The following is a 72,089-nucleotide window of genomic DNA, read 5'->3' as shown; positions in this document are numbered from 1 at the left end:
AAGTGTCGAAAGCTGGAATGGAATTTATTTCTAACACAAGAACACAAGAACTGGTTTTCAAGTTTCGAAAAATTAACTGTTCTTCTCAGCTTTTGCACTGACACAGATATGGTCAGCAGGTATTTTAAAAAAGAACAACCCGATATGCGGAAACTAAAAGTTTCGATTTAAATTTAAGAAAATCTGTTGATGAATCGAATTATTAGAGTGACACGTTTGTTTGAAACTCGTGTAATTTAGGGGTGATACCACCATTGTATTCCCGCTATCTATCTTTGTTAAATTGGGATTTAACAAAATATTGTATCCTGTCCAGTACTACAGTGAACATTTCACATACCATTTCATTGCATATAAGATAATAACCATCACCAGAAGTTAACCAATCAAATGTCCACCCCTTTTTTTCCCTGTTAACAAGTTTTGGTAACCATGTCACCTCAAGTTTCCCAAATATTTAACAGAAACACCAATAAAAAGAATGGTTCTTTGAAGAAGCCCACATGTGTGTTTATGGCTCACAAATTGTTATATCTGCAATGAAATGCAGGGTTAAACTCATACAACTGTCAGATTCAAAGGATTTTTTTTTTACCCTTTTTCGTGTGTGACGTAATTTGATTTGGTGGTATTACACCTTGAAATGTAATTAAGAAATAATGGTTTTCAACCCTTGCCATGTAAATTGATATTGTACGTCTGTTTTATACTCTACTAGTAAGTTGTAGTATTTATACATATACTATTAAATTGCATTATTGTATGTCAATTGTATATTGAAATAATCTATTGTATCCCTTACCGAAAAATCAGCCTTCTGGCAAACTGTTGCGGCAGATCTGCCGCAAACACTGCGGTAAGGTTGCTGCAAATAGTTTGCGGCAACTTTAACGCGACTTTTTACCATGCAAATGAAGGTTGCAGCAGACTTGCCGCAAAGTTTGATAGCCTTATATAGTTTGTGGTGAACTTCTGGCAAATACTTGTGGTGAACCTCTGGCAAACTTTGATAGCCTTATATAGTTTGTGGCGATCTTCTGGCAATTTTTATGGTGATCTTCCGGCAAACTTATTCAAAATGATGCACATGTGGATCAAAATTTAAATTGTATTAATTGTTAAGACCAATAACTGATATTTACCTGCTCACCTTCTAATCAAACTACATTTTGAAAGAAATGTGAAAGAGAGAAATAAAAGTTGTAATCACAATAAATACAATGTAGGTACATGTATATTTATTAATTTACTCAGTGCATAATTCAGAATGAGCTGATTAATTTCTTAACAGATTAAAATGTATGATAAAATCAAGAACAGATCTGTCTTTATAAGGCCAATTATAAAGAAACTGGGATTAACATAATTAAGGCATTACAACATTTCAAAAGCAAAAAATCATATCTATAAAATATAAATCTGACAAATGTGATATAACAATATAGAATTGCAAATTGTTTTGAAGACCTTTCCTGTAAAACATCTTAATCCACATTGAAAGTTTTTAAGATTACAACTGTAATGATATTTCTCTATGGGCAATAAGAGTGTAACACAATTTTTATTTTAAAATGGGGGTTCTTTGACATAATTTTTGTACCAATAATCATGATTATAGCAAATTAACATGCAAAAACTGTCTAAATTAACTTACAAAGAGATGATCAATGATGAATGGCCTGTTCCAGGAACTAATTGAATCATATATAACTCAGACATCTATCATATATAACATCCATTTACTTTTTACATGAAAACACCAACATAAAAACTTTCCTCCTATTTCAAATTCAAAGAAGCAGGAAGTCTGATTTTAGTGCAGGGATTTTCTGATCGCCTTGATAAACCCTAACAAAAAACCCTAGCTTCTTTATCATTATATGTAACATTTTATCAACAACCTAAATTCAATCACCGTTCATGAAGTTCATGTCCATCCTGTCTACTTAAATCAGCCGTTAAATTGTTCTTCCTATGAATACTGAATTAGCCAGTGTTGATTTCAAAAGTGCAAAGTAACCTTAAAGTCATATGAAACGATTGAGTGGTGAAAAATAATGTTTGTCCAATTCTTGATCCAATGCATGTATACATCATAAACTTAGTCCTCTGTGCATGATTTTAACATTGTTTTCGCAAATATATCATATAATCGTCAATTTATTTTCTCTCTGTTTGTTATGATTAAACAAATATGGCTGCTCATCAAATGCCGTGTTTTGAAGCCGAGTTTTACCGATTGTCACCTTATAGTAAACAAATCACAAAAAGCATGGGTATAGAGCACGTGTTTAGCGTGTATAATCAGATATTTGTTTATTAAATTCTCCCTCGCCCTGCTCGTCCGAATTTAAAGTATTTAATCTCTAAATTCAATAGGCTATAAACAAGACAAACACAGTCTTGTTGCCTCTTTGACACATTCCCCATTTCCATTCTCAATTTTATTTTTACAGATATAGGATAAGTTGCTCGCAGTAACATATTATTTTCTCTTGCGATACAATATTTTATTTTACTTTATTGTACATGTTCCTTCGATTGAAACAATATATAAATACATGACATGTAACAGTGTTCCTCTTTCGCATCGTTTCTTTTCTCTCGGCTAATACCTCCAACGCCTGTACGTACAATAAACATAGCAGCAACTGTACATATACCTATGTGAACAACTTCAATTCGACGTAACTGCGAGCACCTTCGATACTAATACATTTAAATGACAAACTTTATATAGTACCATTAAACCCAGTCAGGATCCTACTTCGTCAAAATTATCTCCCCATTACGCCAGTTCATTTTCACAATCGTAGAAATGGAAGCCATTGTAGGGATGACGCGCTACCAATTTTGCTCTTGGAAACCGATAAATTTATCCACATTACACCAATACGATCCTTCTATGTCAGTTATATTTTAAAAGACAAATGTATCAACTAGCTAATGAGCATCAGTTAATGATCTTGTCTGCATTGATTCAACTTAAAACTATTGTCTGATCGGTTGTCAGGTTGAATTTTCGAAAATTCATAAACATTTAGAAAAATTCTAATTAAATATTTTGTGGAAGGGCAGACTAGATTTTTTGAGTGTATGAAAACTATAAACCCTAGTTATCACACACAAAAAATTAGATTTTTTCGAAGATATGCATTTTCATCATCCAACTTGTAAGATTGTCGTCAAGTACTCTCAGTAAAAAAATAGCTATTCGAACACACCTTCTCTGTTTTTGTGACTCATTAGATAGGTATTTCACTTGACCTATATATTTTATCTTTTAGTACTGTTAATTTTTTCTGTTATAAAGTCAACCTGTAGCTTTAATATGTAAAAAATGATAGAATCTGAAGCGAGACGATGTATGAAATATTCTTACTTTGTACGATATCAAGACAAAATACTCAACTCAAAAATGCCCTAACATAAAGAGGTGCACTCGATTTTCACTTTTCGATACAATTGTTACCTATTTTTTGGAATTTTTCTTCAGTCACATAATGGAAGGGCAGACACGAAAATTACTGAACCAATAGATTGATATGTTTTCCGTCCGTGGTATTTTTTTCAAAAAAGTCGGAGATTATGCATTTTTTTCATCCAACTTGAAAGATACCAATGTCGTCGACTTGATATCTAATTGGTCTGCTTACCTATGTACTAGTTAAATTGAAAACTTATGCAAATGGTGTTTTTTTTTAGATTTTTGAACATAGCGCCCTTCGATACCTAGTGCAAAAGAAGCGCCTGTTTCTTCTCTACAAGACCTATATAGTCATACCCCGTGACACTCATCATTATTTTTCTCTAGAACTCCTGGAATAGGCCGATCCTACCCCAATTTTTTGGACATTTTTTTCGAATTTTGAGCTCTAGTTTCAGATTTTTGAACATAGCGCCCTTCGGTACCTAGTGCAAAAGAAGCGCCTGTTTCTCCTCTACAAGACCTATATAGTCATACCCGTGACACCCCTCATTATTTTTCTCTAGAACTCCTGGAATAGGCCGACCCTACCCCAATTTTTTTGACATTTTTTTTCGAATTTTGAGCTCTAGTTTCAGATTTTTGAACATAGCGCCCTTCGATACCTAGTGCAATAGAAGCGCCTGTTTCTCCTCTACATGACCTATATAGTCATACCCCGTGATACCCCTCATTATTTTTCTCTAGAAGTCCTAGAATAGGCCGACCCCCCTAATTTTTTTACATTTTTTTCGAATTTTGAACTCTAGTTTCAGATTTTTTAACATAGCACCCTTCGATACCTAGCGCAAAAGAAGCGCCTGTTTCTCCTCTACAAGACCTATATAGTCATTTCCCGTGACACCCCTCATTATTTTTCTCTAGAAGCCCTGGAATAGGCCGACCCCCTTAATTTTTTGACATTTTTTTCAAATTTTGAGCTCTAGTTTCAGATTTTTGAACATAGCGCCCTTTGATACCTAGCGCAAAAGGAGCGCCTGTTTCGCCTCTACAAGACCTATATAGTCATTTCCCGTGACACCCCTCATTATTTTTCTCTAGAAGCCCTGGAATAGGCCGACCCCCTTATTTTTTTGACATTTTTTTCAAATTTTGAGCTCTAGATTAAACAATGACATAAAAGGTGCTATATTTTACAGAGTAGGACTACTTTTACACCTTCAAATAATCCGTTGATAGATGCATAGTTATTGTGGTACTGAGTATTAGCCTAAAAAGTTATGCGACTTGTTAAATCAATAGATTGGATAAAAAACATTTCAAAATTGAGTTAAAATTACTATATTTTAACTGATTTTCTGCCTTTTTGAATATTTTTTTATTTAACGGCCGTTGTTGTCTTATTCTGTTTTTTGGTTTCTCGATATATCGCCTTATTGTTCGCTGGCTTATTGTTCGCTAGCTTCTGCCTGGTGAAAATATTCATGGGACGGAGTGATGAACTGGACGGTTGGAAGGACGGACAGACAAGACAGACAGAGGAAAACAGTATACCACACTTTTTGAAGCGGCGGTATAATGATTGGAACAACATAAAGACTTTACAACAATAATAATATGATATAATTATCTTTATAGCACCATAAGCATCTGTCACAATCTGAGCCAAAACAAAATAGAAAAAAAAACATAAATTTCAAATAACAGTCAGTATGAAGACATGTACTACATAATTCAAAAGAACTGTTTTTTAGCAATGCAATCGTCAGTATCCCCCATAATAGTCAAGTTTTCTTGTGTTAACATCGAGATGTGCTAGAAATGTGCTGAAAGAGTTCCTCCCTCAAATTGTTATGAAGTGAGCATTCGATTGAAAAATGACACTCATCCTCAACTCTATCAGCTGTACATTACAATTTTTCAATTCTTAATGTAATGGGTGAGCACTGATTCTTAACTAACATATGCACTACCTTTCTTTAAATCTACGGAATCGTATTAGCGCCACACATTTTTTTAAATTTTTCTTCAAATGTTTGCGTTACAATGCAAAACTTTGCGAAATAATGCAAACCTTTGTTTTATCTTATTTCTTATTTAAGATTCAAAGGAAACAGTAGTTATTAATGAAGGAGGCTGTATATATTAAAATGTATCACTATCGTAGTCATTGCAAAGTTAAATCATTGAATAATTAGATCATATATCATTGACTTCAATAATGAGCAGAATAATATAAGAAAATGTGGTATGAATGCCAATAAGAAAACTCTTTATCTAAGTCACTATTCCTAAAAGTAAACCATCATAGGCCAAAGTACGGTTTTCAACATGAAGCATTAGCTTACACTGCATGAACAACAAACTATAAAGGCCCCCCAGAAACGATATCCTTGTTACTACTAGTATATATATATATCACAAAGAAAATTGAGTAAATTGCGGTTATACGGAAAACCAAAACATCAACCCTGCTAATTTAGCTATAACCCAATATAAATATACTCCCAAAGTAAGCTCTCGTTTGTGTAAAGTAGGTTGGAAAGAAATATATATAGAATGGAGATGTTTTATTAATAAAATTATGTTCTCTATATTTAAATTGCTATCCAAGCATCTTAGAAATACTTCATTATATTGAAATGAAAATTCAATGACTTTCTATCAAAGAATCTTGATCATATTCTGAGATTAAAAAAAAAATGTTTCCTTATTAAAAATTCATTTTAAAGCAGAAAGATGAATTTGTCCATTTGACTTGGAGTTTCACAATTGTATGACATTATTTTGGATCTTTCAATTTAAACATAAGTGAATATCGATAGGGGATTAATAAAGGAATCAAAAGAGTCAAAACATATAGAGATTAATGTGCTTGATTTCGAGATATTAGCCATTGGAATTTTGGCTGGAAAATATTCTCTTGACTTTCATAGCTATTTCATTGACAAGTTTACATTCTCAAAACTATCAAAGAATAATTTGAATTTTATAAGACTTTTACAGATTGCTTAATATCATTATACATGTAAAAGATTTATAAAAAGATAAATGGGAGTCAATGCCATTTTTTTTTGGTATTCAAATGAATAAAACCTGCGGTTTCCGAAAATCTGACAAAAAATCAAAAACCCTGACAAGCGAACTGCAATATACCTTAACTTAACTCTGAAGCTAAACCCAAGTTATAGATAATAGATCTTGTATAAATAAAATTTCTGAAAAAAAAATGATTCTATTTATAATCAGGCTCTCCGACCAAACATAATCTTATTAAGAATCTACATGTAAAAAATAAACCTACCACCGCACCCACCCCCCTTTTCTAACCTCCCAACCATAATATTACATTATATATTACATTTGTTGAACCTTATGAAATAAACAGAATAGACTGTAAGTGAAGCAAAGCAGTCATATTCCAATTTGAAAATAAACACCCTTTATTTATGTATTTTTTTACATAAGTTTCTATTTATGCAATTTCAGAGTTGATGTTGCTATGTATATTATGTGTTTCCGTGGTAACAATTGAAGTCAACAACACTTTACGATTGTTATTTAAAGTTTGCATTAGCTTTAATGTATTTTTCTTATCGGTTATGAAAAATTCAGGACATTTAAGCTCTTAAACTGCAATATTCTGCAAATGAAAACTCTGTTTCCAAGAAAAAAATCGGTTGCTATGGTGATAAAACTAAAAAAAATCCCACACATTTTTCTATTAAATTTGTTAAAGTAGTATCCAAACTTCATAACAACAGTGCTAACTATTCTGTACACATTTGCACTTTTCTGAAAAACACCAGAGAAAATGTGGTAATTCAGCAAAAATCCCATTTTCAGAAAAGTTGAAAATATGCATTTTTTCACAAAATTTTACAAAAAAGTTACAAATTTGGTTGACATGCAATCTTCACCAAAATGAAGCTTAAAAAGTTCTATCAATGTTACATATGAAAATTAATGAAAAATGCACGATTTGATTCATAATCAGGCTCTGAATTGTGGTGATTTAGCTGATTTTTGAAAGATTTTACCATGCTTAAACACCAAAAAATTGTGTGTCCGTTACCATGGCAACCACTCATATTTTCCCACTCAAAATTATTTTTTGAGCATTTTCATTTATTGCTTCTACTAGACCAATTATAGAAAAAATCTGAAACCTTCATGTATCGCACGCTGCCTGGTTCTTACAAAGAGCTGTACTTAAAATAAAACACCTCGTTATTGAGAAGAAAATTGCAATTTTGTTTGTTTCTATTAACTTTTAAAAAATGTGTCACTATAGTAAAAAATACAGTAAACATTTATCGCCTTTTCTAACAAAGAGCTTCGTTTCTTTTGTTCTATTTGTACCTGGTTTCCGACTGAACCCACCCATAACAACCGCCAAAACTTTCCTCGTGCCTTCTGCACCTAACATCAAACTTATAAATAGTACATACTGTTACAAAACCAGTATCCGAACTAGTTATACTAGTTCCCATCTATAAATAATATCTACAAATAGCAAACGGGAAAAACCCTATTTCAAACGAAAGGAAATACATTTTCAATGACAGATCCATGCGTATTGTGGTCACCGGATTTTTACGTGGAGGGTTACGCTCTGGTCACTATTCATATATGCAAATATGTCGGCGAATTGCTTCCTGGAGGCAAGCAATTAAAAATAAGTAAATTTCTTCTAAATATGGACAAATTGAAAGAATTTTCCTCAGGAAAAAGTTACTGTATATGTCCATAAGTTGTATAATGAAAACAATCCATTTAGTTATAAAAAACATATGCATATTTTTTTTTGATTTGAGGTTTCTTATGACTTTAAGATTTAACACAGCACGTTTTTTGAACGACAGTGTAGAAAAAAGTAATTTCATGACATTTAGTGATAAAAAAAGAGGAACCTGTAATTCAGTGGTTGTTTTTTGTTGATGTGTTACATATTTGTTTTTCGTTCATTAATTTGTTTTCTCGTTTGAATAGTTTTAAATTTGTCATTTCCTGGCTGCGGTGTTGGCTTTGCTCATTGTCGAAGGCCGTAAGGTGACCTTTAGTTGTTAATTCTGTGTCATTTGGTCTCTTATGGAGAGTTGTCTCATTGGCAATCACATCTACTTGTTTATATATACAAGCTCTGCCACCTAAAATATAAGGTGGTCAACTACAGTGCGCTAAGGGCAAATAACAAGAGATACCGGTAATACCAGACAAAAATCCTCTTGCATCCGATCACGTACACTTCATTGACAAATATTTGTTTATAGATGTAATGCATATAAGGGTACATGTAGATTGATGATAAATAGTTATCATATATACCAGAATTATAATTTAATACGCCAGACGCGCGTTTCGTCTACATAAGACTCATCAGGGACGCTCAGATCAAAACAGTGAAAAAGCCAAAAAAATACAACGTTGAAGAGCATAAAGGACCCAAAATTTCAAAAGTTGTGCCAAATACGGCTCAGGTTACCTTCTCCTGGGATAAGAAATTCCGAAGTGATATGAATGGAAAATTTTGATGACAAATGTGGCGAAGAATTGTGTAAAAGAGGGACGACAGATACCAATAGGGGCAATGAAACTCCTAAGTCAAAAATAAACTACTAAATCAATGGCTAAAAAAGTACACAAAACACAACACAAAGAAATAAAGTTTGAGAAATAAACCTCACTTAAACTGCTCAAGGAAGCTTTTAAACCAAGAGTTTGAAATTGTGAAGTTGAAATCATCCCTTCGTAAATTTTACGGACGCAATCACGAGTTGATTGACCGTTATGGAATAACCGTTTCACAAATGATATCGGATAGGTTCCATACGTCGTAACTACAATCACTTCCCTTTCATGAATGTGACCTACCCAATTAGACTATTTACCGGATTTGATATCACATAAGCAACACGACGAGTGCCACATGTCGAGGAGAATCTGCTTACCTTTCCGGAGCACCTGAGATCACCCCTAGTTTTTGGTGGGGTTCGTGTTGTTTATTCTTTGGTTTTCTATGTTGTGTCATGTTTACTATTGCTTGTCTGTTTGTCTTATTCATTTTTAGCGATGGCGTTGTCAGTTGTTTTAGATTTATGAGTTTGACTGTCCCTATGGTATCTTTCGTCCCTCTTTTAAACTGGGTGTGATCTTAGGTGATCCGATAGAGTAAGCAGATTTAGTTTAGGAAACACTAAAACAAGACGTCCTATTTATAGTTATTATGTTTACTAATACAAGTAAGAAAGGACACTTATTGTCTTACAAAGCTAAACGGGTATTAGCTGTCATATTCGTATTTAGTGATATGAATAAAATTATCATTTTTTATTTATAACATACTTTAACATATATTCAAATTGCAATAAGTCTGAAATAAACATTTCAATGCAGAAAGTATCAACAGTTCTTGCATATCTTAGTCTAAAGGTCATCAAATTAGCAATCGAGATTAATCTGAAGACTGTCGGAGGTCACATAACCCAATATAAACATGAAAAATGGGCCTTTAAATTTCTGTTTGATCTCATACTGTAAATTAAAAATTAAGTAAATCATCGTTTTGTCCTGCACAATATTGATGTTTTGTGTCTACGAAATGGTTCATCTTTGTTTCACTTTCAATGTTGACAATTCTTTTCCTTTTAATGCCTGAACATGAGTAATATATACGTTATAAATCACAATCTGATGAATTGAATTGAGGGTCACATGAATACGGATTATTGTCTTGCAAGTGAATTATTCATTAGCGATATGTTATCGCTTTTATTTACAAAATTGCTAAAAGCTCATTTATATTTCATTGATTTACTTTTATTAACGATTGCACTAAAACCAAACTCAAATTCAATGTTTTCAATATCTTTTAGTCCTTTTTAGACTTTATGAAACATTCTGTACTACAAAATATATGTGTATCTATATAAAAAAAGATAATATAAATACATTTTTTTTTCTTTCAAAGGCAGAAAAATGGCTACACTTTATTTGACATCCTTCGTGTTGTATTTTGAGCAATACAATTATTATCAAAACTGGAAAACATAACTTAAATTTGACTATTAGTAACAATAAAGAGTAGAAAAAATATATCAAAATGTATTATAATATAACAGCTGCGACTCCCATATGAAGTTTTGTATAGAGATAATTGAAAAACGAAAAAAAATAACATAGTCAATTTGGAACAAGAGCAGCCCATTCCCTTTGTATGAGCTTGTAATATTAAAAAGAGTTATCGTTATCTTGTTACGGATATACATTTTCCGTACTATTCTATAATTGTTTTAATTCACATTGCTGCTTCATATCAAATATCAAATCAATTTCTTCATAATGTTATTGTAGATATTATAATAGATTCATTCTTTAATATTAACCAATTTTATTAACCAAGGCCAAGATTATCAATGCTATCATGGGTCAAATTGTGCTAACAAATATATGTTTCCCTTCTGTTTTCCGGAAAGAGGGACGAAAGATACCAGAGGGAGAGTCAAACTCATAAATAGAAATAGACACTGACGACGCCATGACTTAATCAACTTCTTTATATCAAATTTAAAGCACACAATATGAACAGCTCTATAATTTCAATAATTCAATTTTGAAATGATTTAAACTATGAAATTTAAAATACTTGTATCAAAATACATAAAGAGTTTCAATGAACTGTGTATAATAAGCCTTGTGGTATACTTTAATAACACCGCTAATTTTAACACAAAAGATTTGATAGATTTTGTTTTTTTCAAATGCATGGCAACGTGTAAACAGTGAAAAACGAGCTATGTAGGGATTTAAATCAGTGTAATATCAACTTTTTGAAATTAGTGTAAAACGGTTACACAAACTTATATGCTCAGGATAATTTATATTTTGTATTTAAAATTTAAGACCCTTAAGATCATATACTTTTATATAATGATTACGGTAAAATGAACTCCCGGACGTTTGGAATATGAAAGCGTCAATGATACAACAACCAAACGATTTAAAATTTTAAAAATTTTGCAATATGAAAAGTTTTGATTGAAAAACATTGTGAGAGAATTCAAATCTGTCATTATCTCTATACTCACTTGACACAACAGACAAAGGGAACTGCGTTTTACTGCGTTTTTATAATATATATTTTTTATGTTACTTAATTTGAATAAAAAACGACATATTATAATTTTGTACCTAGTTTAAATAAAGTGTCCGACAACCCTGCCTGTCAACCAACATGGCCACCATGGCTAAAAATAGAACATAGAGGTAAAATGCAGTTTGGTCTTATATCTCTGAAACTTAAGCATTTAGAGTAAATCTGATGTGGTGGTAAATATGTTTTTAAGATTTAGATCTAACTGCCCTGAAATTTTCAGACAAATCAGATATTATTTATATTGTTGCACCTGAACAAGCAATTTTAAGGTTATTTTGGAGTTTTTGGTTGTTTTCTGGAATACGATTTTGGATAGAGATAATCTGTAAGCAGCAATGATGTTCAGTGAAGTTAAATCTACAAATATGTCAACATGACCAAAATTGTCAACTGACCTCTTCAGGAGTTAATGCTCTTTAAGGGCATACGATACAGTTTTGATCCTGTATTTACAAGTTCGTGAAAATTTGCATATAGGCTATTTTTTACCTGATTAAATCAAATATGTTATAAAAAATATACCTTCATGTGCTACTTTTTGAGTAAAATGAGGTCGAAATTTGGTATATTTGCTCAACATTCAGATTTGTGGTCGTAATTTCTTTTTCGAAAGAAAGACATAACTTTTTTGTTATAAAAGATAAATACAAATTGTTTTTTGTTAAAAAATCGGTAATTTCTGTATTTTATAAGTATCCTAAAAAATTAGGCTTTCTTTATTCAGAAATAACTCATATTTATCAAATGTTTATGAATTAAGGAAAATACGTCATTTTTTGCTGCATGTTTATCAAAACTAAAAAAAATCCTCTATTTACAGTTTTATAAAATTTGGGTCACATAATCTCCCTGCAAAATGAAACAAATTGCTGTTTTGAAAAATAGGGGTCCATGAACTCGTTTTCAAATTAAATCAGTTTGAATGATAAAATCAGTCGAAAAATGCATCTTTTCCCGATATGTCACAGTTTGACGTCGCGAAAATAACATTTTACGTTAGCAACGTCATTACCTCCCCTGTAACTGTATCGTATCGTATGCCCTGAAGAGCATACGATACAGTTTTGATCCTGTATTTACAAGTTCATGAAAATTTGCATATAGGCTATTTTTTACCTGATTAAATCAAATATGTAATAAAAAAAAATATACCTTCATGTGTTACTTTTTGAGTAAAATAAGGTCGAAATTTTGTATATTTGTCAAAATTCAGATTTGTGGCCGTAATTTCTTTTTCGAAACAAAGACTTAACTTTTTTGTTATAAAAGATAAACACGGATTGTTATTTGTTAAATAATCGTTAATTTCTGTATTTTATAAGTATCCTAAAAAAATATGCATTTTTTCATTCAGAAATAACTCATATTTATCAAATGTTCATGAATTGAGGAAAAAACGTCATTTTTTGCTGCATGTTTATCAAAATTAAAAAAAAATCCTCTATTTACAGTTTTATAAAACTTGGGTCACATGATCTCCCTGCAAAATGAAACAAATTGCCGTTTTGGAAAATAGGGGTCCATGAACTCGTTTTCAAATCAAATCAGTTTGAATGATAAAAATCAGTCGAAAAATGCATCTTTTCCCGATATGTCACAGTTTGACGTCGCGAAAATAATATTTTACGTTAGCAACGTCATTACCTCTCCTGTCACTGTATCGTATGCCCTTAAATGTTTGAATGAATAACTAAGTACTTTTACCTTACAACTTGGACCTATGATAGCAGACGCAAACCATAAAATGCTAATATTTACTGGTAAATAGCAAACTGTTGAAAGTAATAATACAAAAAAACATTTTAAATTTATGCGATATTGAGATTGTCATGATATTTTCATATGATTGCTGTTTGATAAATATATATCTAAAATTCGACCTCATTATTGGAATTAAGTTCAATTGTACAAATGTACTAAATAAAAATAGCTGTGAATTTATATTTGTATTTTACGTACATTTAGACTCTCATGGATAAGAATAAAGTGTATTAGATTATTTGAATATTCAATTTTCTCTACGTTCCTTTTTTTTTTTGGAAAACAGGACTGAATATTTCAAATCTTTGAAAGAATTAATTCCATAACAAAAAACTAATTGCAGAACATCAGTCAAAAATATGGATAACATAAATAATAGCCTGATCATCACGAACCTTAAACAAATAAGGTGAATTGTTTCTGTTCTGCTAGGTTTGCCTGTTGAGGATATATTGCCCCGACGAGGTAACAATCAGGGGAATGAAAATGAAAATTGGTACATATGTGTGCTGATCTGTGGCATATGTTCAACAAAAGTCTATCAAATATGATTACAATTACAAAATGAAGCATCTTTATGATTTTATTGAAAGGCCTTTTTGCATGAATTCACCTTTGTATGTTGGCCTTTTTTTATGATACATAGCTGGAATATTTTTTTTTTCTGCCTTTAGATTTAAGTTAAGGTGATTTTATGCCTTTTTCTTATGGTCACACGTTTTTAATCTTGTTATCCTATTTGTTTACCAATAACAATGCTACCAGTATATTTATTAAACTTTAAAATAATTTTGCTTTATCTTGTCCCATGATCTGTATGATCATACATTTAGTTATCATTAGCTTGTTTAACTGTTCAAACTTTTTTTAATGCACTAATATGATGGTTAACAAATCGGCTTTTCAGCGCAGTACAGCATTCAGTGAGCAAAAAAAGTAAGGAATCTTATAAGTGACATCATCATAATTATTATTGTTGAAATAAAATTGCTCTTCAATGACACTAACAACCTTTATGTGTAGAACACTTTAGAATTATAAGATGCGACACTATGAGGTGGTCTATCGCTATCAGGAAACTGTTAAACAAATTATGAAAAAGCTTGATTTTTTTTATACATTAAGGCAGTAACTCTTGTTACAATATATAATAATTATATATTTAAGAAATAATTCATGGGGGCTTGAATATATCGTGATTTTACCACGGGTTGGCCCTTTATGACAAATATTTTACCCTGAGCGATAGCGAGGGGTAAAACATCGGCATAAAGGGACAACCCGTGGTAAAATCTAGATATATTCAAGCCCCCATGAATTATTTCGATTCTAATAGGACAAATTCGGCAATTATTTTGGATCGAAGCGCTCTAGGTGATGGCATTATTTGCCGTTCCAATATATAAACGCACTATTAAATTGACGTAAAATAACGGAGCAAACTGAATAAATCATGATGCTTAAACTATTTATGATAACATAATTAGATAATTTTAGATTAATCTAATTATTATTGTACTTATATGTCTCATATGTATACAAAAACGGCTAATATAACTCATTTTAGCATCATTTGTTAACGTTTCCTTGTTGTGATGATTTTCCGTTTCACAAGCGTGTATTTTCCCGTAAATTGCTTATATTCTGACGTCATTGTTCTATGACGTCGAGTCGCTCATTCATTAAAAAACATATGACGTGGGGGTACAATGGGAACAGCCCATGAAATATATTCATATTTTACCACGGGTGTGTACTCAAAGCGTTTGAAGGACGTCATGTTAGAAAATAGAATAAAACATATTAATACACAAGACACAGAGTTTACCTAACGATTGTTAACACCACGTACTTATTTGAAGCAAAATTAAACATTTTTGCATTTCACTACATAATAATCCTATATTGTAATTTTATTCCGGGTATCTATGATGAGTTTATTTGTAATTTTGACTACTATTCACATGCTATGTTTGTCAAAGTTTATTTCAAATGTTGATGCAAGTGACAGTGTTTTTTTTTAGAAAATGTTTAACATTAAGTGTTTACTATCAAGATAGTAAATCCTGAGTTCATGCAAGAAATCTTAAACGAGAGGCTTTCGGTTTCTAATCAATTTGGTAAAGCATTGTTTTTACAATTCGACGAATAAATCGTTCTTTCAGGTATTATAAATGCAATAACATAACATAATATGTAAACACCAACAGTTATTCAATTACCGTTTGCATCAAACATAAGTTTTATTTTATTCATAACACTGTTAATATCTTGGGGGATAATTTCCTTGTGGTGGTGGATAGTTTGGTTGAGGCGGCGGATACGCTGGTGGTTGATTATACATAGGACCGCCTGGTTGCGGATACTGACCATACATCATTGGTGGTTGAGCTGGAATGACAAATATATTAAAACATGGCCATTGTAAAAGAAGTTCATACTACTCACAAGTTATAGCGGTTTCTGAATGCTTGTCGTATTATTGTTTATTATATTTTTTTTTATTGTTTTTACAGTTGTTCAATTTGAAGTGGCTTTGTACTTATAAATTCCGTCATTTTTTATTGGGCTATGGTAAATTTGTAATCTTGTTTTTCATTTCTTTTTTACCTTTTGTGTCTATTTGTTTTGTTCACACGTCGTTGTCAAAACAAAGGAATTGTATGCAACTGACATGCAAGTGAGAGGTTTAGCTTGCTATAAAAGCAGGTTTTAATACACGTTTTGTGACATAAAAAAATGCCTGTACCAAGTCAGGAATATGACAGTTGTTATTACTTCGATCTTGTGTTTGAGCATTTGATTTTGCCAGCTTTTAAAATTAATCACTTTCCGAATTGAATTTTACTCAACGTTCGGGTGTTTTGTGATTTCATCCATACAAAGGAAGTTTTCAATTTGCAATCACAAAATAGTTTTAATAGACAATGTATGTATGTTTTTTTTTTTTTTTTTTTTTTTTTACCGAAAACGTATATTGGACGTCCTGCAAGTATTTTCTCTTTTATAATGTCTATGTAACATTTGTCATTGTAAACCTAAATTTTAATTTTAGCACATGAAATGATTTGTAACTGTTCATGCTACTGTTCTCAATAGCACTGGGCAAACAACACATTGATTTAAAAATTCAATAAAAATGCACAAAACACTAAATGTAAAACCTAACACCAAGTAACAGGCTTTCCAAAATTTGAGATAGAAATGTCTTTGCCGAGGCTGAAACAAATGAATAATACTCGTGTTGAGAAAAAGTTAAAAGATAAAACAAAAATACAAAATCTGTCAATCTTATATCTCATAAACAAAATTATTATACATAATGGTTTTTTGCTTTGATTGTACAGTGGAGTTTTTTTTAGTACGACTGCTAACAACCTGAATTCGTTTTCATACTGATCATACATGCAAATCTGTGCATATTTTCTCCATTTTTTTTAACAAGTATATGCATTTATATTCAAAATCAACCATTCTCTGTATAATATCAAAATCCAAGTAATAGTTTCTGTTTTTTAAGATTACCTTGTTGTTGCTGTTGCTGTGTGATAACTGTAGTTCCGCCAGAGTGAGGCGTGGTACGAATAGTTGTCGTCCTGGTTGAATGCTTTTTACAAATGGTAATTATAACAACTATGACAACTATAAAAATGATAGTTCCTACTATCGCACCAGCTATGGTACCACTAAAAGAGTTAGTATTAAGAATCAATAAATATCATAATATAATAAACAGATCATATATATAAACAAAATATACTTATTTAGATGCACTATAATGTATGACCAGGGTGTCAGTCAAGTACAAAGAAGGTTATCATTTCTCATCAACATTTATTATTTATCGTCTACAATATACATGTGACTTTTGTCTCATGACGTTAATCCGTTGCCATTCAACCATTTTTTTCTTAATTTGCCAGTTAAAATAATGTGTAAATTTTTTTTAGAAATCAGCGAAGGAACACAGCGAAAGTCTCTTTATGAAATATTTTCGACAAATCGTTTGACTATCAAAACATGTACTTGAAGTTGCTTTGGTTTCACCATGTAAAACAAATAAACAAAAACATTTCCAACCAAAACAACACAAGAAGTTAGCATCTTCTAATTATACTGATAAGACAATACAGTTGTCTTTTTTTCTATCAACGCCCGCTCACTTTTGTACTAAACAGCTAAATAGTTAATTCATGAATTAAAACGAAATTTAGTATTTTGTGAAACAATAAAAGAAAAAAGAAAATCAAACACACCCGCTTGTTGTGCCATCACATTCATAATCAGAATAGTAAGAACTGTAGTAACAGTATTCACCACCAATCTTCACAACTGAAAAAAAATATATTTCTATTAAAATGAATTACAAATATACAAAATATAATGTTCGCGCCCTAAAATTTCACAATTGTTTTAATTCGAAACGTATATGATATCTGAATCTCTTCAGTTAGTTGTGACTGGACTGGTTGATTTACTTTTAAAAAAAATTGACGCTAGGCATATGGTAGACAAGTTATATGCAACTCATACCATGTTAATTTTATTATTTACGACATTTAAATTTACGATGGCGATTTTAAAACCAAACGATACAATGTTGCCTGAGTTTGTATTATGAAATACTTCTATCAATATCTAACAAATATTTAGGTTATTTATTTGTCCATGTTATGGGTCTTACATATTACATATTTTAATATCAAATGGTCAACATTGCAAACAAAGGCAATTGAGCGTAAATGCTTTCTTGAATGTCCGTCTTCTGTCTGTGCACATTTGTTATGGTATTTTTATTCTAATACCACAACACCATTTTATATCAAATATAAAAAAGAATATGATGTTTGAATGCCAATGAGACAACTGCCCACAATAGACCAAAATGACACAGACATTAACAACTATTAGGTCACCGTATGGTATTCAACAATGAGCAAAACCGATACCGCATAGTCAGCTATAAAAGGCTTCGATATGACAGTGTAAAAAAATTAAAACGAGAAATGCCGTTTTCATCATTTGTAAAACAATGATGCCACCGTTTCTAGAAATATAAAAAGAAGGCAGAATAGTCAAGATTGCAAGCTTCCGATTTTCAATTATAAACATATTTTACACTAATGTTATGAAATGATAAGTTTCATATCATATAAGTATGTGCATTCGTTTACAGATGGCAGTCACTAATTCCCATCCTTTAAACGGTCGACAAGCAGAACAGACACATTTTATATATTGTTAATTTGTTCCCGTTCACAATACGCCATTATTTGTCACTGGATGTTAAACAAACAGCATAGCTAGTGGATATGTGTCTCATTGTCAATCAAACTACATCTTCTAACTTGATTAACAATAGCAATCAATTCTTAATATCATTTTATCAATATTTTCAACAGTCATGCAAGTAGGAAGTTTAGATAGCTAAACAAAAACAAATTTAACCCGACATTTGGTTGGGAAAATTACTGTTTTACGTCTGAAATATAACTCGTTCCGTTAATTAAGAAAATTTGGTTTTGTCAGTTGTTATGAAGTTCCCTTAATTTGTTAAATATTCTTCACAGCAAGATTAACTATATATAATTCAAATTAATTAAATCAGGAATTTCCTACTCTGCTAAGATTTATGAAGTTAAGATATATCGAACTACTCTCAAAGATGTCTGAAATAATGATTTACATGAATATCAGGTAGATACTGGATAATTTTCAATCGTAGGTCAAAAGTACATTCTAGATAGTTAAAAGATATAAATACGACCAATGAAAAAAAAGTACAGCTCACACGAAAATATGGTATTCCATTATATATGTTACAGTAAATAGCTGAAATAAGAATTACATGTGATTACTAAAGTTTAGGAATTACAGGTAATTCCCGGTGCACTTAGTTAATACAAGTAATTCCTGAAACGACCCAGTTATAACCAGTAATTAATAGTTTTAAAATGAGTGTTTACACCTATTTACTGACTGCTAAAACAATGTTGTATTATGGTCAGATGATCAAAAGTTATGGTAATACTAACTAGAAGATCAGTTAGTACTCTTAAGATATTGAATGGTTGATTTGTATTCAAAATATCTTGAATAAGTATGGACTTTCAAATATTTGGTTAAATCAGAGTAACTTTAGTTTTAATCCAAAATGGTTAAAGTTGGGCATTATACAGGTAATTTTTTACCAATTTCAGCAGACATGGAAATCAGAAATGGAAAATTCTCACAAAGCATTAAGTTTTAACTTTTTTCAAAACAACTTTGAAGTTGAAGAATGTTTAGACTTATTACCTTATAAAGATCAGATAACGTTGTGAAGGTTAAGAACTGGAATGAACTGTTATTTGCATTAGCTTCGAGATATGAAAAATATAAATATACATTCTTTTTATTTGTTAAATCATTAATAAAAATGATAAAGTGAAATTATAATTCACTGTTAGTAGCCAATCTAGTTCTATTTTGTTAAATTAGCTGAGAAACAAGGTTATTGAGTTGTGCACTTGCGAGTGAATATTTGGACCTCATTGAATACTTATTCATGTGACCTTCAATTCAACCCCTAGCTGAAGATGGGTTATCGATGTATTAAGCTATTACAATTGTAAGGGGTTTGCAGAACAAATAGTCTCGCCTACTTTTGCTGTTAATCACAGGCTCAACAAAAATAAGGAAAAAATATTAAAATTTTCCTCTAGATACTATCTTTTGACTAGTATTATAAGAAGCTTCTGTCAAAATTGGGTAAAAATCAAGGATGGTTTATAAAATCTAATGTTTTAAAAACTTTAACTGCAGAGTGTATGTATAAATGGTAATTAGGAAAAAAACTAGTCCATTTATCATGTTTATAAGTAATATAGGGACAAAATGATTTTTTTTTACAATCTTTACTTTCGGATATTATCTTATTATCATAAACATTTAGCTTCTGTCCAAGTTTGATAGAAATCCAAGATTTTTGGAAAAAGTTATTTTAAAGTTTGAAACCATAGTGCATGATTGAGATTTTAGTTTAACAAAATTATGAAAATCAATTTTGGATTGATATCATTGTCTTGCATACATATATTTACGGAGTTTCAAGACCTATAAAACAATCATTTTCCAGTTTCAATTCACAAATATTAATAAAGAGTATGCACTTTTGAAGGACGCCTCCGGGTGCGGGAATTTCTCGCTACATTGAAGACCTGTTGATGACCTTCTGCTGTTGTTTTTTTATTTGGTCGGGTTGTTGTCTCTTTGACACATTCCCCATTTCCATTCTCAACTTTGCTTTTGATGTGCCTTATATTCCTACATCCCCAAGTAAGCCCCCTTAAAATCCCTACGCCTTTACTTTCTTATTTGGTATCTTGAGTTATGTTTTTTAATTTTAAAACAAAAACATCAAGTTAGGAAATTACGGAAGCCGATAAGGGCCATTCAAAAAAAACTTATGTTGTAATTAGCATGTCGTAATTTCGACATAACATGTCTTTACAACGATATCGCTATGTCGTAATTTCGACATATCATGTCGTAATTTCGACATATCATGTCTTAATAACGACATCACTATGTCGTTTTAACGACATAGCTATGTCGTTATAACGACGTCGCTATATATAAAAGAATATGTTTTATGATTGGTTAAAGACTAAATGACACAGAAATTAACAACTATAGGTCATCATAATGCCCCCAATAATTAGAAAAGCCCCGCATAGTCAGCTATAAAAGAGGGAGGAAAGATACAAGAGGGAGAGTCCCCGAAATGCTGTGTGGCAGACAGTGTTATTTTTTAATTATTAGCTCCCTTGGTAAAACTCCAAATTTCATATTTAATGTATTTTATTGTTAAATAATTTACATGAAGCTTAATAAGTAAATATTTGTTAAATGCATAGCTTTTGCAATTTGAATTCATTGGTTAAAGATTTCTATTTATACTGTAAAGTTTGATATTTGCATCGTCGCAAAATCTTTGATTACCTTCTTTGGATACCTTCAGTGAGAAAATTATGTATTTCAAAGATCCCTCCATTGATTGGAAGATATTGATAAGAGCTGTGCAGCTAAACATGAAGGATATAAACTTGATATGTGAAGTTATAAGAGAACTGAAATTGTCATACCAAGGCAAGCCATTATTTCTATCATCCTATACATAAGCGCAAACTATATGGCTTCTTGTAATAAGGGTATCTATATTGAAGAACTGATTGCTCTATTTCTACTTGCAAACGTTGGCCACGATGTTCCTACAACCCCTAGGATTTAAAACAGAATCTTCACAATTTCGTCCGGAAAACAAAATAAAAATGTTAGAAAACACGAACCAATATTAAAACAAATTCAATATATTTTTTGAATTATGTTTTTACAGCACTTGATCGTATCCTACGTAATACCTAGTATATTTGAGGATTAAAATCAGAAAGCTATGTGAAAAAAACGGATGTTCAACGTTACATTTATAACAAAAAAACTGTTTTAACTCTTATGTATAGTGATCCTATTTTTTATTCTCTGATTTCTTGATTCTTGGCAGGAACAACGACATGTTTCGATTCTTTGTGGCGTTAAAGTCGTTATTTTAACCATTTGACTCGGTGGCTGTATATTAAGCTGGAATAAGAAAACTGTCCGACGTTTTTCGTCAACTCAACGACTGAAAGTGAACCTTATAAGTAGATATAGCAGAAAATGAATAAAAAGAGTAAGACATTTATAATAACTAACAAAAGTACAAATATTTGCCTCATGTGAGTTCAACAATTACTTATTCAATAAAATCTTTTCTACATAGTCGTTTTTCAAACGGTAGTCATTTTGTCCAAGTTGGTATTTCATTTTTCAAAGCAGTTAACGCTTATTTTTCATAATTGATCAAAACAAAAGTTAGATACACGAAGAGTAAAATATGCCAAGATTATTTTCTTATTAACTACATATATGGGTCTTAAAGGAATAAAATGCTTCCATACATTACAAACCTGTAGCCAATTTGTCCAAACGTCTGAAAACGTCTAAAATCATAAAGACGATAATTTCCGACGTAACATGTGCTTAAGTTTTAACTAAATGTTCATGATAATGAAAACAAATCGTGTTATTAAATTTGGGATAAGAGGTTGATGATTGCTGCCGAAAAAAAAGAATAGTGCATGTTGCTATAGACTCCGCCCGGGAACATAGGTTCGATACAGGTTAAATTTTGCAATTTTTATTAATCGTATATAGCTTTTAACGAGTTATTTAAAAGATGTAAAATGCGAATCGAAATTTATGTTACGGAGGTACTCCGAAATAGATCATTTAAAGTCGTCACTTCAGTAACTTGAAGGTGCAATCACCAATATTAATGACAACCAACAATGTATAAAATCGAAAAAAAACTTGTAAAAACTAATCGAAGTCAAAAAACCTCTTCGACACCACTTTTAAAGTGTAACGTGTTGTAGGAACATCGTGCCCAACGTTTGAAAGTAGAAATACAGCAATCAATACTTCAATTCACCCTTATTACAAGAAGCCATGTAGTTTGCGCTTATTTACAGGGAGATAGGATGTTTGATTTATCCACAGATTATTCTTCCAACTGGTAGAAGTTTAACCTTGTTAGCCTGCACAGCCCTATTAGTACTAATCCCACAAATTGGACTTAAGAGTTCTAATCTTATTTACATTCTAGAAGGAATCTATAATATATATATATGTTTATCACTGAAGGTATCCACAAAAGGTAACCAAAGATTTTGCGACGATACAAATATTAAACTTTACAATATAAATAGTAATCTTTAACCAATGAATTCAAATAGCAAAAGCTATGCAAATATATACTTATTAAGCGTCATGTAAATTATTTTACAATAAAATACATTAAATATGAAATTTGGGGTGTTACCAAGGGAGCTAATAATTAAATAATAACACTGTCTGCTACACAGCATTTCGGGGACTCTCCCTCTGGCATCTGTCTTCCCTTTTTGACTATGCGGGGGCTTTTCTAATTATTGGGGGCATTATGATGACCTATAGTTGTTAATTTCTGTGTCATTTAGTCTGTTGCCAATCATTAATACATATTCTCTTATAAATAGCTATGTCGTTAAAACGACATAGTGATGTCGTTATTACGACACGATATGTCGAAATTACGACATAGCAATGTCGTTACAACGACATGGTATGTCGAAATTACGACATATCGATGTCTTAATAACGACATGAAATATTTTTTTTGAATGGCCCTTATCGGCTTCCGTAGGAAATAGCTGTAAAAATGACAAAAAAAATCAGTAATTACCAGTAATCACTGAAACAACTAGTAAATACATGTTATTACTAAATTGGCTAGTAATTACAGGTATTTACTGAAATTCCTAACTTTACCTAGTTACTGTAACATATATAAACTATTTTCTATTTATATGTACATTTCTTGTGTTCGCTATCAATAACTAAAACAAGAAAATCAAAAGAAATTCTTGGAGTAACAGATGATCAACACTTACCACTGAATATTAAATTCAGAAAAACAGTGTGCACAATACGTCGTAGAATATCCATGATTATTTTTCCTGATCACTTTTAAAGGAAAGTAAACCCTAATTCAAATTAAACTTTACTACTGGATATGAACAATGTGTAGTTTTGATCAGGTAATTTTAAAAACAATGACTGTAGATGATATCAGATATCACAAAAGGTTTATTGAACTGTAGTGCTCTATATACATAGCAGTATATAAATAATAACTGTAGAAATATAATATGTTTAAGTGCATGTATCATGTGTATACCGTTAAATTTGCAAATTTTGCTTAATATTTCCCTGACATATTTCAAAATATTATTGCAAAATAAATAAAACGAGGGTAATCAAACTGCACATATTTTGACATTTTTTTCGCCTACGTTTTTGTATGCTCCAGACAAAAGTTTCCGTTTTGATTTATTTTGTAGATGTATTCTAACAAACTGTATAGTTACACCGATTAAATTTTGAATCCATGTTGAGTAATAGAAAAACGGGTCTGAATTGACCTACAAACGATACATTATTCTGTAAATGCATCTATGCATAAATTTCCATCCTCAAAACATGTAAAATTCGTATAACAGATAATATGTCTTATTTCTTCAAATGTTTAGAACAATTTGACATTAGTCAATGCTTACTATTCTGTTTTTTAGAAATGAATGTAACATATTTTATTTGCTAATTTTTAAAAGATGACCTTCTGTGAAATCGAAAATAAACTGACTACACCGTGGCTTAAAATGAAAAAGACAAACAGACAAACAATAGTAAACCTGACGCAACATAGAAAACTATCGAATAAACAACACAAACCCCACCAAAAACTAGGGGTGATCTCAAGTTCACCAGAAGGGTAAGCAGATCCTGCTACACATGTGGCACCCATCGTGTTGCTCATGCTATGTAACCAATATGGGAACTGGAAGATTAAGATTGAGAAAAACATCTCGTTGGACTTCAAAAGATACATGTGTCCTATCATTTTTTGTCTGACAATAGAAAGACAATTTACTACTTCCGTTTAGTAAATACCACTTCTGGTCTTAAAAGGTAGCTATATTTTTACTGATTTCAAAAATATTCGGTTACTATATAATTTTGACTATTATAAGAGAGATTATAAGCTACGTCCGGTTAAAAGACTCGTCCTGTCACAAATGACAGGTGTATATTTTCCTATTTGATAAGTTATAGATATTTCATAGTATTTGGATAGTTCCGTGTATCATAAATTTTACCATAGCTATTGTATGAAAGCCCCGGCTTTAACCGGTTGCCGGTGTTTCAACAAAAACATTATTAAAATCTACTATACACGAAAACATATGAAATATCTAGCTTAACCTTTTCCAAATTTCACTGTAAAAAATATTGAGAATATATTTCTTGGTTTGCAATAAATATAATTGGATAAGATACGGTAAAAATATTACTTAGTTAGGGCCTAACATTCAAACCCTGCCCACTTTCTAAAAATCATGGACTTCTTAAAAGACGTGACCAGTAGTTCCAAACCGTCTAAGTTAATATTGCTATACACATATGTACTTATAACAGTATGAAGTATGAAGTACTATAATTCGTCAATACCTTATGTTTTGGAATTGCATTGTTTTTCTTTGCCATGGTCAATTTTGTATACTTGTCAGTTTTTTTAAATAGTATTTGGTCTATGGAGTGTTTCTATGCCATTTTGTTTTTAATTGTTGAAATAGTTTTTTTCAAGTGATGTAGATTATTTTTCTTTGATTTCGGTATTTACGTATAATCTTGACGTGAATGGCGTTTTCCGATTTGTTTATGCTAGGTTTGTTGTTATGTCATCTACATATAGCTGTAGAAGTTACCTTGCACACAATCATAGATAATTGATACTGAATATATGAAATAAGATATTGACATTTTCTACTAAATATTTTATGAAATGTATGACAAATATCCTGACATTTTCATTCGAACTTCTAATGTAAATAAATATTGCAGAACGATACAATGATAAGGTGTTTAATTGACGATCCATTTTAGATCGAGTCCCAAGTCAGAAACCTTTGCCCTTTGTTAGTCTTGTATGATTTTCAATTTTAGTGCATTTATATATTTCGGAGTGAAGTATGATGTCTGTTATCGCTGAACTAGTACACATTTTTGTTTAGGGGCCAGCTGAAGCACGCTTCTAGGTGCGGGATTTTCTCGCTGTGGTGAAGACGCGTTGGTGGTCTTCTGCTGTTTTTTGCTCTTTGGTTGGGTTTTTTCTTTTTGACACATTTCCCATATCCCTTTTCAATTATATACTATATTTCTGATAAGCTTAAGACAATCTATTTCAAACAGCATATTACTTTTTCAATATACAGACAATTTGTTATTAATCGTTTGGTGCCAATACTCGTTAGTTAAAGTGAACCACGAGTTCAAATGATTAACGAAGTACAAAATGGCCTCGAGCCATACTTTTACAAAACCAAAAGAATAAAATAAAACATATATAAAATTAAATACAATTTGATCTCAATTCAGAAAACATAGTACTAGAATAATCAACATTTTCAGTGCTTTTGTCTTTTTTACTTATGATATACTTATTTTGCGATTTGTAATTGTACAAACAGATGGTATCTCATTATCTGAAATATGTTCGACTCTTCGAACTCTATATATGCCCAAATTAGTATTAAAATTTCATTTATTTGATTGTAGACACAAAATATATCAAACTCATTATAGGTATATCAAACATCAGCAAGATAAGCAGCAAATTTTGATTTTTGTTTTAAGTTCATTTAACCGAAGGTTTTTTATTACAGGAAAATAGGTCTATTTACACTTTATATAAAATAAGTAGTTTATGAATTTAAAACAGTTCTTTTGATTGGAATTCTGCTTGTTATTGATAAACTGTTAGTATTTTGGTGGAAAGTTTTCTTGCGGCGGAGGAAAGTTTTCTTGCGGCGGAGGATAGTTTCCTTGAGGCGGTTGATAAGCTGGTGGGTGATTATACATACTACCACCTGGTTGTGGATACTGACCATACATCATCGCTGGTTGGGCTGAAATGACACAAATATTAAAACATATCATGGGTAAACACATTAGTTATAGTAATATCATTATATTGAAAATTAAATTGTACATTGTAGTTTTATCTATACTAAATAGTTCTTCGCATGAATTGTAGTTGGATAAGGAACCTCAACAAAAAATTACAATTTGTTTACAGATTTTCTCATTCAGGGGATTTTTAAAAGCAGGAAAGGGGTTGATTTGATAAATCGCCAAAGTTATCATATAATACTTAATTTAGAAAAAGATATAGAGCTGTACTGTTTCCTGTTTATCCATTTCACTTCCTTGAAAAGCTTGCTGTCTTAACCCTCTTGCTGCCTGAGGGTCACATATATGTCCAAACCGGCAGTGCAGGAGGGACACATATGTCCATGGCTAAATTTTTGCAAGCTTCTGATCAATGCTGTATCTCTTTCAATTAAAAGACCGAAGATTAAACAGTGTTATGTTTTTCTCAGATGGGTCCCAAATGTAATGATATTTATTTCGTGACGTCATATATCGAATGACGTCGTTGTTTGGCATCTTACGTCACAGACGCTGAGCTATCGTATTTTTCGGCATATGAAATGTAACTTGAAAACGGTCGGCAGCAAGAGGGTTAATGATAATATATTTAATGTTGGTTTTCCCATTGGAGTTTCATTCATAAAGCATCATTATTTAAGTGAGTACTATGGTGGTTAAAGAAACCTGAACAAACTTGCCATTACAACTTTTTTTACAAAATTTTCTCATTAAGAGAATGCTTAAACGCTGAAAAGGGGATATTTTTTTAATAGCCTACGTTTATATTAAACTTGTCAGTAAAATTTTGTAAGTATGAGAATAAAAGATGTGGTATAATGGCCAATGTCATAACGCTCAACCAGAGACTAAAGGCCATAGTGTATACTTATTGACTGAGTATGAGTGGAATAGTAAGTTTATTGTCCCGAGGAGCAACTATTGTCCTGAGGCGTAGCTGAGTGCAATAGTTGTATCCTGGGGGCAATAAACTTACTATTCAACGAATATCCAGTCAGGTCCAGTCATTTAGTGTTTTAATATATAGACAAAGACAACAGACAATAAATGGCGGGGATACATCAACTATCGTAATATTAAAAAGAAGAAACCAAACCATAACGTTTACTTCATAGAAATGTTCAAAGTTAAGGCTACGTCTTGCACTGGCATCAACCCTATACTAGATACAATAGGTAAAACACGACGTCGTTACTCCCGCGTTATTTTTTAAATCCTCCAATCGCGTATCTGTATTTAAGATTCCGCGAAATTTTATGACGCTTCCGGTCAACTAGTTTCTCCCAGGTGTAATGTTTGGAAATTTTTGAACGGTCCATTATTAAGTTCAAAGCTTGTAATTTTCCAAACAGTGAAAATATTGTTAACTTATTTTATATAGAAAATGATAACTGAAGTATAATACAATGTAATGTTTGTCTCTGGACATTAAGCGGACGTCATTCAACCAATTTCTCTTTTTATAATGTCTCAATGTGATATTTTACCTTAAAACTGTATTGAACATTTTAGCACATGGCTTTTTTTTAATTGTTCTTGATACAGAATAGACAAAAACATTTTATTATAAAATTCAACTGAAACACAGAACACGAAGATACGAATTAATAAATAAATGTGGAAATATGAACAAACTGCCAATCTTATCTAAATCAAATCGTAAGTTTTCAAATTCGGATTGTTTTACTGTTGTCATTTTGTATTTTACTCATTGTTGTATGGAGATATACATCTGTTAACTTCGATATTATTATATCTCTTGGAGATAGTTGTATCATTGTCAATTATACCACATCTGCTTTTTTTCATATTATATTTCGTAAAAACATTGTTACATCTTTGTTTTGGTTTTTTCCTTTGATCACATACTAGAGTTCTGTAATTACTAGTCTTAACAATATTGAGTGATTTCATTTTTTTTTTGTAAACAAGAATATTTATCGAAACCAGCAGTAAACCCGATTGTTCTTTCATATTAATTGAAATCAAGTTATACTTTCTCTGTCATTGATATTACCTTGTTGTTGTTGCTGTTGTTGTGCGATAACAGCAGTTCCGACAGAGTGAGGGGTATGAATAGTTGTCACCCTTGTTCTGTTATGGTTTTTACACACAGCAATGATAACAACAATGATGACTATAAAAATTATAGTCCCTACTACCGCTCCGGCTATGGAACCACTGAAAAGGTAAATATAAAGTATCAATTAATATGTCTATAGAAGAACAATACGGGAATAAGATATATAAACAACTTATACTGATCCAGATGAAGAATTGTTTATGCAAGGGGTTTTGCTAGCCACAACCAGGTTCAACCCACATGTTTTTTCTTAAAATGTCCTGTGCCAAGTCAGTAATACGGCAGTTGTTATCTAATGGTTTGTTTCTATGTATGTTGCATTGTCATTTGTTTTTGTTGCACTTCAGTGTTCTGTTGTTTCGCTGTTTTCCTCCTATAGTTGATGTATTCCCCGGTTTTGATTTGTAATCCGTATTTGTTTTCTATAAATCTATTTGTTACTTTTTAACAGCTATATACTATGTAGCCTTTTTTATGACCAACTTATAAGTCTATTCCAAAGACCGTTATATTCATTTCTTATGAATTTTTAAATTATGATATAGTCAGGAAATGTACATATAATTTGTTAGAATGTATGATTTCTTAAAATCAGCAAAGCGCAGGAACAAACCAACTGACTCGTAGACAAGAAATGCAAAAGACAGATTAAATCTTTATTTGAATTTTAAAATTGCATGGATTTCAGATTTTGATAAAATCAATAAAAAAAAGATTCACATATTCATTGTGTATTGACCACACAATTCAGAAACCGCCATTCTGTTTGTCGAACAATCGTACAACCTAGACAAATATTAATGCTACCATTTCAGACATTATGAGCAACTTTAGAACTTTATGATTTCAACTTCACCATTTGCAATTCTTGGTTTAAAGCTTCCTTGTGAGCAGAAACCCTCTATCAAGGAAATCATGATAAGAAACACAAGCCCGGGAATATCATATTAATTGAAAATATATATATACTCCGTATGCAGGCGGTGCTAATATGTTGCTACATAAAAATGGAAAATTCACAATTGGGAAGCTGGTATTTCCTCTTTTGTCATAAAGTTTTCAACACACCCTCATTGTAAATTCCTAGATGTTAATTAAGATATGAGGCAGACTTAACGGTATCTGTTGTATCCTTTATTTCTTGTTAGATTAGATAAATGTGTTCAACATTATTATAGTTATTAAATTATAATTATTTAGTGAGAGAACATCATCTACATAGCAGAAGGTAACGTTTTATGATACCTTTTATTTTTCACAAGAATTTTCTGTATGCCTCATAAGAATAAAGGATAAAATCGACAAAAAGAGGGGCACAGCAGGCTGCCATGGGAATGCCGATTGTTTGTTGAAAAACACGTCCTCCAAACTTTAACCTTCTCGACAATTTTGCATTTTGTCACGGATTAATGTTGTTATTGATGAGTCTTGTGTAGACGTAATGCGCGTCTGGCGTAACAAAAGATAAGCCTGGTACCTTTAATAAATATTGACATGGACATTTCAGTAAATTCCTGTAGAATAAAACATCTAACCGATATTTGAAGAGTTTAAATAGTTATTTAAACAATGAAATGTTACTTACTAATTTCCTGTACTATCACATTCATAGTATATATAAGAATATGTGTAGGAATAGACGTAGTAGCAGTATTCACCATAAACTCCCAGAACTGAAAAATATCAAATCTTTATCTATGTCAGATTGGCAGATATTGACATAGCAAAAAAAAATTATTTTAGTTTATATACCATTCAATGTATGTATTTACATATTTAGTCGGGTTGTTGTTTCCATGAAAAAATCCATGAATTTGTTTTCAAATCAATTTTAAATAAGCAAAACTTATATTAAACTTAACAGGAAATGAATGAATAGAATGTTTGGTAAGTAACTCAAAATATTTGAAAATAGAACAAAATTTCAGGTATACACCAGGATGTCATAAAATTTAATTGGTTACCCTGCATTGATCATACTTTTCAATGACATATGATCGATTCGCTGAAAGACCCCTTCGATAATTATTTTTTAAACTTTTTGTGAAAAATATTTCATCATAGATAGATAAAATATTGCTTAAAAATGCTCTAATATGCATGACAATTCTACCGTTTTATACTAAGAAAAAAAAGATAAACGGCGTATAAACCTAAATCTTGAAAGAAGTGAAATGAAATTCTTAACCAGTCTCTAAAAACACCGCAAAGGACCTCCTTTTGTGCACAAAGGAGTACAAAGGAGCACTCAGGACACCAACGAAGTTTGAAAAGATCACAAAGAACCTGAAATTGTGCATAGGATGCGGTAAAAGGGATTTCTGACTTAAAAAACATTGATTTTCATTAAAATACTTCAGTTAAATTGGTATTAAAGTTGAAGATTTACGAAACCGTGTCTGTAATCGGTACGGATATGCACAAGATTACGGCCTTTTTTTCTATAAGATTTAATTTTTACTAAAAAATACATTTATGTATTGAAAAACATTGAGAAAACACAAACATATAAATACAGACTGGACATTAAAACGATTTTTTTTTAAAGAAAACAAAGAGCTATCACTGAAACATTTTAAGCTATACATTCAATCTCAATACAACTTCCTGTAAAGTTTATCTATAAGGTTTATTTTTTTCAAGCATCTCTAAATTATTTTTACTATCAGAGCACTTTATTTCACATTATATATTTTGTTTTCATCAGCATTTCTATGGAAATTAAAAACTTTTCCTTATGTTTAATAATCTAAATGTATAATTCGACAGTTAAAAAAAATCGGTGCATACTTCGTTTTGTGAAGAATAAAATAACGAATTGAAAATTCAAACTAATTTCCTACCTTTTGATAAATCCTATACTGTTCCCTTTGTGCCTTTGAAACGTTTTCGTTAAAGCAATTTAAGAATCGTCATGTAGGAAAAGTTCGGTAATACTTTGTTTTTGTTTGATAAAACAAAGTGTATATTGAAATATATGAAATACGATAAATTCAACTTCCTTTTTTCCTTTAGACTTATTGCCATACCGTTCATTTTGTGCCTTTAGAATCGTTTTCGTCATAGCAATACATATTACCATGCATAAGAAAGCATGCTGACGATGAAAGGCGAAATAAAAAAACAGCAACAGCAAAACATTCACACATGAGCAATAACATAGCCCGGATTTAAAGTTGGTTCCGAACCGATACCGGTGAAAACACCCAATTGACAATATAAAAATCGCAATTTTTATTGAAATTGTTTAATTTTTTTTACAATTTTCTTCAGTAAAATTAATATTTATATGGTTTAAGGGGAAATTCATGTCCTTTGTGCTCTTATCAAACTTCTTTGGGTCCTTAGTGCTCCTTTGTGCACATAACAGGTCCTTTGCGGTGTTTTAGAGACCCTTTTTCAACAGCTTTAAATAAAAATTAAAAAGCTACAAATGATTTAACACGCCCATTGGAAGAAAAAACAATAATGCAAACCAAACATTATGTATGAAATTATGTAACTATTTCATATATATGTTCCTACTTCATTTATGTTATAAATTACTACTAGGCAATTTATATCATAAACCTTCGGAGTAACAGCCGATCGATACTTACCACTAAATATTAAATTTAGAAAAGCAGAATGCAAAACACGGCGTAGAAGATCCATAAATATTTTTGCAAATAACTTTTGAAGTAAACAACACTTATGTTACACTTTACCTCAGGATATGAACAAAATATACCGTTATTTAACAAGTAATTCGAAAATATTCAGCAGTGCAGAATGCAAAACACTGCGTAGAAGATCTTTGAATATTTTCTTTAATCACTTTTAAACTAAAAATGTAATATAAATTACACTTAACTTCAGGATGTGAAATAATTGACTGTGATTTTGTCATTTAATTCAAAAATATTTGAGCAAAGTAGATAATATTAAATATTACATCAGGATGTTATATTAAATTGGATACCCTTCATTAATCGTACTTTTTAAAAACATATGATCAAATTGCTAGAAGACCCCATCCCCTTTTTTTAGTTCTTACTAAATTATTGATAACTATCACTCTAATTTAGTCCTGGTATCTATGATAAGTTAATCTGCAATATTGTCCTACCCTACGCAAGGTGTATATAATATTTATAAAAAAAAAAAATTATGCTTCCTATTTGATATTATCATATGATCAATCACCAAGAAAATATATTATAAAGTTTCAGTGAATGAGTTTTCCTTGAATCTTTAGAAATAGCTTAATATTTCACACAAAAAATCATTTGATAAAAATACATATATAGTTTTTGTTTAAAAGATTGCCAAAAAAATCGAATTAAAACTTTTTGCTTTTGGAAGATAATACAATTCTTATTAACTTTGACTTTAGTCAGACTAAAATTGTAATCTTATATTTTGTACATCCTCGTTATGTTTGAAACATAAAAATTTCAAAACAGGAAAACAAATTCATCTCAACGCAATTAACATTGTACTGCTTGAAACTTAAGTGTAGGAAAACATACTATATTTATTAGTTGTATTTGGCTTTGAGCTGGCATTCATAAACCCGAGTACCCTAATATCGATACTTAGTATCTATAATTGTGTTATGTTAGTTGTTTTGTCTGTGATTATCACCAATATTTTGAGTAAAGCCATTTAGAATTAACTTTTAAGTTTTTTTTAATTTTCCGCAGTAACACCAATGTTGGAAGTTAAGGGGGATCACAAACATGTTTATTCTGGCTGTTTGTTTATATATCTGGTTGTTTTATATTGATTAAGATAAAAACACTATGTTGGCTGCTTTACTCTTATTCTTAACATTTTTGTTATGTCTATTTGTTTTGTTTACACATGGTTGTCACTATAATTGAATTTGATACAACTGTCATACAAGTGAGAGGTTACGCTAGCTTTAAAACCAGGTTTACTCCATCAATTTTCTACATAAGAAGTTGCCTGTACCAAGTCAAGAAAAGACAGTTGTTGTCCATTCGTTTGGTGTGTTTGCGCTTTTACTTTTGCCGTTTGAATCGGGACTTTCCATTTTGAGTTTTCCTCGGAGTTTATTAATTTTGTGAATGTACTTTTCACATTTTTATGGTCCAATTATCACCTTTGATGATTGTTAATCTATTGATCATTTGATTCCGTGTTGATTAGTTGCATTACTTCTGGTTACACTGTTACACGTGTACATCAATTAAATTGTTTACTTTGGAATTTCCTTCAATCGAGATAATTTGTAAACATAAATGAATCGGCTTATTAATGACAGCAATTATTTTCTATCAAAAACTTGACCAATCTTGTCAGTATTGAAAGACGAGGTAATATCAAAAAACTTTTTTTTTTAAATTTTAAACAATATGTTAGATTTGCAAAGCACTTTCGTTTGGACTACCTGTAAAACAAAATTTCTTTAGAAAACTGAAAAGCACTTCAGCAATCTACTAACACAAAAATACAGAACACTAAGTATAACGATAGTCTCCGTCGGTAGCTTTACTTGTATTGTTAATATAATATTATATATATGCTGATAAGGCAATACTTGCTGGCAATGGTATTAATATAAGCTCAACCTTTGTATTTCTTGGTACAATGATTATCTTTTCTCAGCCGGAATCAACAGAGGTTAATTGATAAAGAATTCTAGTACATATTAACAAAATCCAAAAGTTAAGCTTCTTTTGACTTAAATACACGGATATACTTCACATTGTAACTCTTGTTCATTTTCCGAATTACCAGGTATCACCATCAAATATTTTATTTGGCCTTTTTAACTGCTTGGATTCGAGCAACACTGATGAGTCTTTTGTCTGGCGTATATACTAAATTTAGTCCTGGTATCTATGATGAGTTTATTATGAGTGGCAATACAAGTAACTGTTGTAGATTGAAGGGGACTCTCATATTTGTTAAAAAGAAAGAATAACAACTGGTTCAAGGAACCATATACAGAGACAAAATAAGACAATCATAAATACATTAGGAATAAGGATTACATGGAAAGTAGGACGGGTTGCCCTTGTAAATATAAGTTCTGTTGCATATGGATAGAAAAAATGGCTAAGTAACATACCATCTACATATCGCCCAGAAAGTTGCAATTTTTATAATGCTCAAGTTTGTAATATGTTTTAGTTTACTGAAATATGTTATAACGTATATAACTAATACAAATAACAGGTGAAAAAAATAGCATTGTAAAAGTTCTATTGGTTGTAAAGACGGCAACCATGGAATAAAATGTTCATTGAACTTTGAGTTTATGATGCCGTTTATCTCGTATTTGATTAAATATATACATGAATTTTTTTTTTTAAAGCAGATAAAAAAAGTACCTTTAAACCAACAAATTTTGGAGACCAAACATTATGACGATAACGTCACATTTTTTCACAGAAAACATCAATTTTCTACATCCTAAGTTTTTACAATAACAACATTCAACAAAGTTGAACGTGACAAAATTCCCATCTGACTTTAGGATCTGTTGTATAACACCATGGTTTCCCGTCGTACGGAGGTCCTGGATCCCGGCAGTAGTTACTATGGAGATCTTCAGAATTTGATGGAATATGTTTCCTATTTCTCTTTTGTGGATAATCACGGTCCCATCTTTGACAGGTACGACCAGTAACTGTACATGTAATCTTTCCGTCATATACCGCACCATACGAACCGCTTGTATAACATTCGTTTGCTGTTGAAAAAAATAATGTATGCCATGTGTATGGTAGACGTGTATTGTGTTGATTTTGAGTTATTATACAACTGTCTCATTATATTGTTAGAGTATTAAAATGTAGTGAGGGTACTGTTATGAGTTGTTTATTTCATTATATGGATGTGTTTACATCGCAGACTCCGGCGACTAGTAAGGGCCTGAGTGTTTTGGCGCATTGATGGTGATTGTGAATTAATTATTAAACATTGTGAAATTATATTATGGGAAAGTCTTGTTTCAATCTTATAATGAAATGTTTAGCTGATGATTAGTAATGCCTTTTCATAAAACAGGTATTGCTATCTTGAGCTTGCAACTGTAGTTCAAAGTTCTGAGTTATATCTTCATTACTTAACCAGATGTGTTCTTTCTATACGAATTCATCAGGCATGGTCGCCTTTATTTAGGACGTCACAATAAAAAATGCATAGAAAAACAAGAATAGTGTACGTCATAATTGAATGTTGACCAATGAAGAACCGAGATTTAACGATTGTATTAGATATAAATTCCATCACTGCAATAAGTATGTTACAATATTTCTCCACTCAAGACAGTTATAACTTTAATATTCAAAGCGCGAGGCTTTTCCAATAATTAAAATTTAACTGTTTCGAGTGGAGAAATATTTTAATACAGGAATTATAGTTCATCTGTTTTTTTGATGATTTTTATATTGCTTTTTCAAAGATTTGCAAAAAGTTGTGTTCTTTATATGTGATGTCATCAGACATCTTCGCCTTTTTTTTCATGACTAAAATTCAGATGAAATAAAGGAAATGTAACGTAATAACTAAATTTCGACCAATAATTTGCTGAAAACTAATATTTCACTAGCGATGAGAAATATTTTCTCAAACCGCTGATAAAGGTGTGACAATAAATTAGAAATTAGCGAGTTAGGAAATAACCAACATGTCAAGTAAAGGATAAATCGTTTATAAGTATTAGAGAAATATTTTTACACGATTTAATCATCATTTTGCGAATACAGCTGGCTTCCATTTTCTTTAAACTGGTACTACACTTTTGATAACATGAATATGGCAGAATCGCCAAAGATATAGTTTAGCATTCCTTGGGAAATTGCAGTCTCTTTTTTCTTATATACCATACATGTACATGATAAAGACGCATTGAACACGGGACAATGAACAACTTGATCAACAAACTGTTTGGTTAGTAAAATTCCCAAAATGTATATCATAACGTCCATTGGGTCGTTGCTGCCTCTTATTCGTTAATAAAATACCTGATAAAGACGCATTGAACATGCTCCAGTTGTTTTGTCCTTGACAGTACGACACACGCAGCGATGTTAAGGGCGTTTCGAAAAAATTCCCATTTTATACACAGGAAAAAACATATTAAACTCAAAGTGAGTTTTCTTTGCCTATATGCCAAAAATGCACGTTAAAAGCGTAAACAGAGGGAAAATATCTTTTCTGAATTTCATTCCAAACTTTTATTTATAGAAAAATATAAATACATTGGTGTCACGTGACTTCAAACTGAAAGTAATGACATTTCCCAAATAAGTCAAAAGGGCAGGTGCAAGATGAAATCGGATCGCCCTGGTTTTGGGCTCCCTGTGATCGGGATAACTTATTTTACTGGAAAAGTGCTGTGCCTAGTTTGATAGCAGAGGTTTTGTAAATAAAAAACAATAAAACGTGGAGATTTTTTTCTATTTATCGACTTTTTTTTTTCAGGTTCTGAAATTTCCTTTAAACGAACGCTATATAACTAGGCACAGCACTTTTTGAAAAATTTGAAATGTCGCCGTTCTACCAATACCAGAATCGAGTAGGTTGGTATAGCTCTTGCACCTGCCCTTTTGAATTTATTTAACATGTCGTAGCATTATTGTCTTGAAATGCGAGAGAGAAACGTTTGAATGACGCGGCGGAAGTCGGATCGGCTGACGGAAACTCTAAGTGTTTTTTTTTGTACTCGCCGTCAAGCGTTTCATAATAAGCCTACGTCTTGTTGGGGCAGATAAACACATATTCTGTTATTGCTTGCTTAATTTATTGAAGTTCCTAATTCATAATTGTTTCTATTTCAGAGAATATTTAATTGTGATAGGCAGGACTTTCATAAAATAGAATATATTTACATCTTGCATTCCATCTCTGATTTCATCTCTTGTGCAAATGGCAGAGGTGCCACCGTGGGATTTAGATGGGCTCTGAACCCTTGTGAGTGAACAAATTTATGGTTAGTGTGAACTCGTTATGTCGCACTTAATTAATAACTTCCATTATTGTTGGGACACGCACCCCCCTTTTTTGTCCAAATCCGGAATCCACATCTCGGGTCCTAGTGATGATCTCATTTTGCAAGTGCAAGTATATTAGGAACTATTATCAGTTTAATGAAAAAAGTGGGTTTTTTACAAACTTTATACCAAAATTCATGATTTATTTTTGCTCTTTGTCATTGATAATATTAAATTAATAAACATAAACTCCTACCTGCATATAAATATTCAGATTTACTAGTTGAATATCTCCTGTTACTCAAGTGTGCCTGGAATCAATTTGTAAAACATGATATGGAGGTCTTTTTGAATTTATTCTGTAGGGACAAGGTGATTTTTTGGCATCACTGAATATGAATTTTCACCAGGGCAGTATTTTGTATGGCTTGCTTTTTTTTACTGATCTCCCTAGTGAATTTCTACATTTTCTTGGACAGAATTTTCCTTTTCATTCCATCTTAAAAAGCAATATTTTACTAATTCTAACAGTCTTACAGTTACTGGTAACTTTTTTTCTGACCTCCCATTATTAATTTAATTCTGGTTGGATTATTCAAAAGCTCACAAAAGCATTAACAATTCTGTTTTCCTCGAATGAGTAAGTTTGAATATTTGCACAAACGTATACCTTTTGGGGGGTACTATTAAAGGATTAGAAGCTATGGCATTGAGTATCTGATACTTAAAAAAATATTCCTTGAGCACTCATGGTTTCCATGTATGCATACAGTGAACACAATGAATTACTAAAGTAAATTTTCATCGCATCTGTGAAAAATTCAACTTTGATTAGTTTCAGATACATGCGCATGCACTTATATGTAACTATGATTCAATCAGCTGCCTTGAGTGTCACATAAAGTTACATGTATACATTAGCCATAATTTTTCAACCTTATACATTGTACATTTAGTATATATGTGTACCAAGAAGTTGGAAACAGTGACCCATTTGTTCTGCCGCTGATTTCATATTAAATTCCTGCCTAACAGCAGGCTAGTGTCAACCAATACAAACGGACAGCCAAGAAAAAACTAAAAGTGCTTACGTCTCATTCAGCACAATCAATATTTTTTTTTCATTATCAAGTGCCATTATATTTTAAAGTTCATATTAAACATGATAAATATATTGGAGGCTACGTATACTGAATGGTACTTCTTTTCTGTCAGAATAAAAGAAATTTTATGTACCAGTACATGTACATAACAATTTTTTGTTCTTCCCTCTCCAGGAAAACATGTATATAATTTACATAATATTTATATATTATATATAATTTTTCATTCAATGTTGAAGGCCGTAAGATTACCTAAAATTGTTAATTTCTGTGTCATTTTGGTCTCTTGTGGAGAGTTGTCTCATTGGCAATCATACCACATCTTCTTTTTATGTACATATATATATAATATACACATACAGAAATCTGACACTAAATTAATCACAGTTCTTACAAAAGTTTCAGGTGAATGAATCATGACAAAGGGGACAGGACAAAATAGTCCGCATGGAAATTAAAATGACAACCATGTATGAATGCTTACATACATGTATAAAACTACTGCCTACCATGCATACCAAATGTATCATTGACAAGGGTACAATCAGTGGTTAATCTTACAAATGTCATGATGTACCTGACCAAATCACAAACATGACAAAAAGTAAAATTACTTAATTGTTAATCAAAACTTCATTGACAATTATACCACATGCTTTAAATCAAATTCTAGCTGTATTACAAAAATATGCATGGAATTTCAAAATACATGTAGAAGAAAGCAATTTCTGTCTGTGTTGGGGTCATGCAGTGTCACTGCCATACATCACATCTCATGCAAAATATGCTATATATAAGAATCTTTAGTCTTCTAATACTGTGAATATTCCATCAAGTTTTCAAGTTTATATAATCATGATAACTTTAATGTATATCCTTCAAATAGACTCAAAATGTGCGAATAAATTTATTCCCAAGATAATAATAATTTATATTAAACAATGCCAGGACAATAAACATGGTAAATGTGAGATTTATTATTGCAGTTACAGAAAATCCTGGATACAAATAATGCATTGTAATACCATCATTTAAATAAATTTATATTTTTTTATGCCAAACATTTACAATTATCATGATTATATAAATAACCAATTTTATTTTAGACAAAATGCAAGAACACGGAGAAATGAAAACATTGCATTTTCTGATTTCCAAGTACATGTATAAACAATGCAAGCTACATTTGTGTACATGTACATGAGATACACATCTACATGTATGTGCAAAATGGCAAAGAAAATACCCATAATTATTTTGTTCAAAATTAAACATTATGTGGCTATTATACATATGTTTTGCTCATTATTGAAGCCCAACATCAATATCATATGTCTTTAAGATGAACAACAACTGCATGATTACAACACTGTTTTATGCTTTTGAACTTGTTGTAAACCCAGGCCTGTATTCAGTGTTTATATGAAATGAAATTGAAAAATTATAAATCATGATTAAATATGATTTTCTTGTTCTCTCATGTCTCTGCAGGTGGCAAATATATATATACAACTATTTTTTCCCTGATGGAGAGTTGTTTCATTGGCAATCATTTTTTTTTCATAAGTCATATTCTTACTTTTATAATTACATGTACATGTATTATTTGTAACTCAAACTAGTGGTGCATCAGTGAATTTTATGCCTACATGCATATACAAATGTATATCTATATCGCATGTATATCTGTAGGTAGGATTTATGTTTAAATCAAATAACTTTATCTTATAATTGCTCCCTGTCATGCCTGTAATTGCCAAAAAAATAACTAAACACTCATATTGAAGTCTTATAAATCAATATATTTCCTTCTTTCAAATTCAACTGAATATCATACATGTCATATGTTTATCTTTAGATCTCTTATACATGTAAACTAATTGGTTAGACATTGCAGATTTTTCAAATATTTCACGAAAGAAACCACAAATTAAATCCATGAAACTGTTGCAACACATTTTTCACGAGGATGAAAAAGAAGCTAAACTGTTCACTTAAATATTCCTCTGTTTCACTGCATCAAAACACTAAACTCCAATTCAATTGGGTCTTGAAACAGCAAATGCTTCTGCTTAGTACATGATATACATGATATAGAATTGCTGTCTTTTTTCTACTTCTCATTGAAATATTTGGTGGCTTTCCAAACAAATTTTAATCAGATTTTCAGTATTAAATGGTCATCATGGTCATGATGAGTTATAAATAAATAACTTTCTTCTGCTGTCTCGGTGCAGGTGATCATCACTGCTGAAATATGAAAATATTATGTATATATTAAATGAAATGTTTAACATTATATTTATGATTAAATATTAAAGTAATAAAAAGTAAGTGCAAACATATTTCTTCAAGAAGTTACTGTTAAAATGCAAACAACTATACATTCCCTGGTCTTTATTTAATAACATGAATAATAAAATTGAGAAAGGAAATGGCTGTTAAAGCCACAACAACCCGACAATAGAGCAGACAACAGCCGAAGGCCACCAATTGGTCTTCAATGTAGCTAGAAATATCATTATACATTTGAACAAGGATGTTATTTTTAACAAACATTTTAATAAGGTGCACTACAATGTACTTTGATAAAACTTATATTAATTGATTTCAGAATGTGAGTTCCATTATTGCAATTTACAAAATGCAAATTTGCCATATAAAAACATTATAATAATTTCTGAATTTACATTGATGCATTAATATTCTCACAATGTAAGAAAACAGAAATTTATTTGAACAAATTAAAAAACAGGCTCACTAACATTCAGTAGTTTTGTTTATGTAATTTATATGTTTTTCTTGTTTTCTTTATATAGATTAGACTGTTTGTTGGACTTGGTTTTCCTGTAAGTTAGAATGGTTTTACACTAGTAATTTTGGGGTCCTTTATACTTTAAGTTTGGTGTGAGCCAAGCTTCCGTGTTGAAGGCCTTACGTTGACATATAATGGTTTACTTTTATAAATTGTTATTTGGATGGAGAGTTGTCTCATTGGCACTCACACCACATCTTCCTATGTCTATAGACTATTAACCCCTCCACATTCTGTATGCATGTGCCTGTTATTCAGTGGTTGTCGTGTGTTGCTGTGTTACATATTAGACTGTTAGTTTTCTCCTTTGAATTGCTAAAATTTTCATTTGCAATTTAGGGGCCTTTTGTAGTGGAATATATGCAGAATGGCCTTTGCTCATTGTTGAAAGGCCATACAGTGACCTATAACTGTAGTTGTTAATTTTGGTGTCATTTGGACACTTGAGGAGAGTTGTCTCATTGTACAAAAGTTAGCTGATTGCAGGATAAAACAATTTAAATGTAAATGTACATTTGTACCTGTCTATTAAAATAAAACTAGGATAAAACAATTTAAATGTACCTGTCTATTAAAATAAAACTCCAATTTCAGTATGTTCATGCATGTTCAAAGCATCACTCTATATTTCATCAAACCTGGAATGGCATACTGTATCTTGAAATCAACAGGTAAGCTGAAAAAAGGTAATCATTAAATTACAAACAGATACTTTTTTTAAATAAGGAACATAAACATGTGTATAATGATACAAACAATTGTTAAATAAAGAAATAACATCTGCCACATGCACACAACCCTTATTTGATCGCAGGATTTCCTTCATAGATACATGTATAATGCCTATTTTTTCCTGGATTTCTAGAATTGCTGCATGCTATGCAAAATAGAGATCCGCCTGCTTGGTTAGTAGTACTTAGTACCTATATCATCTGTACGATGATACACGGTGATAACAAGCCAAAAAAAAAAATACATGTACATGTATATGTCTGTTTACAGTTACTGGACTGACCATAATTTGAGCACTGACCAAAAGCCATTTTATTCCTGTCATAAAGTGAAAAATTTATAAAACTCGTGTCAAAAGCGAAGTAAGGGTTGCCAATAAATTTAATATATTGCCTGATACATCCCAATATTCACAATTGTGAATATGACAGCTGTTCTAATTATAAGGAAACTTGCAACTCGTGTAATGAAATAAAAACTTCGCCCCTATGTTTTCCAACCAATAACCAAGGGAAATCAATCATTAAAAAAATGGGTAAACTCGGCCCATGGACAAAAATACTAAAATTCCGACCTGCATGTACATTATATATATTGATGATGTATATGTAAGAATGTAACTTTAAACAGACATACTGACATATATTTGTTTTGGCCATACAAGTACATGTATGGTCTGACATTTTAGCTCTTCTTTATGTCTTAAATAAATTTTCATGATTAACTAGCTAGAAATGCTGAAAGCACTGCCCATAATAGCCAGCCCCCCTCAAAAATAATCTAAATCTAAAACAAACACCTGAATCTCTGTGAGCTACTGCTCACTAATAATATCCCCATACCCTTAAAGTATAAGGTTAACAGAAAGTTGTTGAGTGATGAATCTGAAAAAGCATCACACAGTATAGCTGACTTGTACATGAATAAACCCTGAAGCCAAATTTCAGAAATCCTTGTAACATTCCTGCAAACAGTGCTACGAAAAATATTCATTGGACAGACTGACCTTAGGATGTAGACAGAAGTAAAACAGTATGTTCCAACTTTTTTAAAGACTAAAAGTGGTGCCAGGAGTATATTGTACATGTACAAATATAAAAAAAAATGCCAACAGTGGCACAGTTCATGGATAATTTTTTTAAATAATATTAAAATCCCATAAAGGGAATGAGTAAAATCTAGAATATTCATTGAATAAAAAAAATGTAAGGGATCTAACATGTATATTATTTTTCAGCAAAGTTTCATGAAAATTTGTTTAAGCGGTTTAAAATCATTATTTGAAAAACACGATAATTTCGACCCTCTATTATGAATAATGTCCCTATACATGTAGTACTCAAAAATAAGATGTATATATAAATTATATGTAAATTGGGAATAAAATTGAGAATGGAAATGGGAAATGTCAACAATGGACAGGGGCAGATCCAGTTATTTTAAAAAGGGGGGTTCCTAACCCATGACCAAAAAAAAGGGGGGTTATCTGTGTTCCTGATGCCTGGTTTGTTTAACTGTTACAAATGAACACTTTCGTGTTGTATTTTTTTTTTGTCTCAGCGGCATGTGGTAGACTTACTTTCAGAGCAATAAGAATATGAGACCCCTTAATCTACGGGTTCCTTCAAAGCAATTGCTTTCTCTGTTTAGAGTAAACAACTTTCTTGCAACCAGGCTCCCAAAGAAAATTTTATAACTGGGTCCCTTCTGTTTACCGGGTATCAGGAGGGTTCGCCCTGATAACATGTTCGCACTGAGTTTGTTCGCCCTATATTCATTTATGATATGTATATGTTACATCAATGAATGGAATATATATATCAAAATTTATGTATACATGTACATGTATCTATTAAAAGTTAAATACAGAATATTTGCCAAAATTTATATTATTTATATTCAAGCACAATCATACAATATTTGTATTTCGATAAATAAATTACATCATATTTATAGTCGTTTTTAGTTAACAGGCATGTATGTAATTTGATTTCATACATTTTCATCGATAGACGCAGCCTCCGCCATTGATGAATATATGAATACATAATGAGGTCCTTACGGGGTTATCTGCCCCTGAAAATATCTTAAGTAAATCGCCTTAACATCGCTGCGCAGGACAATGATCAACTGTATCAACATTCAGTTTGGCTAGTAACGTATACCGGACGGATGTTCTGTCATCTTTAGATTCAAACACACATTCCATTCCATCTTGTAACTTAGGTGGTTGGTTACATCCTCCTGATAAAAGAAAACAAATAGCATCCAAAATAGTACTTTTTCAGTTGCATGTTATATTTTGACGAGGAAACCCAAAAAATAAGATCATGAAATTTTGTGTTGGAATTGTGTGAGTAAAGTATCAGATTACAATAACATTTAAATGTAGTACGCAATTTCCTATATACAGTACTAACTTCTTCACGGGCAACGTATCAAGTGGTAATATTTTCCGAATGTTACCTAACGAAATAGACTCTGCTTACAAACATGATCAACACGACGAGTGCCCCACGTGTAGATCAGGATCTGCTTACCCTTCCAGAGCACCTTATTTCACTACCGTCTTTGGTGGGGTTCGTGTTGATCACTTAGTCTTAATAAGTTGTCTATATTGTTATGTGTACTGTTGTTTTTCATTTTGATTTTTTTTTTTAGCCATTGCATTGTCAAATTATTTTCGATTAAGGAGTTTTAATGACCCTTTGGTATCTTTCGCTTCTCGTTTACAATCAATTATTTTCTCGTTATTGGGTTGCTACCTTCAACAGATAATTAAAAACTCTTAAATGAAAAGTTATGTGTAATACATTTCTTGTAATGCATTTTCAAAATTAAAATAAAACTGTATACTGTATTTGCTGTTATATTTGTTTCTTGTTTATTGATTTAAGCATAGGTAGTAGTATATAGTGTGCCAATTCTGTAAACGTCCTTTTTATTGTGATATAAAGGTCTTTTCAGAAAACAGTATATATTCTATATAACTATAACTTCCCTGGATTAAATTAGCCCGAGTATAAACCAATCACTTTTCTTCAATAAGAGTTTTCACAAAATATTCGGTTTCAAAACCAATGTTTTTAATTTTTTGGCCAAAAATTAATTTATCTGATATGGTTCCTTTATGTTTGGGAAATATCAATAATTAAACTTTATGGATACTTTTTGACAAAAAAGTAATATTTTGAATAATTATTCTATGATATTCCATGTGTATAGAAAATAAAAGATAAATATAATTACACTAGCTATTATTATATGGGTTTATTAACATAAATGGCTGCATAAATACTCCTCTGGGTAACTTTAATAATAGTCCCACATACTACCTATTTGGCTAGCTGGACAACAGTCACAGACAGCGGTATTCATCCGGCTTGATGTACAAATTGCCTCAGCACTATTATTCCGGCTAGCCGGGAAAATAGAAACTGCCTATAAGAATTCTCGATGCATTCAGAACAAGAAATATATATATATTTTTAGAGAGACAAATGTACACGCGCACACATTAGTATGGTTATTAGATCGTTGATCATGTATCATTGTTAATTGATTCTATTAATAGGCGCTTGTATCAAAGCCTTTGCTTCAATTTTTTTTTAAATTTTTTTTCAAGCTTTTTAATATTCTATCTTAATATTTCGCTTATGTTATGTTTTCATCTTATTTACAAACAATAATTGTAGGGTGTACGTACTGGGATAAAATTCAGTGAAATCAATATTCATCGTTTAACATACCCAAACAATGAGGGTTGGGGTTTGAGTCAACAAATTGATCAAACACGTCTAGTCAAACCCTTTAACTAAACCTCTTATAATGTGTATTACCTCCTTAAATCACACGACTGAGAGTTGTACAGGAAAATGGTACTCAACATAACACGTAAAAGGCGGATTGGACAATTCAGAAATATAAGAAGACATAATACGATCATTTATTCAAGGTTTTCTTTGTTTATACAATTTAAATTTATATCTGTATTAGTAATTCTTATCTCTTATCAGAATTAGATTAAGTGTGTCTATTATTTTTTAATCTATGAACACGATTTAGTATTTGGTTTATAGACTTGATACAATAAAGAAAAACAAACAAATACACATAATGGGTGTTTACGATAAAAAGTTAGTTTTAAAGAAAATTTCACAGTACCTGCAACTTGGCATGTGTGTATTGTTTTCAGAGCAGCAGTGGATTGGTGTCGATAAAAAGTAGTCGTCGCTGGTGTAGAAATCTGCTTTAGACCGCTAGTAGTTCGTTCATTTTTTATTGTAGATGTGTTGGTCTGATACTGCAAACTTTGACTTGATTCTGAAAAAAAATATATTCTGGTATTATTGTATATGAATGAATAAGCAAATGTGTGATATATTTCAAAATGACATCAACCCAACAAAAAAAAGAAAAAAAAACAATATGAGACTCGGCTGCTACCCGCAAAATGAAAGGTATTCAAATCGATCTGATATATTTATTTTCTATATTACAAGCTTTTGGAAATTAATCTAAAATAAGGAATAAATATGCCTCATCTCATGCAAAGCTATGACTTCTTTCCCGAATTTGGATATACCTTTTTTCCTGTTTGGTTTATGAGCTCTTCATTTTATATAAGCTTTAGATTTTCAAATGTTTTGGACTCGGGCATCACTGTGAAATTTATTGTATAGAAGCACATATGGCGCAAAAGAGTTGGCACCCGAATGTTTTTAAATTCTTAAGAGCATGTGAGCATATTCGTAAATGATAAATTTAACCAGGAAACTAATGGTTTTATATGTCTACGAGGTTTCTAAGAGGACTTTTTACTTGCACTTAGATGGAGGAATGTGTTTAACTGATACATCATAAATGCCATGTACGAAGGAAGATTTTCTCATTTGTTCTAAAAAAAAAATATTCTAAAGGACGACTATTAAGAATTGATTTTAGTTTCAGTCTTTTGACGACAGTGTAAAAGTACCACTAGTATAGTAGCTAACTGGGTTATAATGTATTATACATACGACAGTGTAAAAATATATAAATGTTTCCTTATTGAAATCGTGATCTAAAAGCATACATTATTATCTTTTACAATCATATTTAGCCTCAATCACATATTTTACATTACAATTTCTGTATCATTTTGGTTTCTAGTGGAGATTTGTCTCATTGGCAATCATACCACATCTTCTTTTTTTCATATTCAAGAAGAAAAAAAACACGAACTAACATAAAGAAGTTATAACGAAAAGCTATCATCGATATTTACCCTCTCTGATTTTAGCCTACTCACCACAATTATTTTTTCTAGAATATCCTTTGAACAAAATAGTTCCAGCAACCAAGCATATAACAATAGAGATTAGCATACCAATAGCTAGGCCCCCAAAGAACCATTTCCATACCGGTCTATTGTACCACATGGACTCGGCCTTATTATTGGTACCTCCTTGGACATGGCAGTCGTCGTACTGCACACTATGTACGAGCTTGTAATCCATTGCAAGTTTTTGGACGTTGGGAAAACAAATGTTCTTAATGAAGTACTTTAACCAAATAAATATGATATATACAATAGTGGTGTTCACCTTTTAAGTTGAAATTTCCGTTAACAGATTAGTATATGCAGAATTAAATCTGTTTAACGTTAATATAAATACTTATAATGAATTAATTTTAACACTGGCGTAAATACATATCTCCTAAGTAGCATGTCTACTTTGAGACGCAGAAAACCTGAGGAAGAAAAGGAAAAATAGATAAAGAGAGAGAAAGATGTTTGTTTTTTTCCGAATCTAATTAAAATATTGATCTATGATTACGTTATACTACATATGAGATATTTAAATTTTCTTTTTTCCAACTATAAATATGATATGCGCGTTTTTCTTATTTTACCTTTACGTTTTTTCTGTTTTTTTCTTGACTTTTTATATAATATGTTGGTTGTGATTGTGAATATTTTAACGTGTGTGCTTTAAGATCATATCTCTTTTTATATCATAATAATATAAATTCAATATCATTTGACCATTAATCTAAATAATTAACATGGGGGTGGGGGGGGGGGGGGGTGGAGGCGGGGATCAAATTTGAATAAGTAAAACAGTCTTCATTATTACAACTTAAGAATGACATGTGTATTAACAGTGTCTACACTTAGACATTATGGGTCAAGATACTGCCGATACTTATACAAACATTGCAGGCTACTCGAAACTATGTACTTTTATGTCTTTTGATGATAAATAGAAATTAGTGTTTGTATTTACAGATGATTATGTGATTCGTGGCTGTGTCAAATAGATATAGGAAGATGTGGTGTGAGTGCCAATGAGACAACTCTCCATCCAAATAACAATTTAAAAAGTAAACCATTATAGGTTAAAGTACGGCCTTCAACGCGGAGCCTTGGCTCACACAGAACAACAAGCTATAAAGGGCCCTAAAATTACTAGTGTAAAACCATTCAAACGGGAAAACCAACGGTCTAATCTATATAAGCCTGTAATCTTATTTTAAATAGACGTAAAAAAGAAGAAACGCACGTCTGGCGTATATACTTAATTTAGTCCTGGTATCTATGATGAGTTTATTATACTGTAAATAATGTTAATGTTAATATGTTTTATAATAGATGAATTCTATATATAATTTTTAATGTTATAGTCTCTTGTAATTCTGTACAGAATGGCTCTCCATTTATATTTATATATTTTTACATTTAATGTAATGTTGTATTATATATCATTGAGAGATGAGGCTTAAAACATATTGAATTGAATTGAATAGATAAATAAAGTTGGCGCAATTAGATGATTATTTTATTGGTGCAAATGATACCTGTAGTTTTGAAAATTAGGTGGCGCAAAAGAAGTATTGGCGCAAATTACTTTCTTTTTGGGCAAAAAGATATCGCCCTATTTTACACTTGTGAAATATCCCAAGATGGTTAATATACTTATTTCTATATAGTTGATGTATTTTATAAGTCGCTATTTCAATATGGACAATATAGGTTTGTTAAAAGACTATTTTTTATATCATCCGAAATAGTAATACATTCAGATTGTAACATATAATGAACATCACGAAAATAAGCATACATGTATGCAGCTAACAACACAGAAAACACGACAGATTTGAACTTTGAAAATGAGGAAGAATCAGATGATAAGAAATAAGATCTTGATTTGAATTTGCTGATTTAAAGGAACGTTGTTATCATGCAGGTCTATGGAATGGTAGAGTATTCAATAAAAGAAAGTACCACAAACATTTTATTATGCTTAAGACAACCCATTTAAAACAGCTTTGTGAGTGTTCTGTACTTGCCAATACTTTAACAATATATAGAATACGTATTGTTAATCGTTCGGTATCCATTTCGTTCTTATGTTTGCCCGCATTGACGTTTAACAATCGAATAAAATATCACTAATATAACTTATCCTCAATCCAGGAAAAAGTATCACATTTTCAGTGCTTATCTCAATTTCATTTTCGATTCTTTCTGTTGCGATATATCATTGCTCAAAACGATGACACCTCTTTAATCTAAAATAATAAGTAACTACTCGACGAATGTTATAAATATCTAATTTGATATCAAAATTTCGAAGTACTTTACATTTACATCACCAGGTTTTTATTACAGAAAAACAGTTTATCAATTTTACAAAGTACATTTATTATATATAATTTTCTAGGAATGTATGTCTTACATACAGGATAATATAATTAAGGATATGAGATAAAAAAAAAAATATGAGGCATATACATTTTTTTCACAATAAAGAAATAGTAGTGTATGAACTTAAAACACTGTGTATATCTTGTTAGTATTTCGGTGGTGGATAGCTGCCTTGCGGTGGTGGATAGTTTGGTTGAGGCGGCGGATACGCTGGTGGTTGATTATACATAACGCCACCTGGTTGCGGATACTGACCATACATCATTTGTGGTGGAGCTGAAATGACATAAAATATTGAGACATATCCATTATAAGTTGCTGTCTATTAACTTACTCAGCTTAATAAAGACCATTATGAGAATTTCTTTATAAGGGGATACTTTAACACTCGAAACTGGATTTTTTTTTCAAACGCCACCATTTTCACATAATTCTTATTTCAATACAGTTTTAAAGCTTTAAGGTGTAATGTGTTTTCTCATGATTCATTTTTTCAGCAAGAAATTAGTTTATCAATTTGGTAAAGACGAAGGACTGTTTATATCCCGTCTTTTACAGGAGAGCTATCAATTCACAATATAAACATACATATACTATCTTATCAAATATGTATGTAATGTTTGCCTCTTGTGTTAAAGAGGATGTAAATCAACAATTCTATATCTTTTTAATTTGATAGATATCGATGCGATACTTTAGCATGTAAACTGAAAATAAAATTTGGACCAAAACAAAGCCATTTTTATATACTTTTTTTCATAGAAATGAAAGTAAAGTAATACCTCCTCTGTTATTTAGATTACCTTGTTGTTGCTGCTGTTGTGTTATAACAGTTGTTCCCCCAGTGTGAGGGGTACGAATAGTTGTCACCCTTGTTCTGTTGTGGTTTTTACACACAGCAATAATAACAACAATGATAACTATAAAAATAATAATTCCTACTACCACCCCGGCTATGGAACCACTGAAAAGGTAAATATAAAGTATCAATAAATAATGTTTATCAAATATATTAACAAAGTATAAAGATCCAGATAAAGGATTGTTTATGACCAGCGTACCAGCGTACAGTGTTGTGTCGTTGTTCTCCTCTTATATTTAATGCGTTTCCCTCGGTTTTAGTTTGTTACCCCAATTTGTTTTTTGTCCATGGATTTATGAGTTTTGAATAGCGGTATACTACTGTTGCCTTTATTTATGACCAGCGTACCAGTCTAGTACAAACAATGTTATATTTATTTATCACGAACATAACAATATTATTGGCCGGAAATGTATTTAATGTTTGCCTCTGGACGTAAATCAGAAATCAATCAACCATTTTCTCTAGAATGGTCAGGTTGCCATAATGTATGTAAGATTTTTTGAACAAGCTAAGTGAATAAACATAACAGAAAATATGTGCACTATATATATTGTTACTGTATATTAGAATCGCTATTCTAAATAACATGGGTTTAACATATTGAAAACAAAAATTAAAAAATGCATCAAATGAGGAAAAACAAAATGTACAATGATCACACATTTAAAAAACGCCCAGCCACCTGCCCTTCAATCGTGCAACCCAGACAGTGATAAATGCTACTGATTCAAAGAATATTTTTAAATAATTTACTTTTGGATGTAACACGTCTTTTGATTGGCTGACATCGATTTGTTTATCAATTCACAGACATAAATGTTTTCATGTGACCATGACGTCACCGACGTTTTTTCATGATTTACTCCGGTTGAAAATGGAATTAAGAATTAGATTGTAAGAAATAACTGAAGTATTTTTTCTGCTTATTCAACATAACATAAAAAAAATGTGGCGCACACTTTAAATAACACGCTACGCGGGTTATTTAGTGCGTACCAAATTTTTTGTGTTATTTCTTTATAGACAGAAAATATATTACAGGCATTCCTTAATTAAAACAAAACAACAACAACAAACATTGACGTGATAACTGATATCACAAATAAACAAGGTAAATGGAGTCTTAGCAGTATTCACCACTTACATGTTCGACAATTTTGAATCTCGGTAACGAAGTTTTGTTATTGACAAATAGATTTCAGTAAACTCCTGTAGAATTTCTGTAAAATGAATGTTACATACCCACTTGTTGTACTATCACATGATCGGTAATAACCATAGGTGTATGAATAGTAGTAGTAACAGTATTCACCACAAACTTCCAAAACTGAAAAATTATCAAATCTTTAGCTATGTTTAATTGACAAATATTGAAGCAGAAACATATATAAATATAAAGAGGTATTTGAACATTGATGAAACGCAATATACTTCTATTTAGCTATTCGGTTGTACAAATAATAAAATATGGCAGATGGTTTTTTTTCACCTTTTCCGAAGATTTTTATATACATGTAGATAATTTCGTATTTGTTTGTTTTCAAATTTACTGGTTTTAAGCGTTGTGAAATTTTTTTCTAATGTGTAAATACTCGTCTCTGATAATTCTACATGAATGGCTTTTAATCAGTAAAATCACTACATCACTGCATATGATAGTCATAAGATGATCATGAAATATGTCCTAAGGTATATCGTAAGACATATCTTATGATACTATCAAAAAGCATGCAGTGAATATGAAAATTCAACCCTTTGTCTCGGTCAACATAGTATTTAGCAAATCCTACATTGTTAATTTATTTTTAAGTTTTTTCGTTCTGAATCTGCATACATATTTTGCCGCTTGATATTAAACAAAACAACATATTTGCTGGATATGGAATACAAAAATTGATCAATTCAACTTTTAAAATCAAATTATATTATTTTTTAAAAAGAAAATAAGGATTTTATTTCCAACAGCAATGATCATGTTATAATTTCTTAGATTATAATCTACGTTTTAAATTATATACACATGGAAAACAGTATCAGTCTATGGAAGGTGCGATACGATAAAAACTTTTCTTATATCAATGAGCGATATTGTCTTATATCAACGAGTTGCATTGTGGGAAATCTCAGACGAATGTTTATATTTTTATGAAGGAACGAAGATTTCTCGGTATAAAGTAATGATTCTTTTCTAAAAGCAGGCTGACATTTAACAAGACTGATGTATAATTTCCATGAATTATTTTAAGTTATACCAAGCAAGGTGTTTTTAAACGAGAAAATTGAATCGTTGATTAAATGAGACATAAATGCACGATCATTTATAGATGTACAAATTCAATTAATGTCATGTAGCAATTTATGTTGAATGCAATTGAGATGAATTCAATTGTTGGATAAGCCAAAATCGCCTATAAGTCAAAGATACTGCTATATTTTAAAATATCAATGCGATGTTTGTCTTATATCATAGCGATATTTTTTTAATATCAAAAATTTATGAATGCGATACTTTTCTAATATAACTGCTATAGTTTTCAAATTTAAAATTAATACGATGACACGTCACAATGCATGTCAAAAGAACCGCAAACATAATTCACAAACTTAGTTCATGACCGGCTTAATGTTTGAGGATCCATATCACTAAAATTTCGTATCTGTAACAAAATTAAAGCTTACACGATCTTATCATTTAAATGATGTTGCTTGACCCTTTTGATATTTGAAAGTGTTAACAACCTGTTCAGTCTATTGTTTTCAATCACATGGTTTAACCGACTAATTCTGTTTGAAGTGATGATGCAATGGTGGAATTTAAATGCGGTTGTAAATAGACTACCAACCTATTAGATTCTAATATAGGTCTAGTGGCCGATCAATGCATTTGAATTGGGACATATGGTTGGACCCCACCCCCTTATCATAGGTTTGGAACCCCCTTTTGAAACCGGCTGGATCTGCCCTTGAGGTCACACTGCTATAGCCTATCCACATGGGTAATATCGAAACAGACAAAAACTAGATATGTCAAAGCAACACGAAATGTCCCGTCTTAAAATGTTGAAAAATCTGCAATTTCAATAACAAATGTGGACACAAACATGATGGTAGTCTCACATGTAAAAAAAATCAGCTTAAAATCTAAGGTATAGAAAAAAGAGTCAGTATAACTGTGATTTTCAATAATTTTCGAAGTTGTTAACCCTTAATTTTGGCCAAAATTAGCGGAGCAAAACAATTTTAAATTTCATCTGCAAATCATCATAGTTAGCTCACATACAAAAAAAATCAGTCCAATATCTGAAAGCATTTAGAAAAAAAGTCTATTTAACTGAGATTTTCAACAATTTATCAAAGTCCATAGCCCGTAATTTCGGCAAAAATTAGCCAAGCAGAACAAAACTTAAACTTGATCTGTAACTCATCATGGTTTACTCACATAACAAAAATCAGCCCAATATATGAAGGCGTTTGAAAAAAAACCTCCGTATAATGGTTTGTTACGGAATGACGGAATTTCGAAATTACGGAATTTCAGAATGACGGAATTTCGAAATTACGGAATTTCTGATTTTCGGAATTACGCAATTTCGAACAAGGGTAAAGCTTTATAGCACCGACAACTTCGTTGCGGACCATACATATCATTACTTAAAAAATAAATTCTTTCAAACTGTCCAATCCAATACAGCTCCAAATAACAATAAATATTCAAATGGTAAAATAAATATTCCAAACAAATTAAAATGTACAAATGCTGATGTCCCGAACTTCGAAGATACCAACTGAGTAGCCTCAGACTATAAATTGATCAACTTCAGAAACAACGAAAATCAAAAATCTTGTCAAACAGAAAATGTATTTATTATTAACATAGAAAAAATATTGAGAAGGAAAACAGTTCTTTTTTATATCAACGACTTTCCCCGTTTGTAAATCGATATCACTATGACCATAATCAGCTCGCCGCCTGGACGCTCTTTTACATCGCGATGACCGTGAGGGCATTCCGTTGCTCTGTTTATACCACAGAGATTTGACTTGCGTTTATGACTAGTAGTCGATCGTATAAATAACAATCCGTATCGCTTGTTATAAATTCATTTCTTCAATGAATACTAAAAAAAATGTTTAGAAATCAAATGAATAAGATGTAAATGTCTGTTGACGTTAGAAATGTGTCTATATTTTTTTCTATATTTATACATTTAGATCGTTCAGTGCTGTTTATTTGGTAGTTTTATTTACGAAATCGTTCTTGTACCATCATAACTGTCGTTACCTTTAAAGCTTTAGAAGTGTGTTTGTTCATATTGCACTTAACAAAAGATTCAGCACCCAAATGACGTTTTGAAGGACAGGAAAGCAGTTATTTATAAGGGGTTTATCTGATATAAGATTTATAGATATATTTAGAAGATGGTGCATAAGTTCGAATGAGAGAACTTTCCATCAAAGTAATAGTTTCTTTTAAGTAAACCATTATTGATCAAAGTACGGCCTTAAACACGGAGCCTTGACTCTAAGCGAACACCACGCTATATAGGAACCAAAAAAATACTAGTGTTAAACCACTCAAACAGGAAAACCAACAGTTTAATTTGTATATAAAAAAGGAGATTCAAAATTGCACAGGCCAAATTTTGTCGAATCAATCTGAACGAGGACCGTATGATTCATCTTTGTCAAAAGTTAGTTTCATTGTTTTCAATAAAGAAAGTCTTCCATGCATGCGTTGCGAGCATATCTGATATATATTATTTCGGTACGTCCATTATAGATTTGCTAAATGTTTGATATATATTTCACAGCTATTTGGCTTTAGGCGCGAAAAAAAAAACGTTTGCATCTCTTACTTTGTTTAATTAGTATTATGTGTTTCTTAACATATACATTTTAACTCATTTTCTTCATTTTCTTCAAAAATAAAAAAAGTCGTCTGTTTATTTATCATTCTACATTAAAAATTTCTGGCATATACAGTGAAAATGATATTTGAGGATCCGCACTTTACATCCGCTGTATATGGGAACACCGGTTATGTGAACAATGATTTTGATACTTCGACATTGTTTATTAAACCCCATCGGTACTGGTATTTTCAAATTTTGAAAATGGTCGATTGAACCTGGTTATATTGCGCGAGTATGACAGTATCATCAAATTCTGTCGTATTTACAACGATGCATGAACAAAACAGACATAATAGGTAAAATTGTCAAAATATAGATACAGCAGTCAAATATTAATACTAATAATTACTAATATCGATTTTACAAAAACACCGCTATGATATTTTAAAAGGATCGCATTGTTTATTTATGTATATAAGAAAAACACAGCACTTCAAATTTTACACGGACATAAACTTTAGCTTCTAACTAACTTCTGAATGTATATTTAGACTCAATTGTTGTTTATATTTGAACAATACGTTTTAAAGTTAGTATTTTCTTAATTTTTCGTTGCCGAAAACAACATTTTCGTTGATTTTTAAACGACTGTTAGAAGAAAAATAAAGGTGCGCCATAAAAATAAGTTCAGCTAAAGTATCTATAGTAAAATATCCTACAAATTAATGTAAGATACAGTCATAGAAAATAATTATATTTATATATATATAAATGTTCATTCTTTTGTTTTTATGTTATATATACTTAACTAATAAAAGGTTATTGATTATTCGATGCATCAGTTATTGAACACTTACCACTGAATATCAAATTCAGAAGAGCTGAGTACAAAATACGGCGTAGAAGATCCATATTTTTCTCTCTTTTACTTTAGACTGAATTTAAATTGCAAATAACTTCTAAATAATTATAGTTTGTGTAATTTTGTCAAGTTCTTTAAAAACCGGAGTATAGATAATATCAAATATCACAAAAGGTTTATTGAACTTTAAGTTTGTATATGCGTAACATACACAAACACTCATTAATATATATAATATGTTTTGGTGAATGAATAGCCTTGAATCATTTGCTTAGACACATATTTCACTTTAATACGCATTATTTTTTTTCTTTTGAAAGTTGCTTAAGAACATTGGACCTCAGTTAGAGCGAAATAGTTGTTATCGTATTTTTTATATGTTCACATCAATATATGTTGTTTTTTTTCAAATACAGAAAACAAACATCGGTGCACTGAGCAAATCATTACAATCTCGACGACAAACGGAATAATTTGAAGATGTCAAAGGGTAATGAAAAGTACCCTTATATCACACTTAGATGCTAGTGTAAGATTTCATATTTTATCGGTAACGATAGTACCTGGACATAAATATAAACATATTTTGTGGATAGTTGTCTCATTGGCAATCATACCACATCTTCTTTTTTTATATATACCCTATTTCCCTTTTCAATCTTAAAGTCTTTAAAGATGACGATTCAATCTTTGCTAACTATACGAGAAGTAATAGTTAAGTACTAAATTGAAGAACCTACTGTTTTTAAAATGAGGTTTAATCATACATGACACTGATTATACAAGATTTATCGTGAATATTTACCAGGTTTTGGCCAAACAATCGAATAAAATACAATATCCGGGAAAAATTACCAGAGTGGTCAACATTTTTAGTACTTTTTTCAATTTCATTTTTTGATTTTCTTCATTTGCGATACATGTATATGATTGCTCATAGCGACAGCATCTCATTAATCTGAAATATGAAGTAACTATTCGTCGAACTCTATTAATATCCAATACATATTAAAACTTCCTTCCTGAAACATTTTTGAAGTCGCAGATGCATCAAACATTCCTATTAGCTATCATGAAAATCTAGATTTCAGTTTGTGGTTTAAATTGATTAAATCAGCAGATTTTTATAACAGAAAAAAGTTTTTAATATATTATTGTCTAGGCATGATTGTCTCACTCAGTTGATAATACAATTAAGGATATAAGATAACAAATTATATGGAATATATATTTTTTTTTCACAAAAAACCACTATTTGTATATTGGTTGATAGTTTGCTTGTAGTTTATATACTGTTAGTATTTCGGTGGTGGATAGTTCCTTTGTGGTGGGGGATAGATTGGTTGTGGTGGCGGATACGCTGGTGGTTGATTATACATAACGCCGCCTGGCTGGGGATACTGACCATACATCATTGGTGGTGGAGCTGAAATGACAAAAATATTGAGATACATCCATTATAAAGTGATTTTGTTTACTACTCAATCGTTACAGCATTCTTTAAAAAGCTTATCTACGTAATGCTCATTAAGCTTTAAATGTCATTACAATATTAGTACAAGATTTCTATTAAGGTGGTGTTAAAAGATTTGAAAGGAATTATTATTTTAAACCGCCTACAGTTTTCACAATTTTATTTCTCTAAAGATTTGAAAGTGTACTGTTTTTTTCGCGATCCAATTTTTCCCAGCATAAATGTAGTTTAATTTACTTAATCACGAAATCTGTTAATGGCTAGCGTGTCAGCCTTGTTTAACATAATTATATTATCGTCTCTGATATATATATATGTAATATTTCGTTTGATCATCAATGTTATTTTTAGCTTGTCAACTTTAACATTTTAGCACATTGAATTTTATGTCGCGGTACTCGATACTGTTACTCACTGCCGTTGTAAAACATGTGTTTTCAAAATTTGATGAACATTTGTAGACTTTTTTTGGGTCGTTCTTTTTTATGATGTGATGCCAAATAGAGCAGGATAACATTTCACCGTGTATTATTTTCACTGAATGAGACAACTCACGCAAAAAAATATGTACCGTATTATAAAAAAAAACATGATTAACACACAGGTAATTGAGTACAAATGCATATGAGTACTACAAAAGAAAATACACATATTTTAGAGAATTACCAAGGAACTAAATACTATGCACATGCTAACAAATTTAAGGTTTTGGTTATTACCGGTTGAACAAATATCCTTCCATTAATTTGTTCACTTTATGTGCAATGTACGAGTTATGACACCAATCAAGATATCAACAATTTATAACTTATCATTGATTGCTATGTTGTTAAAAAGAGTGACAGGTATGTTTGCATCTGTCCTAAGTCAGGAATCTGATGTACAGTAGTTGTCGTTTGTTTATGTGATTTAGACGTGTTTCTCCTTTCTCGTTTATATAGATTATACCGTTGTTTTTCCCGTTTGAATGGTTTTACGCTAGTTATTTTGGGGCCCTTTAAAGCTTGTTGTTCGGGGTGAGCCAAGGCTCCGTGTTGAGGGCCGTACATTGACCTTTAATGGTTTACTTTTTTAAAATTGTTATTTGGATGGATAGTTGTCTCATTGGCACTCACACCACATATTCCTATATCTATGATTAGCTATAGCCAATTTAATGATTAGGTAAAAAAGAGTTAAGTATGTCCATTCTTGTCATCTGTTGAACAACACAAACGATTCGATAATTGTCACAATGTATGTAACTTTAAAACCACGATAATTGCTGGAATTTGAAGAGAAGTTTGTGGGGTCAAAGTTTCGCGTTTGTCTAAAAGCTGTGAAAAAAGAGATGATTTACCATACATACTGTACTGGATGATGAGAATAGATGTTAACCTAAATATGTTTTTCATACCAACCATACATGCAAATCTTTAAAAAAAAAAAAAAATTTTGTGAACAAGAACATGCATCGAAGCCCTATTGTTTTTGTATAAAAATGAAAATCAAGTAATACCTTCTCTATTATAAAGATTACCTTGTTGCTGTTGCTGCTGTTGTGTGATAACACTTGTTCCACCAGTGTGAGGGGTGGTATGAATAGTTGTCACCCTTGTTCTATTTTGGTTTTTACACACAGCAATTATTACAACAATGATGACTATAAAAATGATAGTTCCTATTACCGCCCCTGCTATGGAACCACTTGAAAAGGTAAGTAAAAAGTATCAATTCATAAATGAATAAGGAATTATATGTTAATCAAATATATATTAAAAATCTATACTGATCCAGACGTAGGATTGTACATGTATATGAATAATGTATCAATCTTCTACAAAGAACATTATAGATCTTTTTATGAACGGTAATCAGGAATCCAGTAACTATTTTCTCTGTAATGGTCAGTTTGTCATATATTTTGTAAGATTTCTAAAAACAAGCTAAGTGAATGAACAAAATTACTGTCCCGAAGAAAATATGTTCAAAAGCTTTTGTTATTAGAATTGATATCTAAAATTGATTTGGTTTCACATCTTAAGAAAAAATATAAAATGTGTTTCAAAAGAGGTGTACCAAAAATTAAAGTTATTACATATTTCAGGAAAACGCTTATCCACCTGCCCTTTAATCGTGCAACTCATGCAATGATTAAGACTACTCATTCAAAGATTATTTGGAATTTAGTTTATTCTCATATGATAAACTTTTAATTTCTAACTGAAAAAATAACCAAAAAAAAAACATTTTTGTGATATCACAATTATAAAAAAAGTAAATGGAGTCATAGCAGTATTCACCATTTACATAATCGACAATTTTGAATCTCGGTCACGCATTTTTGTTTTTGACAAATAGATTTCAGTAAATTTCTGTAGAATTCTTATAAAATAAATGTAACATACCCACTTGTTGTACTATCACATTCATAATAATAACCATAGGTGTTTGAATAGTAGTAGTAACAGTATCCACCATAAACTTCCAAAACTGAAAAATAATAAATCTTCATCTTTTTCTGGTTGACACATATTACCCTATATAACCCCGAAACAGATGAAAAAGGACGTTGACGCGTTCGAATCGAACACACCGTGTAACACTGAGTTCAGACAGTAAGGAATTACTACTTTTAAAGAAAATCCCATATCTATTCTTCGGATATTTTGCTCCAATATATTCTTTGCCATAATACTCATTACATACTAAAAGGTTTTTCAAATAGCTGACAGTTGTATATGCAAACATAAAAAAACGCACGACGATATCAATGATAAAACGTGTTTGGTATTTTTAAATATTCAAAACTTAATGTTTCTCGTACCTTATAGTTTTTAAAACATACATTTTTGAAAATTTCATAGTATAAATTAACAAACTGATAAAGATCGTTTGTTTATGTTGTAATTAGAAACAAAAAAACACACGTTTGAATGTGTCTTTATTTTCATATTGTGTACGGCTTCGTTGTCATTACACCTTTTTATACTGTACACTTCGTTGACACAATATTGCGTTTGTCAATGAATTTTGCATTGTATTAGATTATGCTTTGATATGATTATAACCAATATGCATGTTTGAAAAGAATAATTTACCTCCATAACAAGCAGACAGCAACCAATACTATCTGTTATATTGTCGAAACACTCTTGGAGGAAATTTGTACATGTAAAACAATCCTTATGTATACGAAAGTGTGAATTGGTAGGAAAATAGTCTAATCTTGCCATATCCAGTATGTGCCTGTCCAAAGCCAGGAGCGTGTAATTCAGTGGTTATATATTTTGTTTTATTAACTGTTTTGTGAATACATTGGGCCGTTAGTTTTCTCGTATGAATTATTTTACATTTGTCATTTCAGTGTTTTTTTATAGGGGTATGGGTTTTGTTCATTGTTGAAGGCCATACGGTGACCTATAGTTGTTCATGTTTGTGTCGTTTGGTCGCTTGCGAAGAGTTGTTTCAATACCACATCTTCCTTTTGATAAAGACAGCAATCAAAAACAATCAATGAAATATAGGTTTGGCCTTTTGGCCTGAACCTCGGAGGCGGGTCCTGGGGTCATAGACTAAGGCTAAGGAATATGTGTATACAATAAACATGTAACTGATAGCCATCAATAGTAATACAGATACGTAAATGGGAAGATATAAAGATGATGAGATAATTTTTGATATTAACTTGTTTGCTTTTTCAATTATGTTTTTTTGTTTGTTTAATTTTTAAGGTATAAGAATTATGCTTAATTTCCTCGAATACTACGGTATGACAGTCTTTCTTTGTTTAAATTTTTTAATGTGGTCATTTTCAAAACTTTCCTGTTAACAAAACTTTGAACTTTTCGAAAATCTAAGGAATTTCTTATCCCAGGCATGGATTACCTTAGCCGTATTTGGCACATTTTTTTTTAAATTTTGGATCCTCAATGCTCTTCAACTTTGTACTTGTTTGGCTTTATAAACATTTTGATATGAGCGTCACTGATGAGTCCTATGTAGACGAAACGCAAGTCTGGCGTACTAAATTATACTCCTTGTACCTTTGATAACTATTTCTACTGTAGTGCCAAAATCTAAATGATTGGTCATTCTGGTTATTATGAGCACCTGAAAGTCTATACCTTCCCATATGCATTTCATTCAATTTTTTACTTATTTTAGAGAAGACCAAAGGGACCATTTTTATATTTCCCAGTTACCCTTGGCGTCATGGGTAAATTATGCGGTTGAGCAAAGCATCAATTATCAACCTGACCTTAGACATTTGCTGTGTTTCTTCTTTCATGTCTTAATAGTTATTAATAAAAAAATGAAACATTTTTACAGATGGTACTGAACAATTTCTGGACAATTTTATTTGTTTATGACACGGGTACGTTATGGCTGAGTGTTGGTTGGTTGCTTAATGTCCACATGCAAATATGTCATGCATGGTCAGGATAAGCACAAAGTAGCAACACATACTACATGTAGGTCTTGGAAGGAGGCCCTCCGGAATTACGTCAGGGAAGTTTGGACTGCCACTGGATAAAATGAGGTACATTGAAAAAGGACACAAATGTTGCCTTTCAACAGGCCAGTTATTGACCTCTCATAAAGTTTTAGCAGGGGTTCGTACAATGCAGTTATCATGGTGCTCTCTCTACATGAGACATTGGATCTTATATTCCCATTCGGACTAAATGTGACTGCGTACTTTTACATCCCACACAACTAAACGGGTGGCCAACTTCGGTCAGGTTTTACTGCCGGTCGGCAAAAGAACAAAGTGACCGTATCTTATAGTATATTTCCCAGTCACCCTTTACCAAATTCTTTCATGAATAAAAAAAAATGACTTCAATATAGAAAGTTATGCTGTACTGGTTAAATCAAAACATCCCTTAACATTATTACAATATATGCACACTATGAGAACTCATAATACCTTACATCCTCTCGATACTGTTTTTATTTGGCATTGCACAAGTACATGCGTTTTATTACGTTTTCATAAAAGCGTTGGATATATACTGATTAATACTTTAGATACATGATTTACCTCTTAGTTGTTATTCGCTATGAAATAACTATCAGTTACTACAATTACTCCTTTGTCGATATTGTATATGGTTTTTTGTGCCTTGTACTGACATTTGAGTTTAGCCAATTGCAACTGTACAGGTTTTTTAGCATGTTGTGCTGTTACACCAGTGTCCCAGGTTAAGATGAGGGTTGGGGGCTCACATGTTTAAACCCGACGCATTTTTTTTTTGTGTTAGTCCAACGTCAAGAGCCTGTAGTACATTGGTTATATAGATTTGTCATTTTTTCTTCTTTTTTAATACATATTTCATAAGATACAAATATATAACCGTAAGTATAACGTTTTATCTTTTTCACATTTTTTTTCCTATCGGGGACTTTTTTAGCCGACTATATTGTTTAGGTTTTCCTAACTGTAAAATGTTTTCATTGGATTATTATAATTGCATTATATACCCACTTCATTTAAACTTCGGTGGAAAGTTGTCTCACTGGCCACCACATCAATCTACAAAGCTTTATGTATGTAAACAAAAATAAAAATAAAAATAAAGCAGATGGAATGACATCTATGGCATTCGGCAAATTAGGTTCAAGCAGCTCCTATGACTGCTACATATAGGCCCAGTTGGACCAACATCGGCATTTGGAAGAGCCTCAACTTGTAAAAAGTAAGTCATAAATAAAGGCAACAGTAGTATACCAATGTTTAAAACTCATATATCTATGGACAAAAAACAAAATCAGGGTAACAAACTAAAACATGATTATTTTTTTGTCTTTGCCTGTTTTACAATACAATTCAATTTAATTTAATAGAATACTGATTAATAGACCGGTGACCAAAGTCGGATTTATAAAATTTTAATCGTCAAAAATGGTACACAGCTATATCATATATCATTGGATTCGGAAATGTGTGTACTTTGAGATTCTTCTGGTCGTCAAATAAAAATATGGTGCAGTTTTTCAGGAATCTTGATCAAAGGTCATATGTCGTGTTCAAGGAAAATTAAAATTGAATATCTAACTCCAATTTAAATACCCTTTTTACAGTAGAATGATTGAAAACTTAAATCTATTTTCTTCCTTATTCAATTTTTCATCCAAAAAGTGTGAATCTATCATCATATGAGATTTCCGAACACACGTATGCGACTGTACAAAAAGGGGGGTAGTTTTCAGTTTTACAGGATGTATTTTTTTCAAATAATCAGAACAACGTCTGTCAAAACTTTACAAAATTTATAGAAAATTATGAAAAAATATGTATTTATTCATATAACCATATAGTATACATCAATGAAAGTGAAAACTTAAGTTTTTGCCATAAACGATGAACTCGGTTCATGCAAAACAGACAACACAAATTATTTCAAAACATACTTATAGCTGAGTTTAGACAATGTCATGACGATTTCTATGAAATAAAATTGTATCAATAGGAAAATAAATCATTTTAAGATAAACTTACAACTTTAAAAAGGTATATTTTATGAAAGAATAGCTTTTTATTCGTTTGAAAATGAAGAACGTTTCGGTTATTCAATCCCAAACTAAGTAACGCAAGCTCATATTTTTGTTTATGTGGAATATATTGACATAGCACTAAATATACCTAACTTTAATCAGTAATTCAGACCTCAAATGACTTTTGTAATGTGGGGACGTTATTACGACGTTCTGACCATTGGCTGGAATACGTATGTTCGCAAGTGGAAGTTTTAGCACATCTCGAATGTCAGTACTTGTCCGTAGTGTTTAAAGAACACGACAAAATTCTTAAGCCACGAATCCTATAATGATATTGCGAATACCAATGTTAAACTTCAGACATTTAACGTGTTGTGCCTTGCAATAGAGTGGTGGTCAAATGTTTGTGTACCACATATAGCGAGCTTTTATCCATCACCATTGGACATCATCGTCATTGCTATATACACTTGAGCCATATCAATCTATTTTATGGGGGACATAAAACAACTGAAACATCAGTGCACATATAGGACAAATGTCAAAAGAACCCTGTATTGAAAGAAACGTCTTGTCCTGCTGCTTGAAACGCAAAATATCTCTAAACAAAAGCCAAGAAAAAAAAACATCTGTGATCTGCATCGACAGTATACACTAGCCATGATCACATGACTGTAGTGAGTGCAATATTTCCGATTGTCGTGGCCGTTATGCCCTACATTCTGGTCTGTATAAGTGATTTGATATCTGAACCAGGGATAGCATTTATATCAAACTGCTGATGGTAAAAAAACTTTCTTCTGTGAATGATCTTGTAATTTAGAATACAACAGTTTGACTCCCAGTAAAGGTTCATAGTGGCTATATGACAAATAAGCATTAAACAGCCTTTACTTAAATGTTCTGTTTTAGATAATGAAATTCCTCGTCTTGCATGGTTGTAGTTTTCTTTACAATAGATGCAAGCATATGAAAGACAGACACAAGATATAAAAGGGACATTTAAAGTCATAAGTCGAATTAAGCTGACAACGTCATGGCCTATAAATGGGGGGGGGGGTCGGGAACACAGACAAACAATAGTACACATAGCACAACCTTTAATAGTCGTGACTTCGGTTTCTTGACTTGAGCCGGCTGCCATTTTGTCTGTATGTCTCAAAGAAACACAGGCAATAGTACGTAAGTTACCGATGGTTATGTTCAAAACAAAGCTAGGGGACTTCCAGGTAAAACAAAAAAATAGTTCAGTTTGGTTGTGTCAACCAGATGTTACCCGTGTCATGCGAATCAAAAGTATCATTATATTACAAACAGGAATGGAACACAAATTAGTTGCAAATTTTCAGATCTGATCTGACACTTAGTAACTAAAAATTGTAAACCGCAAAAAGACGTGCTAGTAAATTGGGACACGACAAGGCTTAAATGTATCATTATTCGTGACACGGTAATATAAAAACCTATTTTGTGTCTATTTCAGTCGCAAGTTCTTCATAATTAAGCACATCACACCAAAATTAAATTTCCACGTTTGACAGTCAGGTGTTTTAATTGAAACAGAATCTTCTAAACTTACGGGGGCACACCAGATAACCTTGTTTTCAGTATGTTTCGTGTTAATCTTTGGTGGTCTATGTAGAGTTTTGCATCATTTTGTTTGTCATTTACGTCGTTCTCCTAATTTTACCGTGCCGTTTTCATATTATCGTCGACTATGTTTGAATATCCCTTAAAATTCTGCGGCCTGTTTTAAGTAGTCAGGGGTACACCCCTGTCTAAGAAGACTGTCACATGATTGACACAACAGGCACCAGCATAGGGTATCATTTGAGATATGTGCACATTTAACGATGGCGCAGAGGAGTGAGGTACATTGAGACTTAGCTGGGGAATTGTCATTTGGAAAGTTAAAATCGCCCTCCAAAGTTTGTCATAGATTTTTGTTTGTAGTCGTCAATCCATCTCAATATCAAAGAAAAATGCCAAGATATGAAGCGAACATTCTAATTTCGGTAGTATCCTTTATTACAAACTAACTGAGAAATATAAGTACTGACTGACTAAAATGTAGGTAAACAAGAGAAAGGTAATCTTCAATATATCTGAATTTTGAAATCATAGAACTAAGCAAAAAGGTTTACTTTATGTCTTTAAAAGGTTTTGCATTTCAAATTGCAGTGCGAACTGTAGATATCACTATGTCATGTAGAAATATGCATCATTCGCATCTATTTTATTTTTATTATAAACAATTTTCAAGCGAATAAAATGAACCAAATGATAGATGTACATCTATGTATTTAAGTCACAATTATATCCACAATTTTGTGTATATTTTATCATTACACCAATCAACTGTGTCAAAAGACCTCAATTTACTGTACTGTAAAAATAAATCAATTATTACATACTTTTGTGTTTAATAAAATAACACTATTTAAGGTATTAAAATGAATGTTTGCTTCTTTGAAATGATAACACAAAGTTTCAACGGACTTTCTAGTTTTGTTATCTTTTTGGAATTTTGTCGGATCCCTATTTCTTAAATAAACCATTGAAAAACTTATTTCGCCTTTTACATAAATAAAATCAAAATAACACAACCTTAAAAAAGAATTACGGACACCAAATTAATTCAACGAAACAATAAAACATCAACAAAAACAAGTAATATCAAGTCCAAATATTACAGGAAAACTATGTCCCAGCCCAATTATGGACGGGACACAACTATCCGGAATATTTTTAAGTAAATGATTGATGAGAAGAGATTTTTGAAATTAAAAAAAATATCGTTTTAAACATTATGACCTCATAAAAACATGTTTACATGAAAAGAAAAATTGTAGTTTTATTACTTTATAGTAGATACGATATAATCCATTCATCAGCGCTTTGTTGTATGATGTTGGAATCGGGTAAAACACAAAATTTCCCCGTTAACAGTAGTTTTTACCTTCATAATTTGTCATCAAAAGGCTTTGAGGATTACCCTTTTTGACTAATGCATAGAACATTATGTTTCCAGTTAAAATAAAACAAAAAAGAAAGATATGCGATGGCAGCTTTTGAATAAAAAGCCAAATTGCATGCCACTTATGATCTGCATTTGATGGCAAATTTGCTGACTAAAAGCTGAAATAAAAAACAATGCACCATACGACTTTTTGACGACCAATCTTAAATTCAAGTAAAATCATTTTTCTAGGACTGTCCCAACTTTTAGCCGTGTACCATGAAGTGAAATTAAACTCCTTTAATAATCGACTTTTTCCTATTCTGTCACTGCACTATAAACTTAACTAACGTTTTTTTAGCTCTTCGGTTCCACATATAATAGAAAATGACAGGTTTTTTTTCTCTTTTTGCTTTATTCGTCAATTGATAGCGTTTGGTTTTGTCAGTTTTTCCGGACTGTCCATTTTTGATTTTTTCTTTTTTTGGGCGTACGTCCGTGTGTCTGTTTATCATTCCGACTGTCCAATCTTGTTAGCATCTCAAGGGTACAATTCTTTCCAGATTTTTATAAAACTTATAATATAGCTAAACCTCTTATTTGTATAACAGCCGTATTTAACACTGTTATATTGACAACATTTTTTGAACATTCAAACTGACATAATAGGTAGGTTAAAATGTCAAAAAGAGGGGAACAGCAGTCAACGTTGTGTTATAATCTTGATCACTATATAAACATACAAAATACATAATTTAGCAAATCTTACACTTTTTTTCATTAAATTCTCGTTTTGAATGTGAATGATACTTTTGCCGCTAGATTTCAATTAATCAACGATTCTAATTTTGAAATCAAAATTAATTACTTCTTTTTTAAATAGAAAATAGCATGATGTTATGTCTTAGAAAATTAAATCATGCAACGTTAAAAGATTTGAAACTAAGTTTTATATTACTGTGGATTCATTATTATTCGTCGGATACCAATTTTCGTGGATTTCGTGGGAACCGGTGAACCACGAAATTAAATGTTCAACGAATACTAAGTTTTCTAATGGCTTGTATGCAGATTTTTATCAAAACAACGAAATTAAATATCCACGAATAAGTTAATTTTCCTTAATCCACGAAAATTGGTACCACCGAAAATAAATGAATCCTCAGTATATTTAAAATGTATGATACTTTTATAGGATAATTTAATGATTGACATTTCAGAAATACAGGGATCATATACTATATAGGAATAACATTATAATATATAGATATATTGAAATCAGCACACTAATACGTATAACGCAAAGCATGACATACTAAAAAAGATATTAACATGACTAATAATATATGTCGAGATTTTTCTCTCACAAGTTATTTTGGAGTGAGTTACGCCACACGTTTGTAAAAGATAATTAAAGGCAACAATAGTATACCGCTGTTCAAAACTCGTAAATCGATGGAAAAAAACTAAAACGCATTTAAAATAAGAGGAGAACAACGACACAACATCAAAATGTAACACACACAAAAAAGACCTAAGCACTAGACACAATCCGATGGAATAAAAAATGTAATAGAAATCGTTACATTTCACATGAGATTGGCGTAAATGCTCAGAATTGATAAATTGATAAATTATATGTCTTGTGATATTACTGACACACTGCTGGTAAAATTTGTGAGATTATTTTAACACGGCCGTAAAAAGCAGAATAAAAGAGGAGTTTTACTTCTTATATATTTTCCCATTTTTTTTTGTTATGCTGTTAATTACTAAAAAAAAGTTATTGATTAGTCGGTGCAACAGTTATTGAACACTTACCACTGAGTATCGAATTTAGAAAAACATAGTACAAAATACGGCGTAGAAGATCCATATTATTTCTGTTTTACTTCTTTATGAAATCAAAATTGAACATATCTTTTAGTTAATTTATAATCAAATATAACAAAAGGTTTATTGAATTTTAATTTTGTTTATGCGCCACAGTACATAAACAATCATAATAGAAATGAGATATGTTTACGTGACTAAATTCCCATGGATTACTTGCTTCGCCGAATATTTTACTTTAAAAGAATGCTTAAAATACTTTTTTGTTTTTCTGTTGAAAGAATGCTGAAATTTTTCTAGTGACACACTATACTTGGACTTGAGTTAGAACGAAATAGTTTTGATCGTATACAGGCATTATGTTCAATGGATTAAAAAAGAGGGGCGAAATATACAAGAGAAACAGTCAAAGTCATAGATCGAAAATAAACTAACAACGCCATGGCTGAAAATGAAAAAGACAAACAATAGTACACAAGAAACAACAAATAAAACTCACGTCTGGCACATATATACAATTCTGATATCTATGATGAGTGTTTTTCCAGTTTTCAACTGTCAAATAGGTTGAACGCGAGCACTACTTAAGAGACACAATGTCGATGTTCTTATTTGTTGCAATACGATTGGTACTGTAAATATGACAAAAACGTATAAATTAGGTGTTTTAATTGTCTTTTCGATCGGATTTATCGACTTTTTTTTATTTAACTTCCACCTACACATTTTCACAAACATAAGTGTTCTTATATAATAGGCTAGGATTCGAAAATTCGCACAGCAATGTATTTGCTGTTATCAGTGTCAAGCCTTTGTTATGAACAAATATAAAGTTATTAGAAAGATCTAATTAAACTGTGATTGGAGGATTAATGCTGTAAATTGGATCATGGCCGATATCAACATTAGTTTTGGAAATAATCTGAAGGTTTAATGTATGACTCAGAGTTTATACAAAAACTAAGTAAAGATCCGCCTAAATTTCATTTACTAGGGACATGAAATGATGATTTTTTTTACTTTAGATAATTATTAATGGCAACAGTAGTTAACCGCTGTTTTAAATTCATCTAATCATTGACAAAAAAAAACGCACTCGGGTTTCAATCTAAAACCGAGGGAACACAGCAACTATAAAAGGAAATCAACGAAACAACAAAAACATTTAAGTGCAACAAAAACCATCCGAGAATGCAACAAACATAGAAACGAACTATTCGATAGCACTTACCATTTTCCGGACTCAAAACAATACGTTTGAAGAAAAATTATGTGTTTAACCTAGTTTTGTGGTTAGCCAAACCCCCTTTTTTATGAAAATGTTAAATATTCCACTAAAACGACAACATTACTTGATAGGAAAAAGTACAAAGAACATTCAGGAAATACATAAATAAACAATACAACATTTCCATTTTCAATTTTAACAGTACATTTCGACATGTTAACAACAAAATAACAAAGTAAAATAATTAAGAACAGTACACAAAAACAGCATGAACGAATTACGGATTCTGTCACAAAAATCTTTCAAAGCTAAAACAGTGATGTTAGATAAAAATTACCAAAAACTGGATATTAATCAAGATTAGGTTTGTAATTATGATATTTGATGGTGTTTTTTTTTTATAATCACCCCCAGAATTTAGTGGGATTCGTGTTGATCAGGAGCCTGTAATTCAGTGGTTGTCGTTTGTTTATGTGTTACTTATTCGTTGCATGTCCGTTAAGCGTACGTTTTATCAGTCGACGTCCGTTCTGTCCGATGGAAAATTTGAGCATGCTCGAAACTTCGACGTCCAACGGATGAAATGTCCGTTGGACGTCCGTTAGGCGTCCGTTTTGTAAGGTACTCGTCCGTTTCGTTTCCGTTTCGTATCCGTTACGTGTCCGTAACGTATCTGTTTGAGGTCTGGCAGATAAATTCACCAACGGACTTCTAACGGACGTCTAACGGATATAACGGATGTTGAACGAATGTGAAACGGACTTCTACCGGACGTATAACGGATAATACGGATGATGAACGAATCTAACTCATAAATGCCAATTGAAAAATTCTCATCAGAAATGCCAATTAAATTTCTTAAGGTTCGTGAATTCTTATTATTCATAATCGATCTTAGAGTAAGGGCACATCTTCACAATCAAGCAGCTGTTATTTAGGTCAGACACTGCCCTTTAGCGGCATTTTGAAGAACAAACCAAAACCAGTTACACAAAACAATTTCAATATTAATGCGATTTACATGTATTATTGTTGTCGCTTTTAAATTTTTCTTGTTTATCCGTTTTGTCCGGTACGCTTCCGTTAGGTGTCCATTTTATGCGGTACTGGTCCGTTGGATGTACGTTCGACATCCGTTCTGTCTGGTACGTCTCCGTTTCTCGTCCGTTGCATATACGTTCCATGTCCG

General features: G+C 31.3%; 5 protein-coding genes across 5 annotated transcripts in view; 1 reads left to right on the top strand and 4 right to left on the bottom strand.

Annotated features, from left to right (window-relative positions):
- Positions 1–133, top strand: part of LOC134707523 (globin-like) — a 4,683-nt gene extending 4,550 nt beyond the window's left edge. The window contains exon 4 of the mRNA XM_063567361.1: positions 1–133. This exon is cut by the window's left edge and continues 782 nt beyond it. The gene's annotated coding sequence lies outside the window, so the exon portion shown is untranslated.
- Positions 134–15,368: 15,235 nt separating this feature from the next.
- LOC134721556 (protein shisa-5-like) lies at positions 15,369–23,955 on the bottom strand. The gene is made up of 4 exons (XM_063584657.1): positions 23,855–23,955; positions 17,600–17,675; positions 16,869–17,029; positions 15,369–15,734 (listed from the first exon to the last, which is right to left on the bottom strand). Exons 1-4 carry the CDS (start codon positions 23,907–23,909, stop codon positions 15,607–15,609), a joined length of 420 nt encoding a protein of 139 aa, XP_063440727.1. The 5' UTR covers positions 23,910–23,955; the 3' UTR covers positions 15,369–15,606.
- A 2,397-nt stretch (positions 23,956–26,352) lies between these two features.
- LOC134721528 (uncharacterized) lies at positions 26,353–32,847 on the bottom strand. Its single transcript, XM_063584613.1, has 4 exons — positions 32,655–32,847; positions 30,641–30,728; positions 28,990–29,153; positions 26,353–26,929 (listed from the first exon to the last, which is right to left on the bottom strand). The coding sequence occupies exons 1-4, from the start codon at positions 32,707–32,709 to the stop codon at positions 26,781–26,783; spliced, it is 456 nt and encodes a 151-aa protein (XP_063440683.1). The 5' UTR covers positions 32,710–32,847; the 3' UTR covers positions 26,353–26,780.
- Positions 32,848–44,754: 11,907 nt separating this feature from the next.
- LOC134712309 (uncharacterized) lies at positions 44,755–48,228 on the bottom strand. The gene is made up of 3 exons (XM_063573774.1): positions 47,944–48,228; positions 46,818–46,976; positions 44,755–44,897 (listed from the first exon to the last, which is right to left on the bottom strand). The coding sequence occupies exons 1-3, from the start codon at positions 48,149–48,151 to the stop codon at positions 44,755–44,757; spliced, it is 510 nt and encodes a 169-aa protein (XP_063429844.1). The 5' UTR covers positions 48,152–48,228.
- Positions 48,229–49,907: 1,679 nt separating this feature from the next.
- On the bottom strand, positions 49,908–60,871 carry LOC134721548 (TM2 domain-containing protein DDB_G0277895-like). The gene is made up of 6 exons (XM_063584645.1): positions 60,785–60,871; positions 59,917–60,083; positions 56,919–58,349; positions 52,451–52,535; positions 51,147–51,307; positions 49,908–50,619 (listed from the first exon to the last, which is right to left on the bottom strand). The coding sequence occupies exons 3-6, from the start codon at positions 56,971–56,973 to the stop codon at positions 50,489–50,491; spliced, it is 432 nt and encodes a 143-aa protein (XP_063440715.1). The 5' UTR covers positions 56,974–58,349; positions 59,917–60,083; positions 60,785–60,871; the 3' UTR covers positions 49,908–50,488.
- Between the last annotated feature and the right edge of the window lie 11,218 nt (positions 60,872–72,089).

Source organism: Mytilus trossulus, chromosome 1 (genome assembly GCF_036588685.1).
Source record: "Mytilus trossulus isolate FHL-02 chromosome 1, PNRI_Mtr1.1.1.hap1, whole genome shotgun sequence".
In the NCBI taxonomy this organism is placed as follows: domain Eukaryota; kingdom Metazoa; phylum Mollusca; class Bivalvia; order Mytilida; family Mytilidae; genus Mytilus; species Mytilus trossulus.
This window is presented reverse-complemented; position numbering and strand designations above follow the sequence as displayed.

Excerpts from the sequence above, each read along its gene's own strand:
- LOC134721528 (XM_063584613.1), bottom strand. The coding sequence starts at position 32,709 with ATGGATCTTCTACGCCGTGTTTTGCATTCTGCTTTTCTAAATTTAATA. Across the intron at positions 30,729-32,654 it reads TCTAAATTTAATATTTAGTG|TTCTGGGAGTTTATGGTGAA; the intron begins GTAAGTATCGAT and ends GATATTTTTCAG. Across the intron at positions 29,154-30,640 it reads TGTGATAGTACAGGAAATTA|TGGTTCCATAGCCGGAGCGG; the intron begins GTAAGTAACATT and ends TTACCTTTTCAG.
- LOC134721556 (XM_063584657.1), bottom strand. The coding sequence starts at position 23,909 with ATGGATATTCTACGACGTATTGTGCACACTGTTTTTCTGAATTTAATA. Across the intron at positions 17,676-23,854 it reads TCTGAATTTAATATTCAGTG|TTGTGAAGATTGGTGGTGAA; the intron begins GTAAGTGTTGAT and ends ATTTTTTTTCAG. Across the intron at positions 17,030-17,599 it reads TGTGATGGCACAACAAGCGG|TGGTACCATAGCTGGTGCGA; the intron begins GTGTGTTTGATT and ends TAACTCTTTTAG.
- LOC134712309 (XM_063573774.1), bottom strand. The coding sequence starts at position 48,151 with ATGGATTACAAGCTCGTACATAGTGTGCAGTACGACGACTGCCATGTC. Across the intron at positions 46,977-47,943 it reads TTCTAGAAAAAATAATTGTG|AATCAAGTCAAAGTTTGCAG; the intron begins GTGAGTAGGCTA and ends ATTTTTTTTCAG. Across the intron at positions 44,898-46,817 it reads ACACACATGCCAAGTTGCAG|GAGGATGTAACCAACCACCT; the intron begins GTACTGTGAAAT and ends TTCTTTTATCAG.
- LOC134721548 (XM_063584645.1), bottom strand. The coding sequence starts at position 56,973 with ATGGATCTTCTACGCCGTATTTTGTACTCAGCTCTTCTGAATTTGATA. Across the intron at positions 52,536-56,918 it reads TCTGAATTTGATATTCAGTG|TTTTGGAAGTTTGTGGTGAA; the intron begins GTAAGTGTTCAA and ends ATAATTTTTCAG. Across the intron at positions 51,308-52,450 it reads TGTGATAGTACAACAAGTGG|TGGTTCCATAGCCGGGGTGG; the intron begins GTATGTAACATT and ends TTACCTTTTCAG.